Genomic DNA, 72,089 nt, shown 5'->3' with positions numbered 1-72,089 from the left:
GGCAGAAACTGACACTTTGAAATGGAACATTATTACTTGGGGGGGATAGTATCAAAAGGAATTGCAATTGCCAAAAATCCACAGAAGTGTTTAGATGTTCTCAGGAAAGCACTTTCCCTGACTACACAGAGGGGCTCTCCTGGATCAAGCTGTGYTTTACGTACCGACCCGCCAGCAGGACCTGTGCTTCTGAAAGCTTAACGCTCTCCTAGSGATCCAGTACACTGCTGTCTCTTAGCAAATAGTGGTTGTGCTCCCTGCTACTTCTGGCAACCTGACTGGTACTCTCCAAACTCAGCAGCTGTTCTTGTGACCCCCTAAAATCTCAGCTTCCTACTTTGGTCTGGGACTGCTAGGAGCTGAAAACTGAATTAAAATTTGTGAATGAGTTTCTTCACTTTTCTTTCTTGGTCTTTGTATATCTGTGTGCCATACTACAGTTATATGTGACCAGTAAAGCATGTTTATCACAATAAACTACATCATTGCATAGGTCAGCAGCAGTACTATGAAAACCAGACCTTTAATTAGCTGGTAGTCAGAGAGCAAATATGATCAGGTTTGAACAATCTAAAAGGGTCRACTCTTCTTCTTTGAGAAAATAAGTGAGTAGACCCTTTCTGAGTTCACTTTGTTTTTCTGCTGACATATCAATAAAAACAGCTAGAAGGATATGAACTTTATTCTGGAGAAAAATCATCTATTTCCATCTAGGTGCAACTTAGATGCTCCCAATGGGTCACTCATTCAGCATTCATAGTTTGTAACTCAATATCAAGTGAAAACCTGGGACAGCCTGTCGATATTTCATCTTAATGTTAATGTATTATTTTAAGGGGAGTCCAAAGGGCAGCCTTCTGGAACATGAAGAGGTGACTGCCTTTAGCCTTAACTAGTTTTAAGTTGTCTGCTTATTTTCCAGATGGCACCTCTTCTTCCTAAATGACTTTAACTCCTTGTTTGAATTGAAAGATCAAATTGGCCACAGACTTTGCCACTGTCCTACCAATAGTGTCAGGGAGCAGTGTGAAACCTGGAAATGGRTAACTGTGACAATGGAGGTTTTCTCTTCTGGCTAATGAGTTGGTTTATTTTAATCCTGTGCACTGTAAATTATTTCTAAGAGCTTCAAGTGGAAAATCCAAATGTAAACAGAYGTTTAATACTTAAATGAAGCGCAGCTTGCACAACAGCTTCAGGAGAAAGTTTCAGTAGTTAAACTAACAGGAAAATCTTTTCTTTTTAAAGTGGCTTTCTATGCGTGTGGGGAGAAAGTCAGAGGACGCAGCCTTGAAGTYACCTCGGGGGGGTTCATGGTGTGGCGGTGCCAGGGAGTTTCCCAGCACTTYGCTGGCCCCGGGAGCCGCCTCGGAGGCAGAGCTGCCTCGGAGGCAGAGCGGCTCCTCTGGTTGCTCATACCCAYGCTGAGCACGCAGGTGTCGGGGTCTCCTGCTACCTGAAATGCTAATTCATTCCACAGAGGAGGAAATGAGAAGTTGTCAAGCTGCTCAGTCACTACCAATTTGAAACATAATTAAAACAATGGCTGAAAGAGTAAAAAGTTCAAAGGATTGTTATCCATGTAATGGAGTCCTCTCCACTAAGTTCAGGGTGAATTTCATTCAAATTTGAAAACAGTGTTTGTAATACGATTCTAAATTGGCTAAAGGATACCCTTGGACAATTTTTGTGTTAATCTTAAGTTCTCTGCAAAAATGCACAGGAGAACGTCCCTCTTCTAAGGCTACGATGAGGGTCACATACCATGTGCACTTCTAAAATGTGAAAGCTCCCTGTAATTTCTGTCCAGTCATGCTCTCTTGGCCTTGTTTCACATGAGCAAACTTGCTAGCAACCCAATAACTTCATATTTGCACATTATACTGAACATAAAACCCTGAAAGCCACGTGGCTCTGGGATAGTCTGGCATTGCACAACTCTCTCATGCTATCAACCCAAGAAAGCTGATGCTTGCTCACCAGGGTAATAAGTAACAGTTCTGAAGACCTTGGAGCAGGCCTTCATTTTATTAAATTGCATCTCTTTTTAACATGATATAAGGAGCGTTGTCATTTCTCTAGCTGTTTAAACCTATCTTAACTCTTTATCTTAATACTCTAATTTTAACTGCCACAAAATGGCTGCTTTCTGCAACTCGTAGTGGACTCCAGCAACTGAGATTTGGTTTCTGTGGGGCAGTTGCCTGGGATTTAGAAGATGCTCCTTTGGCAGAGTGGGCCTCTGCCTCAGGCTAATCACTGCATTGCTGAACCCCCTTCCTCATCCCTCCCTAAACAGAAATCCTGGCCACCGGGCCAGGGCCTTCGGGGGAGCAGACACCTGCAGACACCCCCCACTCGGGGGGAATTTACCAAAAGCTTCATCTTTCACAGGAAATTGCAGATTCATCGAGGACAACATTTCATAGACACATACCAATTTTGACCAATGTTTCAAACCAGAGGAGGCTCCTGGGAACATGCTAGCTGCTTCGGCTGGCGCTCTGCCCTTCAGTCCCACACGAAGGATGCCGCTGTGCCCTGGGCGCTGCCCAGGAGGAGTCCCAAGTGAYGGCTGATGGCTTCAGTTAGCTTTTCAAAAATCTGGTAACTTTTGCAAAATAAATACTTTCAGAGTCTCCTCTCCTAGGATTTTTAGTTTGCATCCCATTTCAGAACAACTATTTGCAAACTGTGTGACTTGCACAGCCCAGCCACAGAAGCAGTCAAGTGCCCTCCGCTTCTGTTAAGCAGAAAGCTGAAAGGGGGCTGCTTTAGGGAGGGTGAGAAGTCAGATAAGGTTACACATTATATAGTTATGCTGACATTAACCAGAATTGCTGCCAAAAGATGCAGTGTTTCCTCCCTAACCTGCGCATTCCCATCCTCTCCCTTGTGTTTGCACAAGCCTGTGATGCATGAGAGAGGAACCGATCTGGCTGAAATCTGAGCCAGCAAGAACAAAAATGCAACTTAAAATCTGGCTCAGGTTCTTGCTCTGGTTTCACACGTGGCCATGCAGGTGGCCAGGCCCTTGCGAGGCACTGCTGAGGGGCAGGAGCCAACTGCTCCCAGGGGCTGCAGAGRTCAGGGAGAAACACGCAGGACCGCGGCTTTTGTTGGCTGTACCGCCTTATGCTTCCTGAGAGCGTATGCAAAGCCTTACCACGAGGAAGAGGGTAAATGAGACAGCCAAGCTCGCTGGAGGCGGTTGCCCTGGGGATTACGATGTCCATCTCCACCAAAACCTTCTGACACTTGGCGAAGTCTTTCTGATTCTTGTGCCAAGCATGCACAGTGCCCACGTGAGCACCAAGCATGGCACTGCAGCCTGCCAAGGGAGGGGGGCCGTGAGCGCTGGAGCAGCAAGCACGCTGCCCCAGAGCTATAACCCGCGGTGGGGATTTCCTGGGCTGTCCCCAYGATTGCAGAAACAGGCAGGTGGCAACCCAGACCGAGTGTGAAAAGCAATGTGTAGGAGAAGCCAGAAGGTGCCCACAGCCCAGCTGTCCTGGGGTTTCACACATGAGGCAGCTGGTGAGAATTTATTGTGCAACCTTGTGTCTCAGCCCTCCTGTCCACAATGAAGTTGAATGAAGCAGAATTTTTGTGCTGAAAAATAAATTCAGTAAATGCACTGCAGCACTGCGGTGTGCCTGTGCACCTGCAGAGTAACCTTTGCAGGGGGTTTGCTGGCTAAGCCCAGGCTTACAGATACAGGCATGGGGAAAGCAGGCTGAGCTCAGAAAGGGGCATGCAAGAGAGTTTCAAGGTCCTTTAGAAGTTAATGATCATCTTTTCCCCTTTCCAACATGTAACAACTAAACATTCTCTTCTTCAAGCTCATGTCTCATGTGGCTTCTCATTCATCCTCTCACTTTCACCACTTTCTTTCTTTATGACTGGAAGAACATATGTTGGTTCCTGCAAACCCTTGCAAAAGACAAAAACAGTTGAGTGAAATAACAGAGGGAATGGTGGTTCATCTCTGTAGAATAAGTCAACTTTTTGGTGCTTGCAGTTAAAGAACACACGGTGGTTTTAACTGCTGGGAAAATAGTGGTGACATCAGTGCTGGGGTGCCTTGCTCCAGCTCCCGTCCTCATATAGGGGTGTTGAGCCACATGGAAAGGGCTCAGAAAAGAGGCAGAGAATGGCCTGGGGTGTGGGAAAACTGCTGTAGAGACGCTCATTTAAAAAAAAAAAACTATTAAAAGGATAAATGCAGTTTTCTGAATTTTATTTTTTCCAAGAAAAAAAGATGTTCTTAATTTGAGATTTGCTATCTTTTTCATTTCCTTYTCTATGAGCATTTGTGAATTTTATGCAGGAAATACTGGGTGTAGCTTTATGAAATTTATTATTTGGTACCTTAATTATTTAAATCTGATGAACAGGCATAGAATCTAAAACAGATTGAGTGATTCACAGCAAATAATTTATTCATTGAATTTAGCATCTTTCTCTGTGGAAATAGCCACAAATACATTTTTACTATCTTGCACTTCTCCAATACTTTTTGATTTTTCAGATCCTATGGAAGGAAGGCTTAGGCAATCACACTGTCTATTCATCTGTCCTGCTCTAATCATTTTTAAACCAACTGCCAAATTTTAACATCGTGTAATAGTGTGACACACATCTCAAAGGAATTATGGTAGGATTCATTTCACCTAAGTTTAGACTCGTACAGTACCCATGTCTTCATCTGAGATAGTCACCTTGGTTCTCCTCAGAGTTAGTGGAGACCAGCTGGCACTTTTAAATATGATTCAAGTGACCTAATTTAACAGCTATTTTGGGGTGAGATGAATCACAGACCAAGAGTGCCTGTTTCTCTCTATTGCTTAGTTGGGATGATCAGCTGAGATGATGTATAGTGGAATAGTGCAAATTTCTACAAGACTTTTGAGGACAGGATTGRTTAAGAAAAGGAAATTTAAAATACTGTCTCCACTGAGGCAAAAGCTAAAGTAAGTGCTCAACGGTAGCTGCCGTGTTTGGCGGCAGGCCAGTTGCACAGTAGGTCTCAGGCTGCCAGCCAGCCTGTCCCCTGGTAGGGACCTGAGGGAGCACATGCTGCTTTTCACTCCATGAGTACTTAGAGGAGCTGCGAAGAAGACAAGCCTACTGCTGAGGTGAGCAGAAAGTCCTACAGAGCATTAAGGTCAGAGGAGCTGCCAGAGCTACTGCACTGGGTGATTAAGAAAGTAAGAAAGACAGCTAATTCCTAAGAAACAAGGATTCACTGGATTTACTGCTGACAAGAAATAATTGCTTATTCTCCATGAACTGACCACAGCCCTGCCTGCTGTGACTGCTCAGCCAAACAAACTCATAAAATAACCCGTTCAACCTTTAGAGCTACTTCTGGTCAGCTTATGATGCGAGTTTCCTTTTCCAACTTGATAATTTTCAAACAAGCATTTTTGTGTTTTTCCCTACAGGAACTCTCTTGTCYGAAAATGTCACTGTGAACACACTTGCTCCTTTTCCTTGAAATTTCTGAGAAAAATTTCCTCAGCCTGCTGGAGTCCTGATACAGCTGTTTTGCTGCACTGCTGCCCGAGAAGCATGGCTGAGCAGTACCTGCAGGATGGGCAGCCGCTGGCAACATCTCAGGGCAGGGAACAATAACCCGGAAAGGGCCATAAATGTTCTCAGGGGCCTTGCTAATCCCTGCAATGTCAGTGAATGAATAGAGTCATCATCACCTTAACAACCTTAATAACGATTTGTGCCTTGTCATGGTGACTTTCAGTAYTGAATGAGGCAGGGCGTTATTTGAGATCATTGCCTTAGTCAAAATGCAATTGCTCCCACCAGCACGTTCTCTTCTTAGGATCACTCATCAACAAATATTTATTTTGTGGTTTACTTTGTGGAAATAATTCCATTCATGTTCTCTTTTCTCACTATCAGTAAAGCATAACTCATTAACGCTGTTTTCTCTGGACGCACAACTGAGATATGAAGTGCTCTAGTTGCTCGCTCCAAGCTGTGGAATGGGTCGGTGACTCACTGGAAGGGCAGTTCTAATGACAGGCAGTTTTTGCTTAGATTCCATYCCAGGAAAACCAAAATAAGTAGCACAGGCTGGCAGAAAAGCTTCAAATCAAATGAACTGGAACAGCCACCCCTAAATTGATGCTATTCAGAATTAGGTTGAGTCTTCTGTTGAATGGCAAACAGTGAACGCTGGATCCTATTTTTGTGTTCAAAAACAAAGTGATAACCAGTAAATGCAGAAGTCTGAGAATGAAAAGGGCTAAATTTTCAAGTGATCAAAGCCTAATTAGAATAGAAGGAAGTTCAGCCCCCACGTGATCTTCCTTCCCATATAATATTTATTTTGATAAATTGAAACACTGCCTAGTAACCTCTGCTCTGTTTTGTGCTGATGTGATTTGAAAGCGTTGTGATGGGGGTGACAGGGGATTCTAACAACTGGCAGCGAATTGTCTCGGTGCAAGAAGACCATGACAGACGGCAGCAAACCGAAATAGCATAGTGGACACCATGTGTTCCTCTTTTCTAGACCCATACTTTTCATTATGAATTTTAGTTGGATTGAGCCAGTCAGGTTACTATATTTCTGCAAAACGTCTGTATCTCTAAGCAGCTTCCATGCTTGSTTTCACAAGGATCAGGGCACCTTATATTAGAAAAAGAGGAAGCTCTGAGAGGTCTGAACCTGTTCAGGTAGYGTTTTCCCTGATGAGGTACAGCTGTAGGAAACTAGTGGAGCAAAACACACTGCAACTCATATGGAAGGGGCAGGGAATGGGAATTTTATTTTAGAGAGCTCTAAGTGAGCTGACTCAACCCATCACCCTCTCATACGCGCATACTCACAAGCACCAAGATGTGTGCATTCAAGGGATCTGGTCAGGAGCCCTCGTGTGTGATACGAAGGACTAGGGGTGCTGCTCTTGGGTTCTCACCACTTCTCTTGGGTTAATCCTGACTGACAATGTTGAACTGTTGCTTGAAGAGGCCTCTTATACCCTGCAGGAGTAGGATAGTTGCTGTTATGGGGTGATCTTTTTGCCTSATAATCTTGTTTACTTCATTCTCTGAATCTCAGGAAAGGTTACTGCCTGTTGGCCATGGTTGCTCTTTTGGGGCAGTTTGTCCTCCTGGTGAGCAGTGAAAAGCAGTGTGGCACGGGATGTGCCATAACCCTGCTGTCATCTACCTGTCATCGGAGCACCAGCCGTCTGGCCATGAGGTGAGCACAAAACTCATTCCTCCACAGTCTCCAGTTCAGCTGCTGTCAAGCATATCCTTGGTTGTCAATATGAATTAATTTTTTGCCCTTGCTTTATATTTGCATCTGGAGTTTTCACATATTTTCATTCCTACTTCACCCATAGCTATCTATCTTTTTTTTATCCTTGAACAGTGAAGGGAGGCATCCAGCCGCCTTCCAGTGACTTTATTACCAAACTTGTATGATGCCAGTGACTCCAGCGTTCAGCCATCTMCTGTAAGCTGGTGTTAAGAAGGCTTGAAAGGGGCCTTGAAACAGTGAACCACCTGTGTGCCTGTGTATCCGTTTTGCACCAGCATTGTGGCTTAATAACACCTGCAAGCTGTTATACTTCTTGGTCAGACTTTGTGGCTAATTAAGCCTTGTGGCTTAATAATTTGAACTATTGCTGAAAAGTATTTTGGATTGCCTCACAATGGGTAAAAAAGAGCATGCGGGATTCAGCAAGCAATAGGCACAACAACCTCAAAGCAAAACTTCAAGCAAAAAAATCTTATGCAGAGACAGATATGCAATATCTAGAGTGGAATTCAGTTCAAGATGAAGGCCCTTACATTAATGTGTCTACCTGTAGGTATATGCAAATACATTTGGTGTCTAGGTTTTCACTGTTGCCAGCAGAGATCAGTGTCTCAATTCAGTTGCCTAAAGGTTGATGCCAGAAGTTTAAGACACGTGGTTGGTACTTAAAATAAAGGGGAAGTCCATGTCTTTTTAGAGCAGCTGGRTGCCAGCCAGGAAACCCCTGCTGTTAAAACAGGGCTGCACACTTACGTGTGAATCGTGTCTCCAGCCAGTACAGTCAGTAAAGCCCACAGGGCAGCTCAGCTTATCCTACGGCAGAATCTCAGGGGGTGCCTAAAAAAATCAGTTATTGGCTCCTCGGACTGCACTGATTATAACTGGAGGTTAAATATCTAGTGCATATATAGATATCTAAATTTAAGCATCCTGGCCTTAAATTGCCCTCAGTGTGAAAAAGGTAATGCTGATCACATTCAGCATGCTTTTTTTCAAAAGAACAAGCAGTGGCAGATATGAAAATGTTTAAGTTACCTAGCAGATAGTGCTAGCAACTACTCATTTTCATGACTTGTGTGACTGATCTGGCCTTTTATAAGCGCTCTGTCCTTCCAAAGAGATATGATCACATGGGAATTCTTTGAGCACTCATTTCTCAAATGAACGGATCCAACTTCTGGTGGTGTGACCCAAACTTGGATATCTTCCTACTCTGCTTCTGCTGGGTGAAACAGTCTCTTTTCTATGACTCCCAGCAAGAATTTCAGTTTAGGAGATATGTGTATCTTTTGTTTCAAAGAGTGGTTTGATAAAGARGTATTTAAGCTGCTGCTAACACCTTGAGGTGTTATTTATTACTTGCACAGCACCAGAAGAGTGCTCTGCATTGAGTTTTAATACATGGTTTATGATCTGTACTTTGAGTTACTTTCAACTTTTGCGAGGCTTCTCTTGGAATCGAAGTGCTTTGCTGTTCTTCTGGCCTGAAGCTTCTGTCTCTCCTTGAGAAAAGCTGATCTGTTAGTTCTGATACTGTGACCAAGATGTCCTTTTGCCAGAACTTGTTTCACTCCAGCAATGAAGCAAAGAGACCCTGAAATGTCACTGATTGCCGCGCGGGCTGCTTCAGTGCATTTGCTATTGTTCCAGTGAGTGTGAGCTAATGGAAAGCAGAACGTTCTTATTATAGCAAGCCATAATTCACTGGCTGAACTCTCCAGTGTATGCAGTGACCAGTATAACAGCTTCAGAGCAGCAGCTTGGCCAGAAATCTATTGGCTGCACCATTCTCCCAGCAACATGGGAAAGAATTATTTTTCCCATCTGCTGAACTTTTGTAATTTCAAAAATGTATCCATGTTGAACTGTGCTGAAGGAGAAAAAAAAAATCGTGCAAGTGTTGTCCTGGAACAGCCCAGAGACTGGCAATTAGGACACTGTTTGGGAGGCAGGAAATAAGTCTGCCTCTTGTCATGCCTCTCCAAGGAGATGTAAATATTAAATTATTTGTATGAACTGGGACTGACCTGACAGAGGATATTGAAAAAAAGAAACCTTCAAATAGTTTGGGGTCAGATCACATATCTGAAATGTCCAAATAAAGTTGCTGGTCTGAGCTGAAAAGACAAAAGATGTAAATCCTCTCCAGTCGGAGCTGAGTGTCTTTTTACTGACTTCTGTGGGGATGATGCTCTCCTACTRTGACCAGAAATTCATCCTGGAGCCGAAAAGCCTTCTCCTGATGGAAATGTTGCCAAACCTAATGCACTACTATGAACTTTGATTTCAAATGAATCTGAATTTTCTAGCCTATCCTTATTGAATTATGCCTCTTGTTTTTCAGATCATTTCTCCAATCTACTGGGCTTCTCCTGAACTGTAGCCTTCTACCCYCAAATTCTTGTAGATGATATGTGGGTATGAGGTGAGGAAAAGTGGACAGGTCACTGCTAAAATACATATTTTAGCTACTAACTATTTTGATTTTCTTCCTCTCTTGCTCCTCTGTGACCAGCATTACTGGCTGAAAGAAGTGCTTTATCACTTGGGRATTCACCCTTCCTGCCCTCAGGTTTCTGCTAGCACATGGCTCTCCCTGAGGTCACTGCGGTCCCRTGGTGTCCCTGCTACGACTGCTGCTCCTGCCGGTGTCGTCAAAGGTGGAATATGGTTCCCAGACAAGGGGGACAGCCTCCTTCCCTGCCCCTCACCACTCTAGGATAACTGGATATTAATTATTAGCTGCTGGATGGCCCAACCATGTTTCCCATGGAGTCCTGAAGGCAGCTACCATCTCCATTCTTCTGGTGCCCTCCAGYGTTGCATGTCAGTAATAGCTCAGCAGAACAGATCTCTTCAGAAAAGACCCGGCACACACTGTGTAAATAATATTTTATTGGAAATATTTGAGGATAAGACACTGAATGAAGTATTATAATCAAACAAAAAAATACTGACTTCACATAAAATGGTGCTTAGATTAAAATAACTTTATCTTGGATCAACTGTTTTTTAATATTGTAAGCAGAATATTATTCTCTTAATGGCAAGGAATTTAACCACCCAGCTTCCATTTACCCAGACTGAGAAAGCCAGACGTTCATTTTTAATTTAGGAAAGCAACACTGTGTTCATGGTATCTGAGTAGCTATTCTGGAGTGCCTTATCAAAAATGTTCACTGTATACCTGTTTGCTCTTTATTTAGGAGATGGCATTTGCATCCATAGAATAAGAAGCAGTGATTTGTTCTTTAGTTTAAGTGATATGAACATGAGYTACAGACTACCAGACTTTATTCTAAATTTTCTTTTTGTTTAGGTAAGTAACTACTAACAAAATTACTCAATAATACTGTACATAAAAAACACAAAATAAAAGCAGTCTGTTCTATTTGGCTATTTGCAATTACTTTCAGCAATATTCWTATGCTGCTACATGTGGATTATTCCTCTGGCATACCAGATGTCCTTACAATGAAACAAAGCATTTCCATAGCCTTGGGTAGTATTTATCTCGTGAGCATTTGACTAAAGAAGAAATGTACCAATTTATGTATTAGATTTAAGTCAAGTGGCAACAATGTTTGCTCCTGCTGTCTTGGAGCAGATTCAGAAATCACCACTTGAGCAGATTTCTCCTCTGATGGAAATAATACTTATACTTATCATTTGAGTAGTTTTCTACRGGAATTTGGCATGGGTGGGGGAAGAACAACATAAATCTAAGCAAGATCTACAGCTAAATTAYGGATAACTTTCTCTAATTCAGCTAATTTCTAATTTCAGCTTTCTCTAATTAAATATTTCACTTTTAAATTGAACTGTTTTTGAAAGGAAATGATATAACAAGCTCTGAAATGTATCYGAAATACAGAAATGTAAAAATTATATCAGTCTTCTAAGTAACAAGGAAAATGCCATAAGAAATAAAAAAACAGCCAATATTTACTACATACTATTTTTTTTTTGCGCTTTAGTGATACTGGAAAACAATGCATTTGTCAAGAGTGGTTTAGAATCTTTTTCTTTTATGCCATAGTCTAACGGTACATTTTGCAGGTTTTATTACACAGATCCATGACTTGACTCCTTTTGTATTTTGCTTCCTCAAAATTGTCCCTGAATTTTGATCTGATTTCCTTTAGCTCAAAGCAATGATATACATTATTCTTTCCCCCCCAGATACTTGGGCTGTTTTTAAGATTATAAGCAGGAGATGAAGGACCTGCTARTTCAGAGACAGGTTCTAAACCGCCGTGATACTGTGTTAATCACTCTTGTTTCTTTACACATAAGCCCTGGATGACCGTTTTGCCATCTGCTCTGAATACAGGGTCATGGATAGCTTTGCTGTTGAAGATCAAGGTGGATATTTAACATTTCTTGTCTGCTTCCCTTCCCTGCCCCCCCAGCCCCAGCTCCAGGAAGAAGTCCTCTACCAGTGATTTATTGCAGTAGCCCGTTATTCTGCCTTTCATGGCTGAGATGCATGAGATGGTCATGCTGAAGGAGCAGCAAGGCTGCAGGCACCCCCCTGCATTGCTCCCCGGCCGCCGTGGGGAGCGTGCAGCAATGCCCCATTGGCCCTGTGCCCCCAGCAGCCAGCACCCATGCACCGGTAGCCTTGGCAGGAGACTAAGGAGAGTTTTGCTCTTCTTCCCTTTCTGCACAGTGAAACAGGTTGAAATTCCTCTCCTACCGCCGTGAGCTTCGTTACATTTCCTTAGAAGCAAATGGTAAAACGGTTAAGATGGGTGAATAATGCGCCTCATGTGAAGTTTCTTTCTGAAGTCTACATATCCTTTCAAAGAAATCTCTTTACACCAAGGAAAGGAATGTTCTGTCCTGTTTGGAGCAACGGCGTTACTCACAGCAAAGGTAACTGTGAGACAATTCAGGATTCARGTCTTCTGTCTGAAGATGCCTGGGCAATGTTTTACTTCATGCTTGCTGGCAGAAGTTCTGCACATACTTTCCCTAAATCTTTTGCTTTCTGGTTCACACCACTAACAGTTTGAAATACAAGCTGCAGGAAACCTTTTTTTCCCTTAAGAACTGTTTTCTCCACCTTATTTACAGCTGATAAATTCTCAAGCAGTCTTCAGGTGGTAACAACATTTGCTCCTGCTATCTTGGAGCAGATTCAGACATCACCACTTAAACAGATTTCTCCTTCAATGGAAATAATACTTAGCATTTGAATAGTTTTCTACAAGAACTTGGAATGGGTGGGGAGAAGAACAGTAGTGTTAATTTTGATAAAAGAATTGTTAATATAAGTAATTAATGGTAAGTTGTATTAATTATAATCCATTTCATGCTTTTTCATTTACCAGACCTTCTTGGATAATGGCTTGAGTGCTATCAATAGGTTTTCACTTCCTTGTAGAAACCATGCTAACAATGCAAGGGGTTTCTTTTCTTTTCCTCACCCAACTTTAAATGTAAATTAACAAGAATACATCAGTATTCTTGTTAATTATATATATCAGTCAGAATGTGTACATCAACAGATGATACTATAAAAAAGGAAACAAAATTTCAAATAAAAAAATTCTTCTATTTAAATCAAACAATTTTTCATGCTGTATGTTTTTAGATACAAACTTATTATCATTACAGAATTTAAACTAGGTGATAAATAGACTATTCTTAGTCTAATTAGGACACTGGGATCATAAAAAGTCAAAAGGAAAATATTTCCCTTCCAGCATTTTTTACAAAACAGTTACAACATTTTTTACAAATAAGTGTCTAATCAATTGACACTCTCCAAAAAAAGGGTATATTTATACAATTAGGTTTTGTATGCAATGAATATGTATGCAAAGGGATAATGTTTAGGAACTTCTTAAGTCACTACGATTCACAGTTTAGCCTTTTCTGTGGTTTCCTTTAAAAGAATAGCAAGCATAAATCTGGGGATTTAGTAAACATTACTTACATATTTTCATCAGTGCTTAGTATGACATCCTTACAAAACAGCAGATTATGWCTTTCTTTTGCTATGAAAGAAAATACTGTTTGAAACGACCAGTTGATGCAGTTTTCTTTTCTTGCTTGTTGTATCTATTTTCTGAGACTTGTAAGTCACACAGGATGTGAGTCATCTCCCCTGCCTTTAGCCACTGATGTATTAGGTGTCTAGTCTAGTCGTCTAGGTCCCTTCTACAGTCCATGGTGAGGTGCAGCAGCTCCTGAAGGTGATGTGAGTTTAGGTGAAGTGAACTCACCTCAGGGCATGCAGCTGTATACGCCTACAACCACGTTTGTCTAAACCATTGCCAGCAAGAGTTTGTRTTTTTAAATATACATGTATCTGAAACTAAGCTAAGTGCCTTTCTTAGACTCTCTAATAGTTGTGTCTAGTTTTTAAGAAGTTTACCATCAGCCAAAGCACAAAGACAATAGATCAACTCTTTTCTAAGAAAATCAATGCTTATTTGCACTCTTAGTTACAGGGGTATCCAGTTTGCCACTAAATCTATATTATCTTCTCTCTGTTTGTAAAGCTCAGCTACAAATAAGCCCATGGTGTTCCATTTCTCTTCTAATGAATTACATTTAAATACACATTCCTTGCATCCTCAGTCTTCTAGACCTGTTTCTTTACAACAGAAAGTGATTGATTCACTCAGGCAATCCTTTTTCCAGCTCTTGATGCTGCAGTAGGAACTCCAGCTTTGCACTGTTGTTGCACAAGCAAATGGCGTTGATATTTGAGGAGCAAATAGGCTATTTGCCTACTATTTCACAGTCCTAAGTGAAATACWGCCTTCATACTGCTAGCTGGGCTGACCAATAGGAATTGCTAATAGCTGATTAGCTCAAGGAAAGCTCCTCCTTGTAGAAAGAAGTATGGAGAGATCCAGTCATGTTCTCACAGAAATTAGTGGCAAAACTTTCAATGACTTAAGTGGAACAGAATTGAACAAAAGTGAAGCTTTAAAGCAGTTTTTAACTTTTCTTGAAAAGGATGAGATGAACTTCATCATCCCAGTCTTCTAAAGGCACTAATTCAAGTTTAATATTATGCAYATGTGAAATACCTTGCCAAATTGAGATTGCAGTGCTTTTATCAACATCTTCCATTGCTTAAATATTTCATTCAAGCAGGAAGAAAACTGAGCTAGATATGTGACAGATGGCAGTAACAAATGGGCTGGTTACTGTAGAGGATGAAGAAACTCTAYGTTCCAGAAATCTTTTCTGAGTAGGATTCAGTGTGAGATTAAGAGAACTACACTAGGTGTCTACATATATTTCCAGGCATTGATACTTACAGAAAATGCATTGCAGTGCCATCTGAGACACTTCAGGTACCCAGGGTCCCCAGGACTCGTGGACATATTAGCATATCGACAGGACTCTGGACTGGTGAGTAGGGACTAGCCTGGATACCCTGTAGTGCAGGAAATAATACAAGATGCCTATGCCTAGGCAAATTAATCCTCCTTAAGGGCTTGACTTTGTTGTCCACAGATAGACAACTAGTGCCATTTGTGATGCCTTGCAGCACCAGGGACATTTGCACAAGATTGGCAGATATGACACAGGATCTATAGAGAATCCACATCCTTTTAGGAYGGCAGCTGGAGACCAGGTGACACAGACTTTTCAGGTGCCCTCAGGAGGCCAGTCACTGCCCTAGATGTGCCTGGGTCCTGGTTCGTGGTCATCAGTTTCCCGTGGCTGTCTGGCAGACAGAACATGCAGTCACCTCTGCTTAAGCATCTGGATCAAGCCCTTGGTGTCAAACACAGGCAACAATTTTTGGCACTTAAAATTTCCCAGCAGTGGAGCAACTTAATCTGATTTCAGAATTCTAATGACATTTTTTTCCTTGAAATTGAGATGTTTTTAATTCCACTAATGTTTCCCATACAATCAAAATGAAAACAAAATTGCTTGTCAGATATTTAATCTATCATCCTTCCCTATTAAGCATGTTGATTATTAAAAATAATGGTGACATTCATTGTTAAAAACAAAGCCATTGTCCTTTTGAAAAAGTCAGAAGGATAGGATAGAAGTGGCTCCAGTGTTATACTGCATACCTTCCTGTGAAGGTGGCTTGACAGCTAGAGCGTAACAGACATTCCCAATTAGTTGATATGAAAGTAAAAATCAGCATGAGTCTCAGAAAACAAAGGATATTTGAACTGCAATCAGAAGTTCATATGGGAACACAGTCTCCCAGTTTCAAACTGACTTTACAATAAGAATAATTTGTTTGTGCTATATGTTAACAGTTTTATTTAAAGCATACAACAAAAGAAATACTAACATGCGTACTAACTGTCACACTACAAATCTTAATGTTTTAAGATAACATTCTCACATTGCATTTGTAGATTTTTTAGTTGTAATATGTTCCCTTGTGCGTTCCATTCTAAAAGTGTGTAATCAGAAAACCTATTTATATAAGCAAAATGTCTAACATGTACCAACTGGGAAAATGCTCTACATAAATAAGTTATATTTTCAACTTTTCATGTTGACAAAAGCAGCCAGGGCATCAACTAATGTAACATCCAGTGTATGTATGCTTGTGTTCCCATTCTTAACAACRGAATTCAACTAAGAACTCCTCACATATTTACTAATTGCTCACTTATGAAAGAACTACATTTTTATTGAAATTTTAATTTTCATTGAGACAACAATGAATTCACACTAGTCTTTTGCATGGCAAAACTCATTGTCTGATATTATCTGTATCACTCAAACAAGCTACGTAGAATTCCATGTGTTCTCCTTTATTCTTTAGGGAACTTCTGGGAACAGAGCTCTGAGAAGTGCCACACTTTCAAAGGAGCACTAATGACTAATTTTTCACTCCTTTCTCCCAACAGGCATTCCAGATGTTGTCCTTTTCTTTACTGTGACCAGCAGCTATGAGATCCTTTGAAACAGAGTCACAGATGAGCTTTATGTGCTATATTAATCTGTGCACCAATATCTTCTTTGGTGCCTTGTGGGATAGTCACTCAGAGAGGGAGAAGGAAAAAGTTTTTAAAAAAGGTCAATATATCATTTATATAAATAGCCCAGTGTGATTCCACCAGGATGGAGTCAGAGTGCAAATAGCTGAATTAAATTTTTGATTATTTATAGAGTAGACCTTTGACAAAAGAACAGAAAGATTCACTGCAAAAAAGGCAGGAGACAGTAGTAGGGCTATCGGCTTCAAGGTCATTCTCCAAATAGGTAGATTCAGAATTTGAAACAAATGTCTTTGCGTGAGTAATTGACTGTAACTTGATTTCTGTAGTTGTATTGAATCCTCAGTCCRTTGTAACCTGAGTCTTGCTTTTCATCAGAAAGTCTGGGCTGCCTCAGATACATAACATAAAGCAAAGGCTGCTTATTGAAAGTTGTATGTAGAAGAACGTGCTTCTCTCCAACACACATTTCTCAAAAGTCTTTGAGAAATGGGAACTAAGTCTTAGTCTGATGACTGTGCTAAGCAGCTGTCTTCCATCTTCCGAACTGGAGGCCCTTGCAATASCTATCCTGAGCATTGCACAAGAACCCTAGGTGCCTACAGAGGATTTYACTGAGAAGCTGTCCCCTAAGACCTAACCCCAAAGGGAAATCTAGTCTCCAGAAATTTCATGTGCCTGCATGGTAAGCGAGCAGCTGAATATTGAGGATCAGTGTCATGCCTTCATGTTGGCCTTCACTAGACTTTGATACTTATCTTCTTACACATTTAGTTGTTGTATTTTGATTCTCCAAATATAAACACATGTGAATAACTRTATATAAAAGAAGTCTCACTGAATTCAAGAAGGTATTCATGCTCATACAATTATTTATGTGATGGTAATGCCTGTGCCTAGAATCCCCAAATCCAGCTGTTACTAGGGCAAAGCTCCCTCTAAACCCAGCATGGATTTTGAAGACGATAGAACTGCAGGATCAATGAAGCMAGGTTTGAAGATTATATAAAGGGCAGTCTTATTCAGTCATTCATCATGTACTTTTCCCTGCATAAACTGCCATTTACAAATTTCAGTATAGCACACTTTTTAACATTTCATAGTTTTAGTTGATGCTAAAATAGTTTACTCCCCTCTTTGACTAGTTATAACTTGGCACTTAAGTCTACTGTACTCTGATTAAATGACAGATGATCTTATGAGTTCACTCCAAGAAGAAATTAAACAACCAGAGCTCATCTAGATAAGAACTAAGCACAGTCTTCCTTACATTGTAACTTTCCAACAGTAAGTTCCTCTCTCATATCCCTGTAACACACTCATGCACCSATATCAACATGATGAAACAAGAAAACAAAGTATTATCAAACTGTTTTCCTCCTAGACTGAAGAAAGATTATTTTTCAGATTTGAATTCCTTTGAAGCACAGATGTTATGGACTATAAAATGCATGGACATAAGGAACTTTGAAGATAACTGCATACATTTTTTTTTTACTGCTAGCATAGCTTTAAAGATCTGTGTTGCATCTTGTGTCGTTGGAAGCTCTCTGCTCTACTTGATAATATTATCATAGACAGTACTTCCCAAACTGCATTTTAAAATTTATTTTGGGGATATACAATGTTTTCCAGCTCAAYTGAATTGTTCCTATTAAATATTTGGGGATTGAAAAAATTGTGCTGGACAAAGATAGAAAACTGTTCCATATCATGTAACATACAAACCATTTTTCACAGTTCTAATGAAACAATATTGTACACAAAAAATGTCACAACTAGGGCAGTACATTAGTATGATCAAAATAATATTAATTTCAGCAGATATTTTCACATATTAAGGGGCAGATCCTGGCTCAATATGCAGTTTAACCCTAAACAGATGTTTAAAGAAAATAATGAAAACAATATAAAGCCACATGGGAGTGCTATAATGATAACAATACTATTTGTTCATCTACCTAAGATTTTGGCCTRAGGTACATACCTAATTTGTGCGATGGCAGGAATATGTGGCCAGTGTTGCTTGACTCCTGTTCTAGGACTTTTTTATTGATTTCTCATGGTGAAGGGCAGTGGAAGCTGAGACAGTGGTCTTGCTTCTGTGTATGGGCAGTTTTGGCAGGCATCTATATGTACTGTTCTGCCAGAATTTGACCAAGAGTGTGAAATCCTACTCATCATATTCAACTGTCCCAGTGAAGTTAACAGGACTTCTTTGTAAGATGGATAGGATTTGGCCCCCAAAGTTTTTAACCCTTTAAGTAGTAGACAGTATTTCATTGCACTTAGCCCATAATTCAAAAATAGCTATTGGGAGACAGAAGATCATTGTTCGCCTAAAGGAAGTGTTGGCTCACAAAAGAGAAAAGCTTGCAACAACATCTGACTACATATCATTTTAGCACTGAATATCTGGAGAAAAAGAGGCACTTGAGTATAACACAATWTCACCCCACATTTATCTGAGGCCAAAATGATTGTTTATTCACTTCCTAGACACTCATTTAATGGGTGCTTTAAAAACACTAAATAACTATCTGCTGTTCATATTCAAATATAATTGGATATGTGTATATGTRACTTCACTGGCCTGAGTGGATAAGCAACTACATCTATTGGTATTACAATTTTACAAAAATTATTGGAACAGATGTATTTTTCAAAGATCTTCTTAAATCCTTTCATAGGGAATATTTGGTCATGACTTTGGGGAAAGAGAAATTGTGCTCTCAGCAAAGAGAATGCTTTTCCTCACTGAAACAGGCAAGAACAGCATTTTTATATATAAAACAGATCAATCTTACTCTGTTATACAATTTTATACTTTGTTCTGTGACTACAAATTTGAATTATTATTCATTTGAATTAAACAGAAGAAAGGGTAACTATATACACATCACATTGTCAAACCTATATGACAGCACTACTTTGACTGAAAGTCATTGCAGTGTGTTATATTTTAATAACATGCAGCACTCAAAAGTAGAACTCAGGATTTAAAATTGTGTAGTCAGGAGGCAGACATGAACTCTGACTAAATTTGAACTGGAAAACAGGACTGAGTACCATACTGTTTAATCCCAGATGATAGAATGAATTACTTTGGCTCTAATACTGTGTGACACTCCTYGCTGATGCTCAGTATGTGACTGTAACAAAGAGCAATCAGATTATGGGAGTTCTGTAAATGTTTGCCTCAACAATGTCTGCATTTAGGGACAATTTTATAACTTTCCCCTTTTGCAAATGAGATAAAAATTTGTCTGTCTTGTTATCACTGCTATGCGTATACTTTCTAGCTGGTACTGTAGCTTGAAGGTGTCAATTATAATGTGAGGAAACTGCATGTGAAGGCCCTATGAACTGGTTAAGAAGACTGAATTTCTACAATTTGGGTTATATTAAGTAATTTTAGTTCCTTTTATTGTTTCTTTCCTTCTCAGACAGAAGGGTGTAGAAATTCTTTACTAATGGCAATTGTTTGGTTCTCAGGGGACATGATGGGATGCACATGCCTTTGGCTAAGGGAACAGGATTAGTTTTCATGATTAATTCCCCCACCAGAAGCTGAAATTAAAAAAAAAAAAAATCTTAGAATATAAACTGAGATGAGCAAGGCTCAAGTCTAATCAGTGGTAAAACTTCACAGACCACAACAGGCACAGTATTAGTCTAGTCTTTGGAAAAAAGTGAATAAGCACTTCTCAGATAATAAGGCTGCAATGAAGGCTTCAAAAGTAGGTACACAGCAGTTTGTCCAGGAAAAGGTTACTTTGGGTCATGTTGTGTACAAAAGGTGTTAAAATATCTCTTTGTTACTTCTAAGGAAAGTGACTTCAATTTCACCCAGTTTTCCCATGATTTACTGTTTTCTACCCATATACTCTATTCTTAAAGCCAAATCCCACAGTCTTTATTCAGCTTTTGTTCCTGACTCCACCAGAAATTTGCCAGAATAAACAGAGTAGGAAAGTTGTCCTACGCATCTTCTCTGCCCTTAGCCCTCGCTGCCTTGTGGCATGCACTCAGCTTCCAGATGAGATGCCACTGCTGTGACAACTCCTGGCTCCTTGTGTTGGTGAGGGCCTTCTCAGAAGAGTGAATGTAACCTGGAGGTACATCTCTACATAGATRGGAAGTGTAGAAACAGGAGGAGGTAACCTGAATGGCCTTCTTGCCTCCCCTCTGGAGTGACAGGAGAGTCTCCACRGATTGTGGAGGAGGATGGTCTGCTCCTTTGTGCATACATGAGGTTTGGAAAGCAACTTGGCATTGAAGGCAGGTCCTTGGGGCTGGTACATAATGATTAGCGGAGCTAACGTATTTTGTGGATTTAGCTCCTGAAAGCCATGTCATAGCATTAGGTATGAGAATTAAAGGGTTTCATTGCAGACAACAGGTGCCTATTTCTAACTTTTTAAGGAGAACAAGTTTTGAAAATTTTTCTGTGAATATCACTACCCCAGAGGGAACATATGTACATGCTATATGCAAAAGCTTTTCCTTAAATGCCTTTCTCAAAATATAAAATGCCTAAAAAAGAACAAAACTGACCAATTTTATGATGACATGGCACATTTTCTAAAGTATGTTGAGTTTTATTACTAGTAATACTTGATTTTCGTTTTGAGTTCTGAAAGCATTTAAAACTCCATATTAAAAAAGCCTCACAACAATCCTCTGAAGCAAGTTTAATCTCTGTTTTACAGGTAAGGAAACAAAGGCACAAAGAAATTAAATGATTTGCCACAAATAGTGAGTAGATGGTAAAAGCAAGAACAGAATGAAACACCTATTACAGTTAAGGCATAACTCTCTGTTCCTGCTAATAAAATTAATCGTATTTCTAATGTGCTGTTTCACACTACCTGTATTAAAGATCATGAAAACTGGCCAATTTACATTGTTAAAATTGTTGCAATGCCAATTTTTTTCCATATAAGCACAAAAATGCTACTTAAAGGGTTAAATATCCTGCTGTGCAGGTAAACATCTTTATTTATTTCTGGTTAGACCAGTACTTAAATACTGACTGGCACAGAAGAGACYGAGCTAGCCCTGGACTCCCTTGTTTTGTTGTTGGGCATGGATATTGTACAACAAGATACTCCCACGGTGGCTTCAGGCAACTCATCTTCCTCTGCCCATTCATTGAGATCTGGGTTATAGCACTGAATGCACTTCTTATATTTTTTCTCTATTTCATTCCAGCCCCCCACTAAGTAAATTTTCCCATTAAGTGTTGAGGCCCCTGCCGTACTAACTCCAGTTTGGAGGGGAGCAACATAACTCCATTGCCCTGTGTAAGGACTGTAGCACTCCACGGGGAGAACATCCACCCTTTCCCCTCGCCCTCCCAGCTGTGAGCCACCCATGACATAGACCCTCTCCAAAAGGGATACAGCACAGTGCCATCCCCTTGGAGTGCTAAGGCTGGATTTATCCTGCCAGTTATCATTAGAGGGGTCATACATACACACTGAACGAGAATAAGCATTATTTATGTAACCTCCAGTGACCAGGATCCTACCATCTACCACTGCACTAGCATGGCAGCACCTGGGCACTTCCAGAGGTGCCTTCATTTGCCACTGATTAGTTGCAGGCACATAGCATTCAACYGAGGAGAGACAGCCCTCGGAGTTGCGACCACCCACTGCAAAAAGAAGGCCATTGAATACATTCAGGCTAAAGTGGGTACGCTTCTGATTCATATTTGCCAGGTGAATCCATGTGTTGAAACGAGGATCATATCTGAAAGCATCAAAACAAAGAGGGTAACTGTCTCAAATATTGCTACAGCAAATTCTACAGTCCTGTATCTGTCCCTCTGTTGCCGCAGGTGTGGAGTTTCTAAATCACTATTTTGTTTTAGTTATTTATTTAGCCCTTTAGAAGTGAGTGGAATGAAACTGGTATTCCTGTTTAAATTAAAAATAAATATAAAATAAATTTAGGTTTTTATTTTTAAAAAATGTTTTTATATCATTCCAAACCAATATTATTTCAAAAAAGCAAATTYGACTTATTCCTGTAATTTGTTTTTGTGTAGGAACCTGATTATAATATTGGGAAGTGATTCTTTTAACATTCAGTGGAAAATTTTAAACTTTTTTACAATTTATGCCTACGAAAGCAAAGATGTCAAAATTTACTCAAAGAATTTTAAAAAGTGTGAGGTGGTGATTTATACTTGCATACTTTGTAAATGTTAGGTGTTTTTCCTTCCACATCATTCATATCAAATTAGTGTGGAAACAACATCTTTATTTCCTAATATCATACCTGTCTGAAATAACATACTCAAACAAGCAATTTTAAGGTAGCAAATAGAGAATTATGATTCCTTAGGATAARATTGTGAGTGAGGTACATAATTAGGCCCATAAACTTATTCTATTGCATGGTGAGGGGATTAGAGAATCATATGATAAAAAGACCATGTTATCTTACATGTACTACATCTGTCAGCTCTGAAAGTTGACTTGCCAACATTAATGGCAGAACAGAGTAGAACCTATACAGTCAAAAACTCGCCCGACCATAAATATCCCCTCATCGGCCACACAACCAAGGTGTGGACTGAACACYTTATGAGTTTTACGAGAAGCTTTATGAGAAGGTGAGGCATAGTCTTAAGGCAGAAGGTTTGGAGAGCAACAATCTCATTTACATGACGTGTTCTTCTGACAAATTAGATTACACAATAAAAACTATCTAGAGAACATTCCTTGTTTCTTAACTTAATAAGCTCATTGATCTCTTCAGGAGAGATTATCTGAATGTTTTTTGGGGGATCAGAAGAGGAAACACTGGTAGCTGTACATTGGCATTGCCTTTCCATTTTCTGTTAATAGATAAAAAGCTGAATTTTCTCACCTCTAGCCTTTTCTTCAAGCTATTGTGTGCCACCAGCTTTTAGGCAAAACTATTTAAAAACTAATAGGAGTTCCTCATAGCCTAACATACAGTAGTACCTTGACTGACCCTTTTCTAACCTTGTTATCACCAATGCACTTCTTGGATGGGAACTGCAATATTAGAGAAAGTAGAGATTATTTGGAGTCATTGCAGAAATAAAAAATACAGTCTTCAAGAAACTATGACATTGTTTCCTACTCTTGAGAAATAAAAAACTACGGGAAATGAAATGYAGAATGAAAACTGGTGAAAGTATGGTGGATGGTGCAGAAGAAAGGCAAGACTGTAACACCTGAAGGCTATTTTTCAGAATTTTCTGTGATGCATCAGCAGCTCTTGAAATTAAGGAAGTCTAATCTTGCTTGATTTTGCGCATTTTAATGCTACTTTAGATCCACTCAGAATTTAAATATTTGAATAGGTATTATTTATTTCTTCTATTTTGAGTAGGTTTTCTCAATCATCCTCACTTCTCATTGTGCACTTGTAACCACAGGGGAGTTTTTGCATGACTTTAGTTGTGTATTGCTGTTCACTCAAACTTTAATACAGGTCTYCAGARAGACCCGGACAGGCTGGAGAGTTGGGCAGAGAGGAACCTCCTGAGGTTCAACAAGGGCAAGTGCAGAGTCCTGCACCTAGGGAAAAATCACCCTAGGCACCAGAACAAGCTGGGGGCTGACCTGCTGGAGAGCAGCTCTGCAGAGAAGGACCTGGGAGTGTTGCTGGATGACAAGTTGACCATGAGCCAGCAATATGCCCTTGTGGACAAGAAAGTCAATGGTCTCCTGGGGTGCATTAGGAAGAGTGTTGCCARCAGGTGGAGGGAGGTGATCCTGCCCCTCTCCTCAGCCCTGGGGAGGCCTCATCTCGAGTCCTGTGTCCAGTTCTGGGCTCCCCACTACAACAGAGACATGGAGCTACTGGAGAGAGTCCAGCACAGGGCTACGAGGATGATCAGAGGGCTGGAGCACCTGCCCTATGAGGAACGGCTGCAAGAGCTGGGCCTCTTCAGCCTGGGGAAGAGAAGCCTGAGGGAGGGATCTTTTCAATGTGTATACGTACCTGAAGGGAGGGCGTCAAGGGGACGGGGACAAACTCTTTTCAGTTGTCCCATGTGGCAGGACAAGAGGCAATGGGCAAAAGTTGAAGCACAGGAAGTTCCTCCTGAATGTGAGGGGGAATTCACTGTGAGAGTGACGGAGCMCTGGCACAGGTTGCCCAGAGAGGTTGTGGAGTCTCCTTCTCTGGAGATCTTCAAGGCCTGCCTGGATGTAACCCTGTCTAACATGCTGTAGGTGACCCTGGTTGAGCAGGGAGKTTGGACTAGATGATGTCCAGAGGTCCCTTCCAACCTTACTGATTCTATGATTCTATGAATAGCATCCATACCTCCCCCTACCCTGTCCTCTTTCTATACGTCTGGACTGTTCATGCTGCACTTCACAGTCCAGCTTGGTCTTTCTCCCTGCACTGTGGGGAATCAATCTCTCCATCCCTTAAAAATAATCAGTTACCTGCAGAAATTGCTGACTGCATGCTTGGCTTGATTCCTGGCATCATTCTGGTCTTCCCCACCGGCCACATACAGAAATCCATCCATCACTGTCACACATTGATTAAAACTTTTAGCAGGCATTTCACTAAGCTTCTTCCATCCATTTTCAGGATCTCTGTATAAGATGTCTCTGCTAAGAGACTTTTCTGTTAGCGCAGGGCGTCCCCCAACAGTAACTAACACTCTGAAACCTCCCCGAATCCTTGTTCTTCTGGACTGCAGTGTATTCTGATGATAGGGAAGCAAATGATAATTCATGGCATCCACTAGAAGCTTATGGCAGTCTGCATCTTGCATCATTCTTGGTACAGTTTGAACATAATTGACGAGGTCTTGAGCTGAGATGGTACCAAAACGGATGTTACCTAAAAGATCTGCAGCAAACTTTACTCTCTTTTGGTCAAATTCTAGCCATTTTATTGCAATCTGGAATGCAACAATTTCAGAAGGCAACTGCAAGTCATCATCTGCAAGAAGTTCATTAATTTGATCAAAAGTAAGTTTTAAGAACTGATCTGTTTCTGAAAATTCAATGAARTTGTCTCTAATAAATTTGTGTGCTGCTTCTTTGGTTGTCTTTAGTCCATATGTTTCTGCAATATTGGCAATGTACATACAATTCTCAACACTGATTTCTTGTATTAGAAAATCACAGCACATCTTTACAAGAGTGTGAATCTGAAGATAGATCGCTGTGGAAATAATACTACCTATTGTATAAAGTGAGAGAGTAAGCTTTCCAGTATAAGCATAGGTGATAACAGTAGCTAGACCCAATGGGGATACATCATTGAGGTCTACTCTTTGTGTGGTTGGATCTTTTTTTAAGATATTGTGAAAGTAGTTACTGCTTGAAGCCATCACTACCTTGTGAACATTGAAGGATTTGGTTTTGGTACTGATAGTCAAGTCACAAAGAAAATTTTCTTGTCTCATTCTGCTTAGACCTTCCAAGAGATTTGGGCTATATGATGAGTCGGAAACTTCAGATGAGATGCAGCTGAAACCATTTCCTCCCTCTAAGAGTCCATTCAAGCCATTTAATTTACTTAGGGGGCCATCTTCCACAATGATTGTCATCTCATTGATATCTGCTTTGTTCTTTTTCACATTCTTCTTCTTAGGTGCCATGACTGCAATGAGCTATTACAGCCAAGAGCTTGCTAAAAATACAATAAAAGGTTTAGAACTATATTGCAGTAACAAAATGTAATATCTGACTGATTATGTAACAAATCTAAACACATATATACATATATACATATTTATCTATCTATCTGTATCTATTCACTACATCTTCCTAAGAACAGGTATATTGGCTTAGATTGGAGTATTGCTGTTTATTAATTACAATAGATATCCAAGTTACAAAGAATACACCTAAAGCAATTCTTTTTTTCTTTTTTTTTTTTTTTTTTTTTTTTTTTAAAAAATTTTTTTTTTTTTTTTTTTTTTTTTTTTTTTTTTTAAAAAGGTTATTAGTCATGCTCCTCTATTCTCATGACATTTGGAAAGTTAACTTCCCTTTCTACACATTAAATGAGTTTGCCAGAGTGCAAAATTTTGTAAAAATATTTTAAAGCCATTCATGATCTAGATCTGAATTCATTAGTCTGAAGTATCAAAAAGATAGAGGCCCCTAACCTGTTCATCCTTACTCCAGGGCTAGTACGGATTTACAGGTAAGTTAATTCAAAATTTGACCAAGAAGTATTAATAGTGGGAGAAAGTAATTTCAAAATTAGCAGTATAAAAGGAGAAAGTGAATTTCTGTATGATGYTATGTCGATTTTAGGGTTAGGATCTGATCCCAATTGCTTCCAGGTTTGTAACTTTAGATTTGTTAGACTTATAATATTCTATATCTCATATCAGATTCACAAATAGTTTTTATTCATAGCAAACTTTGCTTGCTTTTCCATATCAATAATTTGAAACTATTATAATCTTATTTTCAGGATTTTGAGGAGATTTAGGAGGAAGAGGGGATGTCTAACTTTTCCTTGAAAAAGATTTTGTGTAAACTCTAGCAGAATGTGTTTACACATTCTTTCTGTGTGAAGAAAATAATTATTTCCATGCAATTTTATTAGAATAGATGTTTGAATTATACACATCAGCTCTAGGCAAATTCCAGCCCTTGCTGAAATGAAGAGCCAAGCTTTTGGCAAATGCACTGTGAGTTGGCCCTTAAGTAATCCTCAAAGGAGCTATTTAAATATATATATATATATATGTGTGTGTGTGTGTGTGTGTGTGTATGTGTATATACACATATACATCTATACCAGAAGGAAAGCATTGATCCTGCAAACTACAGTTAAAAGCAGAATTGCTGATAACAGAATATTCTTCAATATATCCTTCATCTTAAAACAATTATAGCAGCTAATTTTTTGGTGATCTTTGTGTTCCTAAAAGACAAAACATGTGAAAATACTCTTTAATGACAAAACAGAAACTGGATTATTTAGTAGTTCAAAATGAGAAATAAATTTCCATTAATATTTCAATCTACAACTTTACCACATCATTATTTCTTTAAATGTATAGCATGTAACAAAACAATGTTATAATTATAGAAAGGAATGGTTGTTGCCTGTGAGTACCAGGATTTTTTTTTTCCCTGAGGGGTGATGACTACAAGCAGAGCTGTAGGGGGGAAGGCCATGTGTGCTGCAAGTGTCAGTGTCACTGCATGCTGGCGCAAGCCGCGATCCCGAACGTGGCTGGGCCGGCGCGGCGGTCAGCTGCTGCCTGCCTCCCCCCGCGGCGGCCGCATTCCAGAAGCTGCATCTGTTGAGACCTATCAGAGTCACCTCCAGGAATAGCAACRGCCCAGCAGCTTGCCATTTTAAGATAGGTTCAGTCGAAGGTGTATCTGCTCTTCTGCGTATACTTTATTGGTCTGCACATTTTTTTGCAATAAAACCATGCTGTTGCAAGTGTAACGTGCATTTTTTTACTGAGAATAAAAACAAAACAAAACTTTTGGATGTGTTTTTCTGTTAGCCACGTATTTATAGCTTTTTATATTTATAGCCACAGATTTACAGCTAGCTAGGAAATACTCTTTTGGCAATCATATTTTTGAGCCTAAGGATTTTAGAAACCTATAATTTTACAAATTTTCATACATGTGCCACTTAATACACCTGTATGAAACTGACTGCACTAAGTCAATCTAAAGCTCATTTAAAYACAAAATTTTAAGCTGTTTGTTAAGAAATGTCCACCCTAAAATYTTTCCTGAAAGATACTTTTCATCAACAGAAATTTCCCTAGCTAGTTTACTGTATAAGCACATAAGTGAAAGGAAATGCAAAACCAGTGAAACAAATCAGACGACTCTGTAATAAATCAAAGTTACTGAACTTTGAAAACCCTGAATGATTTGGTTTTCTATAGCCTTTTGCCTTTACCTAAGTTATTTCAGCTTAAGAACAACTCATGCCAAAGGATACTCCAGGGTCCAAAACAATGCATTCACACAGACAGCCTTCCCCCCTTTACAATTTTGTCTCCTAAGTACTATCAAAATCAGGATTTAAAATTCCTTACCCTCCTCAGAAAAATGTTGTCCCAGACCTGTCCAAGAAGTTGTCAATGCAAATGTCTCTTCCTAGGAAAAATGAGAAGACAAAAGGAGAGGAAAAGTAGTAAAACTAAGGGAGAAAGATGAGAGGCCACTTGGTAAATCCCAGCTTGCGGTTTCCAGCGTGATCCTTTGCTGTCAGAGTGAGCAAAAGAGACCGGAGTCTGCGCTTGGGCGCTCTTTAAAATGACCCCTCCTCTCCGTGCCTCTCTCCCAGCCACTACCCTGCCAAAGGAATTAAGTTTCCCTGGCTTGTCTGGCCTTTAGAAACCAGGGGAACAAACCTGGCTCCTTAAAATATATAGGTACAAGGAAGAAAAGGAGGGGAAGGTGAAGATAGCAGATCCACACGGACTGAATTCGTCCCACGTAACTGGAGGGTTGACCACTGGATTCCCCACCTCAGAGTCAGATGTCTTGGCTGGGCTAAGTGATGCCAGGAGGTGGTGAGGTTGGGCCAAAGCCCATACGCTCTGTGGGGAGACTTTGGAAATGCCAAGGGAAAGCTGGAGCTTTACTTCCACTTTTCTCAGGCTTTCGGTGCCTGGCTGTGGCGGAGTGGAGGAGGTTGCCTGCCTCCCTGCCTGCCCGGGCTTCCCGGTCATGTTCTATTTCTTCCYGTTAGGTCATTGCTGCGTTAGAGACTTCGCCTTTGAAAGCTACTGGCTCACATCTTTTCTCCTCTGAAAGTATCCTAACTTTTGGGTTATAAAATACACTGAAATATTTCACTTTCACCTCTGCCCAGTCAACTCAGGAAGAATTTGAACCCAAATGCCCACACTCCAGACCCATTTCATACCACTGGAGAGRTAGAAGCAGTGTGAGCATATGTGTGGGGGAAGGAAAGAATACTGAAGAAAGTGGAAGCCAGAGAAAGGGAAAATTTTATCTTGGTTGTACCTAGCGCAAAGCTTAAATTGGTAGATTTATTGTATTACCTCCAGGCTCAGAGAGGTTATTGCAACAACTACTGCAAAATAATACTTGTCATATTGAACAAAAGGGCTCTGCTGTGCTCCTGTAGTTACACAAAAATGAAAAAACAGAATGGGTACCAGGATGCTGTCAAACACAAAGTAAGAGTAAAAGAGAGGGATATGCTGCCAAGCACTCCTAATAATAATAAGATGACCAGCTTTCTTGAAGAAAATGAAGGTTCAAGCTGCAAAATATAAAGGGTAAAGCCTTATCTCAAGAGATGCTTTAGGGACTTCTCCTTTGTATGCTATATGTCTTCTCTTGCATGTAGATTTCTACTGCCTAAAATATACTATTCAGTTATCCTAAACATGAATGTAAGAGATGGAATGATATTTATCATCATCTCAATACATCTCAATATATCTTTATCTTCCAGTTCAACCTATAAATAGAACTCCTTATATGGACAATTATTATTTACTTTTTTTGAAGCTCTGCCTTAACAGGATCAGTTGTAACGATTTCTGCAATCTGACCAAGTTTTTACACAAAGAATATATTCCCCACTATGCTTCATGAGTTTTAAGAAATTGAAAAAAATTAGTTTTTATAGATAGACCATTTTCTTACACAAGACTCCCAAAGTACATACATACCAGTGACTCTTAGCACACGATGTTCCCTTTTCTAAGAACTCATATTCAAACGTTTATCAATCTTTATGATTGTTATGATGTCTGGAAAATTCAACATTTTTTCAGAGAAAGAATGAAGTATCTTTTTTGTCTTGTTTTTCCAGTTAGTTTTTTTTTATAAAAGGGATATTCATGACATAGAATTAAGACACTATCATAATCTGTAGACCATAAAGATTACTCTAATTTTAATACCATAACTTAAAAATATTTTAGCATATTGTAAATAAATTTAAATTTTATTCAATATCTAAAAATGTCTTTCCAGTATCCCTGTATCGTTCACCATTGAAAAAACACAAAAAATACAACGACGAAATACCACCACTGAAGATATAAAACTCATATCTGATTACCAGAAAACAYTGAACATACTTTCAGCTGTGCAGCATACAGACACCCAACTTTTGGGTCCTGCCTCTACAAAACTGTATGTTAATGCTGACACAATCATCAGGCCCCTTATATAAAATCACAAAATCATAGAATCAGTAAGGTTGGAAGGGACCTCTGGACATCATCTAGTCCAAACTCCCTGCTCAGCAGGGTCACCTACAGCACGTTAGACAGGGTTGCATCCAGGCGGGCCTTGAAGATCTCCAGAGAAGGAGACTGCACAACCTCTCTGGGCAACCTGTGCCAGTGCTCTGTCACTCTCACAGGGAAGAAATTCCCCCTCACGGTCAGGAGGAACTTCCTGTGCTTCAAYTTYTGCCCAYTGCCTCTTGTCCTGYCACATGGGACAACTGAAAAGAGTTTGTCCCCRTCCCCTTGACACCCTCCCTTCAGGTACTTRTACACATTGAKAAGATCCCCCCTCAGKCTTCTCTTCCCCAGGCTGAAGAGGCCCAGCTCTTGCAGCCGTTCCTCATAGGGCAGGTGCTCCAGCCCTCTGATCATCTTTGTAGCCCTGTGCTGGACTCTCTCCAGTAGCTCCATGTCTCTCTTGTCCGGGGGAGCCCAGAACTGGACACAGCACTCSAGATGAGGCCTCCCCAGGGCTGAGGAGAGGGGCAGGATCACCTCCCTCCACCTGTTGGCAACACTCTTCCTAATGCACCCCTGGAGACCATTGGCCTTCTTGGCCACAGGGGCACATTGCTGGCTCATGGTCAACCTGTCATCCAGCAACACTCCCAGGTCCTTCTCTGCAGAGCTGCTCTCCASMAGGTCAGMCCCCAGCTTGTTCTGGTGCCTAGGGTTATTTCTCCCTAGGTGCAGGACTCTGCACTTGCCCTTGTTGAACCTCAGGAGGTTCCTCTCTGCCCAACTCTCCAGCTTGTCCAGGTCTCTCTGAATGGCAGCACAGCCCTCTGGTGGATCAGCCACTCCTCCCAGCTTGGTGTCCTCAGCAAACTTGCTGAGGAGGCACTCTGTCCCCTCATCCAGGTCATTGATGAAGAAGTTGAACAGGATKGGASCCAGTMMTGAGCSCTGGGGGACACCACTAGCCACAGGCCTCCAGCTGGACTCCACACCACTGATGATGACCCTCTGAGCTCTGCCTTTCAGCCACTTCTCAATCCACTTCACTGTCCACTCCTCTAACCCACACTTCCTAAGCTTCTCTAGGAGGATGTTATAGGAGACAACGTCAAAAGCCTTGCTGAAGTCAAGGTACACAACGTCCACTGCTCTGCTCTCATCTACCCAGCCAGTCATTCCATCATAGAAGGCTATCAGATTGGTCAAGCGGGATTTCCCCTTGGTGAATCCATGCTGACTGCTCCTGATCATCTCTTTTTCCTTCATATGCCTGGAGATGACATCCAGAATGAGCTGTTCCATCACCTTTCCAGGGCTGGAGGTGAGGCTGACCGGCCTATAGTTGCCTGGGTCCTTCTTCTTGCCCTTCTTGAAGACTGGAGTGACATCGGCTTTCTTCCAGTCCTCAGGCACCTCTCCAGTTCTCCAGGACCTTTCAAAGATGATGGAGAGCAGCCTGGCAACAACATCTGCCAGCTCCCTCAGTACCCGTGCGTGCATCCCATCCGGGCCCATGGATTTGTGGATGTCTAGCCTGCCCAGAAGATCACTAATCCTTTCCTCCTCAACCAAAGGAAAGTCTTCCCTTCTGCAGGCTTCCTCCCTTACATCCAGGTTGCAGGATTCCTGAGGGCTGCCCTTAGCAGTGAAGACTGAAGCAAAGAAGGCATTCAGTAATTCTGCCTTCTCTTTATCCCTTGTCACCAGGGCCCCTGCCCCATTCAGGAGTGGGCCCACATTTTCCTGAGTCCTCCTCTTGCTGCTGATGTATTTGAAGAAGCCCTTCCTGTTGTCCTTGACATCCCTTGCCAGACTCAATTCCAACTGGGCCTTAGCCTTCCTCGCAGCATCTCTACATACTCTGACTGTATTCCTGTAATTCTCCCAAGCAGCATGTCCCCTCTTCCACATTCTGTGTATTTTCTTCTTCTGTCTGAATTTGGCCAGGAGCTCCTTGCTCACCCATGCAGGTCTCCTGCCCCTTTTGCTGCACTTATTACTCTTAGAGATGCACCGCTCTTGAGCTTGGAGGAAGTGATGTTTGAACACTAGCCAGCTCTCACGGACCCCCCTTCCTTCTGCCTTAACCTATGAGACTCCTCCAATTAGGTCTCTGAAGAGCCCGAAGTCCGCTCTCCTGAAGTCCAGGGTTGCAATCCTGCTGGTTGCCTTAGTTCTTTCCTGCCAGCTCCTGAACTCCACCATCTTGTGGTCACTGCAGCCAAGGCTGCCCCCAACCTTCACATCTCTAACCAGTCGCTCTCTGTTGGTAAGGACGAGGTCCAGCAGGACACCCTTCCTCGTAGGCTCCTCCAACATTTGTTCTGCAACTTTGGTTGTACCTTAGAACAAAACCAAAAAAACTTTAATTACTTGGTTTGGGTATTACACAGTATGCAAGCTGATCCTGGAACTAAACAGTCATTCTCATTTTCTATTATTTTGCACACTACAGGGTCTCCAGATAACCAGGATTACCTGCAAATCATGATACATTTTTTAAATTCTAACTTTGACTTTTAATATGGTTATTTTCAGATATTCTTAGTAGTGTTTATTTTTTATATTGAAAATGACAGGTTGTCTTTCTGATTATTTCCCTTCTAACTGGAAAGTAATTAAGAACTTAAAAATATTTTGATAATTGGCTACATAAGGTGTACATACTTTCAATCAAGTTATAAATTATTTTTTCAATTGGAAGGGGCAATAATATATTTTTTGGCAATATCTAAGACTTTTTTCCTGTCATGATGTATCCTTTCACGTATGAGTGAATCTTAGGGGGAAAAATGTAATTCGATGCCACAATCTAGTGCTCTAGATCTGTATGAGTGACTAAGGAAAATACTATCAATTTGTGCAGCAGGTCGTATAGTTGTATTTTAACACTTAGAGGAAAAGAAAGCAAAGGGGTTTCAAAACCTTTCAGGAGGTCTGTTCTTTACTGAAAAAAAACAAGAATAACTTTTATGATCTGCTCCATATAACCAAGCCAGAATTAGTAATTGGGAAAGTTCTTCCATCAACAAAGATAGGCCTTAAGGTAGCTAGTACTATCTTTTTTAATCCACACAGAATCATTACTGCACTCTTTCTGGAAAACGCTAAAGCTTTTTCTTTAAAGGCAGCACGTTCTGATTTGTTGGTGGAATGTGAGCATCACACCTATGCCTCTGCAGAGATCCACCTTGCTCAACTAAAGATATCTTAACAAAACTTACACCCAGCTTCACATTATGGCTACTTTGTTTGCTCTGAGTCTGGTGTATGCTTGGACAAATACTATGCACCTTAAAACACATACTTAGTTCACTGTGATAAACAGTATGACCCCCCCCCCTTCTTTAAATATGCTGGTCTGAATATGTCGGGTAATCCAACCTATAATGCCTTTAGGAAGGCTGAAGTTCATTATGCAGACTGGAAATATTTTGAAAGCAGACTGTATTTCAGTGGGAACTGAAGTCTTTTCAACAGAAAGACTGAAAAGAAATGCAGGATTCTTGCTTTTTAAGCAGCTGAATAAATGTAAGTTTGAGATCAAATATACTGACCTTGATTTAAAAGAAAATGCCTTAGAGGAATGAAACTGCATTTGGCCAAACAAACAAACCTGACTTAGTCACACAGAACTCCCTCAGGAGAGACACCACCCACAACACTTGATCACTCATTCCCAGTTCAGTGCTTAATTTTGGTCAGCCAAACCTTCCACATCAGTTCACCCCCTGAAATTCTCACCTAGCTCTTGTTCTTATCTCACACAGCGTATTTCTCCTTCTGGTTTCACAGTTTCCTCAGAAAGTCAAAAACCAAAGGCAGTACAGCGCAGTGAAGACCCTAGGGATGAGAGTTTACAAGCTGCTCAGCACAGCTGACAGCAGAATTATCAGAGCTAACCTGCGTGCGACAAGTTCTGCTCTTCCTAGCAGGAGCCCCACATCACAGCCAAACACACACATCTTCGTAACAACTGGTACCAGCTGGCAGTTTTGAAGGGCCAAGTAACTGGGAATCCTTTTCTCTGTGAAGATCATGACAGGCAATATAAGAAATTTTGCAATTAGACCTGGCCTAGAAACATTTTCTTTGTTCTATGAAAGTTTTTGAGATTTAAAGTATTTTCTTCATTGGAATGAAATCAGGATCTTTCAAAATCCTGAAAAAAATTTGAAAAATTTCAAAAAATTGTGCAGAAATGCAGTGAAGAGATTTTCCCTATTCCGCAAAACCCAACAGYTTGACAGTTAAAGCTTTCAAGTAACATGTGAGAAGCCCAGTTTCAATTGCATAATTCATATCAGGATCTCAACCTCACCTTCCCCAAACAAAGATGACTTTAATCATAGTGTGATTGTGGGCTGAATCTCTTCCAAGATTTTTTTCTGTATAAATTTTACTTTCCATAAGTAATTGCAAACTATTAGGGCCAGAAAACCAGAGACTAACACCTGTTGTAGGTGGCTGATTCTAAGGCAGAGTTAATGAAGTTTCCAGCACATGCTGTAAAGATGAGTTATGACTTCGATAAAGTAGAAGACTTACACGAGCCTGGGAACTAGGGAGACAGACTGCAGCAGGAAACCCAATTTGGATCTTCTATAGCCAACCTGAGTGTTCTAACTACACTATTGCACTACTAGCTATTCTGGTTTCTGCGCTGATAAATTTGTTATATGCAATGCCAAGCTATAATAAGATCTATTTTGCAAGGGTAGCAATCCTAAAGTGCAAATACCAAATAAAAAGGTAATCTTTTGCTCACTTAAAATTCCCCTGCAGTTAGACTGGATACACTCTTTATAATACTTCCTCCACACACTGCTTTAAAGAGTGGTAGGTGATCAATTGATTGATTCATTGATTGATCTATTTTATCTACCTTAACTTCCAAAACAATATGGCAAATCTGTATCTTTTTAGAGAGACTCATTCAGCTTCAAGACTTTCAAGTAAGCGCTTGGCTCCAGTAAGCTCCATGATGAGATCCTATTTCAGCTACACAGTTAACACAGCACTCTGGAGACAGAGAGTGACTCCCTGCCCTGTTCCTGCTGGAACTGTGAATGCACTTGGAGAAGTATCTTTACAACAAATGCTGCTGCGATTGCCCTGGCAATACCTATCTCAACTGAGACATAGCCAGCATGGATTTATACCCATATCAACTGGCACATAGCCAGCATTGATTTTAACAATTAGTAAGACATGGACTAACAACTCAGATATAGACCCAGATTTTCCAGAAAGCTTACATGGCACATATGTGATTTCTTTATTCTGTTACTTGCACCTGATGYCTTTACCTGTAAACTAAAATTGCAGTAGTATGCATACATATACTAGTCAGATCCTCGTTTGCTTGGCCTGCCTACACTTGTCATCACAACCTCTAAGCAGCCTTACAGCCACACAGAGACAATAAAAATACCACAGACCTTACTAATTATCAGCAGATGACAGAACTTTGTATGAACAAGTGCAAGTGACTTATGCTAACAACGGTCTCATTCCTCATCTGGTGTATGTCTGAGTGGCAGAGACTGCTTACACCTTTCCATGATGTGGGTGCAGACATAGTGGTGGACTAATCTTGTTGCTCATTGCAGGATAAAAATAAATGTCATAGTGTTTCTTGGGACAGGCTGTTTTTCTCCCTCTAACTCTGTTCCACAGATACATTTAAATGATTACTGTGCTTGTTAAATACTACACTGTATATTTAAATAAAAGTAAGATTGTAAGAGGTAGAACAAAGAAAAGCATGTACTGCTATTACTTGCTGATGGTTGATAGCAAACAACCAAGTTAACTGCAGTCATGAACATAACACTCCTACAAGAAAGAGGTACTTTGGGTAAGACCATATAGGCTGTGTCTTTACTAGTTAGACAACAGGAGTAGTGCTCAGGCCAGGACACTGAGATGTAGCTGTCCATATTGCTCGTTAGCGGGATCTTTGGCATGGTTTTTGCCTCAGCTATCAAACACAGTCCCAAATAGTCCCTGGGCAAAGTTTGGAAGTTAGCTTGTGCCAAAGGCCTGGAGAGCCCTGGAGGGTCTTTTTACTTGGCTTGGACAACAGGCGTAACCAAGAGACACCAGAGGCCGTAGCCAGGAGAGGAGATGGCTTGTTGCACCAAAATGATGGTGGGGGCAAAGTAACATGTCTGAAAGMAAGCAAGGACTTCTCCCCACCCTGCTCTTCCTCCAGGAGAAAAACACTCCGCGCATGGACCTCCCCAGCAGAGATCTTGGACAGGGGAAAGGAAGGACGGATATTCAGGGGACCCCGCTGGGCGACGGAACATGCACGAACAGGACTGCGAAAGTGGCAACACAGACACCAAAGTACTTGTACTTGGGAACACACTGTGGGCATGTGTGAGCCACTTCTTCCAAAATTATGGGGGGGAGGGAGGGGGAGCAGGGGAGCGGGGCAGAAAGCAGAGAGGGGAAAAGAGACGGCCAAGGCGCCCCGGGCCGAGGCTCTGGGCCGAGGCCGGCGGGCCGCGGCCCAGCCGTGCCCTGAGGCGGGGGGCGCCGCCTATGGCGCGGCGGGCGCTGCTACAAGAGGGGCGGCGGGGGCGGGGGGCCCGGCCGAGGCGAGGCGAGGCCGCCATGGCGGAGGGGCGGAGCGCGGCGCGCAGGGTGCAGCAGCTGCAGGCGCGCCTCGGCGGCGCGCAGGAGCCCCGAGAGGTAGCGGGCGGCGGCGGCGGCCGCCGAGGGCAGGGCGGCGGCGAGGGCGCGCGAGGCGTCGCGCCGCCTCAGAGGCGCCGCGGGCGCGCGCCGGGCGGCCGTTAACGGCTGTGGCGCGCCCCGCGCGGCGGGTGCCGAGCTGGCCTGGGGCGCGCCCACGTTGGGAGCGCGCTTCGGGGGCGGTGTGTGTGTGGGGGGGTCCACGCACACGCCCCACAGCGGGCGTGGAGTGCGGTGTGGGGAGAGTTCGGCGGCAAGTGCGCCCAGGGGGTGCGGTCCTGTCATGCCAACGGGAGTGTGTGGGGTGCTCGCCTAGCTGAGGCCCTGCCACTTACTTCTTCATTAACTTCTGCTGCTTGGCCGTATTGTGTGCGGAGGGGGGTCTTGTTGAATTTAAGTAACTGAGAGTGCTGCGTCAGTAAGTTGCTGYTAGGATGTGCTTTAATGAAATGCTGGTTCCTCTTGCTGGCTGTGACAGGTCTTTGTGGAGGTGCTCTGTGTCCACTGTGTGGACAGGTCTCTGCCTTATACCTGGAAGGAGTCCAGGAATGTTAGATAGTGTTCCGATTGTCTCTGTTTATTTTCCATGTTGGTAAATGCTAAGAACTTTTACCTAAACAAAAAATCATGCGTAGAATCAGATGACAATGAAAAGGGCTACTAAATGTATATGTAATGTCATTACATTTAAAACATCCTCTGCATAACAGGCACTACTAGTTATGTGTGAAGTCTTGTCAGCCTGACTAAAAACACAAATCATAGCTGCTGAAGTGCTAATTTCTATGTTCATAAAAGCTTTTCTTCATTAAATAGGTGTTTTTGTTTGCTTTTAATGGTATGCATCAAAATGTGGGAAGTGTCAAATCTTGCATTATTAGTCTCTATACAGGAAGAACAAAAGCATCTCTTATCTCTGGAAGATAATAAGCAACGTGTAGGGTAGCAGGACTGCTCAGGAGCTGCAAGAACTAGATAAGACACGCTTGAAACAAGCAAGCATTTGGTGAAGGATGGATCAGAGTAGCCTAAGGAAGCAGTGCTTGACACCGTTAAAGATACAAGGGAGAGAGGACGATAGGCGCAGGCTCCAGGGCGAGAAGGCTGCCTGGACGCTGTGTCCTTCACCAGCCACGGTGTCCAAACAGGCGCCCTATCTCTCACTTGAAGGGCAGTAAAGCAGTAATTCCCGAATTTGACTTGCTGCTTATTAAATTATGTTTAACTGAGGAGAAATGGATTCAAAAGGTACTGAGGTTTGAATTCAGTTGGCAGGGTAACAGAATATGTTTCCTGTGACAGATTTCTAAAGTGTTAGAACTTGATACAACTTTGTGAAGGCATTTGGCGGCAGAGAGCAGCTGTACGGTTTAATCTTCGTGATACTTGGTAGTTAATAAATTTCAAAAGCTTGGTTATTACATTTATATACTCTGTTTGTCTTCAAAGTGTGTGTGCATATGCATATATATGAAATACTGATTTTCTTTTTTTCTTCATCAATGATGCTTTATCTCCCTGAATGCCAGTGTTGTAGACTATAGTTGTCCTAAATGTAAACATCTGTGTGCAGTTAATATTTCAGATATTTATAATTTACAATTCAGCAGAACTATTTTTTTTCACTACAAAAATGATCACACTGTCCACAGTCTTTAGATTCTTTAATACTTGGAGTTGGTATTGAAATGCTATTCTGAACAAAAGCATTTGAAAGCAAACAGAGAGAAATAGTTCTAGTGGTAATTAAGTTTCTTAGGTGTCTCAAAACAACAAATTCCAAAACATATCCAGTTGAGAAGTGAAAATATACATACTGTGTTGCAGATCTGGCTCTAGTAAGAGAAGAGATGGACTGCTTTTCTGTGGTATGGCCAAGAGCAGGTGCTGCATAAATTGGGRCTAATGGTGGTGCTGCAGCGCTTCTACTCTCCCTGGTAAAGCTGTGTCTAGCAAAATAGAAATAGTTATGGAAAACAAGGCTAGGCAATGGAGGGAAGTAGGCAAACTAATAAATGTAAATTGGTAGACATGAAAGGTAAATCTAGTAATAATAATAAAAAGAAAAAAAACTGTGGTTATTGCATTTAAAGACCATGAGAAATGTTATAAACACCTGTGCAATGATAATGAATGATGAGTGATGTCATGTCTCTGTTCCATACTTGAGAATAATCTTCGTCTAATCTTGTTACTTTTATTAATAATTACTAAATTTCTAGTCTAACAGTAACTAGGGAGATATTAAGGAGATTCTGCAGGACTGGAAAAATGCTGTAGTGACACTGTTTATTCAAGCGAATGAAATGATCGATGTCAGTGACATTGAAGTAATACATAGAGCAGCCGCACAATTATGYGTATAACTAGTGTAGAACTAAAGAATGGTATGGTGGTCCCTGCTACTCAGTGAGACTTCATGTAGCTATTCTTGCCAAATTCATCTTAAATTGTATTCAGCTGATAGCAACTGTCATAAATATACTTAAGACTTAAAAGGCACTTGACTTCTGTACGGTGCTAATTACTGTAGCAGTGTATGGGCCTGATGCAATATATAGGATAGATTTAAATTACACTCACCAAAAATAAGTGAGAATCCTCAAAGAATGTTTCTGGGGGAAGATCATACATCTGTGCTTGACATGATGTTACTCAAACCTTTCTTCATTTACAAGAAAGCAAGCRTTGTAGAAAATGTTGCAAATACTGCAGTTATTTGTCCCAGATGAAGAGGGCTCTTCTAGAAAACAACCTTGATCATGTGGTATGCTACATTCATTTCAGCAACATGCATTTTAACACGGCTCAGTGGAAAGTCACAGCTAGGAGCCATGAATATAGGTCACTCAGGATAGGAGACTATTTTGGAAAGCATTGACTCAGAAAATGATTTGAAGCTCTGATGTATTACCAGTTGAGCATGAAATTGCAGTACAGTGTACTGGCTTATGGAATAAATGCTATCTTTGGGTAGCTTAGCAGGGATATGTTGTTACTACTCTGTAATATTAAAGGGACAATTGCAGGAATATTATGTCCTGTTCTGGGGGTTGTCTTTTCAAAAATGATGCTGACAAGCTGGAAAGATTTCAGAAAGCTGCAGAATGACTATAGCTTTGACTAGCATAATTTACTGAAACTAAAGAACTTGATCAGTCTGTTTAACCTTAGTGACCAAAAGGTGTAGCATATGTATAATCAATCTCTAAATCCCTGTGTTGTATAAGGTGTTTGAAAGAAGACTCCTTTGTTTGTTTGGAATTTTTTCAGCTACTGAATCTCCTTATTTCTTTCCGCCAAATTTTTTAGGGAAACCAGAAGAGATGACTGACTTTTTGCTGCTCAGTGGACTTTCATTTTATTTTTTTTAATTTTAACGGAGCACAGGATGGACTTGAATGTGTTAGGTTTTTCTAACCTGCTCTCTTTTAAGACTTGAACAAAGAAGATGTCCATCTCAGCCAGATGTTACAGACTTGATGTGGAAATCGCCTGGTGAAATTTTCTCATGTGTTACAGAAGAGAGCAGGCTAAATCCTAAGGATCCCTTCTGAACTTGGTCTCTGAAAGTTGTTCACTCTAAGTGGGTTGGATATATGCTACCTTAAAGAGCCTTAAGATTCTCAGACTCATTAAGCAGCTATTTCATTTTGCAGTTGTCAGGTATCTGTCTTAGAACTGAGGGAAACGTCATCTTAATATTAAGCTAAGCGAATACCTTCTGTATGTTGGAAAACGGAGGTTTTGTGTGTGTGTATATATATATACACACACACGTACTTATATTGTGTGTGTGTTTTCCACTATATACCGAGATAATATTCAAAGAATATTGAATAGTATAAAACATTGATTCTAGGGGTCAGTCATGCCTAGTCCAGACTGAAGATGCTTCCTTATGTGATGCGGAGAAAGTAAAAGTAACTTTAAGATATAAAACCAGCTAGTGAGTGAGGAAGAGGAAGGAAGGGTGGGTAGGTGATATTACTGAGGTGGAACAGTCAGTCAGTCCTTGGAGCAGTGTTGCCTGAGGACGTATCTCTGGTGAATGAGTCCCATCCTTCCTGAGGGGCCTGGGCTCAGCTAGAAAAAGCCGAGAGACTGTACAAGACTCTGGTAAGAGAGGCAGCAGCAATACTGGAGCAGTGAGAAGAGACCAAATCTGAGGCACTTGACATCTACTGATGTTATGACTCTGCCTTCAGTTTGGACTCTGGAAAACTATTTGTTTCTTATCCACTGTTCATTACTTCTACATTTGGCTCTTCAAATGCCTGCCTGCTTTTCCTCCTTGCCTTTGTCTTATCTCAGTCCTGAGCCTGTTGCTATCTTTGTTTTCTGTCAGACCAGTATGTATTTGCTTGCTTTCAATTTGACAATAACACTCTTTTATCTCTTTACGTTACATGAGGGCCTGTGTCTCAGGCTTAACTGGGATGCTATTTATGGAAAAAATAACAATTCTGAAGACTTTGAATCATCCTTTAGAAATCAGGAATTTATTTAGAAATTGCAAAGAACAGTTCAGGAATCATAGAGGTAACTTCAGTTCTGCAGGGTTTTGTAATCCTTTCCATTTCCTTTAAGTTTTTCCATAAGGATATAGTTGATAGCAGTATGTAAGGTAAAATAGTCTTAAAACCAGCAAGGCAATGAAGGATTTAATGTATTGCATGTGTATGGAAAGACTTGAGGAAAAATTAGTGGTTGCAGAAGAGCCAAGTGGACTACAACTTCCACGCTAAAAGGAATGGTTAGAGGAAGGCATGTTAGCAAATGAGTCTTCATGCTCTTTTGGAAAACCTGCTAATAATAGACTCTGGATAAATCACTTTCTCCTTTTACCCTAATTCATTCAAATGTAAAGATGTACCATGTGAATATCATGAAAAAAATCCTTAGAAATTCAGCTTTTACAAGGAGCTTTAAGTTTAAGTGAAAAGCTTTACTGTGTCCTGTATTTTATGGTATACCTTTTTTTGTGGCCTTCACCAAAGTCTGGTAGATATTTAAGCGTGGCATTTGTGCTTAAAAAACACCTCACCAGTCTTTTATAGAGAAATCAAAACTCTAGCAAATTATATAAATACAATGTTTCTGAACAATTACTGAAGTTTGCCACAAATTAAATTCAATTGTTTCCTGACTGTATCTGTAAGTTTGGTTTCTAAATGCCAAGTACTCTGACCTCAGTAATTACTGACAGGCTAAATAATGGCATTTCCTTTTCCCATTTATAGTACAAAGCAAATGGAGCTATCTATCCTTTGGTGCTCCCATACATACATAGCTACTGATCTCATTGCAGACTAAGTTATTCTCTGCTTTCTAGAGGTCAGGATTGCTTCTCTTCAAAGGATTGTCATAGTGTCTGATCAATTATTCTTATATTCTTATTCTTATTTCTAATGAAAACCACTAGCTTGTCTTAATTTGCTAAATGTAATGTATTTCTAAAGAACAAAGTGACTATTGTGTTCTTTAGCTTAACAAATTTTGAAAGCTTTGTCTTTCATTAAAATGTGTTGACTTGTCATCTAGGTACTTTTGTAATTTAACCTTTTTTGAAGTTGTATGAACAATTTGGGCTTGTTACCTGATCACATTTTAGATTCTTTAGAAATGAACTCAGCTTTATAAATTAACTTAGTCAAAAATCCATCAAGAGGAAGTACTCAGATCTCCCATTTTCTTTGTGGCTTGATCAAAACATATCTTTATTGTTGTTCCATGTCTCGGATTGTCCTTGAAGGCTCTGGAGTTTATCCCCTGTGGTTTGCATTGCTTGAGTATCCAGTCATCCTCTATAGCAAATTATTTCCTTCTGCCTACAAAATAAATGAATGTGGGTGTAACTTTTTCAATTGAATAAAAAATAAACTAATACTGGTAACTTAGCTTCTAGCACTTGTAACTAGCCTTCTGAGTAAATGTTTTTTGCCTACTTTTCTAAACATGGTCTTTACATCACTTTTTTTTTAATGGGAGATATCTGGGAAAGTCTTCAGCTTACAACATACATAGTCTGTATCTGTGAAGTGGCTGGTAGAAGTTAAATGTTAAGCTTGTATTATCCTCAGGAGGAAGAGTAGATCTCCTGAGATGCAAAGTAGATTTTAACTTCATTATATATATTCGTAGTACTACTGTCTGGTTCAGGGAATACCTTATTTTTAAACAAGAGATGAGCAGAACTTCACACTGTTTTTGTGCTGGGTCCAGAACTTCCTTCAGGAAGGTGTTTTCTTTTTAATAAGAATCCTGCCATTTTGTAGTTAGATGCACTTTTTGAAGAAAACTGATTTTTCAGATAAAACATCTGGTCCCGAGTGAATGCCTTACTGTTACAGCTTTTCTCATGTTTTCTCAGGCTACAAAGTACTTCTCCTGTATTTCTTTAAACCACAGAAATGCTATTGTGGGGTGACTGATTTACAGGAAGAACGACACACCAGAAGTGTAGGTGGAATCCCACATTTTGCACTGAATTTCACTAGGTACCATTTTAATGTCTTATAGGAACTTCAATAAAATTTAGAACAGTAATCGAGAAACGTATCCCCATAATACTATCTGTAAATTGTTTCTTCAGGTTTGCTGCTTAGTTATTTTTGTACCTCTTCTATCTCCTGCAGTACTATTTCAGAAGCGAAATCTAATGATAAAAGACAGTTAATCTGTTAGCTTTAATAACAGCTATGATAACTTAACTAAAAACCTTCTGGGTAGTCTTTTGTATCCTGGCAGGTCCTAGTGATTGCATTTAGAAATGGTAATGATCTGAACAACTAGAGTAATATCCCAGACTTTGTTAAAGCCCTATGAGATGTTTTTACTTGAGTTACATATTAATTCTATCACGTATATAGCAACTAAGAAAAGAACTTTGTGAAAGATACAGAGAATTGCTTGTGTGCAGTTGACCAAAATATTCCTGTGCTTGTGTACTGTCAGATTGCCAAAGAAACTTATATTCTATTTTTAAATAAGACTTTTGTATTAACAAAACACTCTTCACTGGAAGTTGAGCTATTCTGTATTAGAAAAATACTTTTCTGATTTGCTCAAAATGTTGATTTATTTATTGTATCAGATGTGTACTTTATCAAGGTGAAACAAAGTAGCTGCTCTACCTTGGTTTGTTTTTGTTAATGTGAAAATAAAGTTTCAGAACTTTAATTTCTAGTTTGGGTTATTGTAAAGTGATATCCCCAAGGCTGCTTCATCCTTTCTTGGCCATAAAGGAAGAAGGGATGGTTTGGGAGGCTTACTGCTTTTGAATGGTGCTGCTCCTGCAGAATGCCATTTTTGAATCAGTTCTATGCCAAACGATGGTCACTGGTAAATCAGGTGTGGAGGTGTGTACACAGTCTGTATTATGGGTTTAAACATAATCTCTGTAGTGAGATGTTTGTAGTTTCTAGTAGTATTGAAATTTGGGTAAAGCAGAGCTGTACTGAATCCCAGCACAGATTTCCAGCACTGCCATTAGATGCAGTGAAGGAATGCTTACATTTTCTCCAAATTACTGGATGTTACTCAACGCTTGAGTATTTTGGATTAAACAGATGTGAATGAGGATGAGAAAGGATAGAATTTATGAATACTTGTTCAAAAAAAATCTAATGTTTCCTTCCAGATTATAAAAGCACTTAAGGGACTACAGGATTTGGATATAACATTGGATATTCTGGTGGTAAGTGACCAGTGATATTTTTAACTCTTTCTTAGAGTAAAGTTCAGAGGTCTATAATCCTAGAAGCAGTGATAACTGTTGCATTTTTTTTTTTAATTTTGACTCTTAATCATGGTTTGTGATACATAAGCTATGTATAAGGAACCATGGAGCCTTTGCCCAGCTTCCAACTGGCTTTTGGAACACAACTTGACAGATGCAACATTATGATACCAGTGGTAGTACTGAACAGGGATCTGAACATGTAGAGAACATACTGCTTCTTAAAGTTGGCTTCTTTTCACTGTAAAACTGCTTTTGAGTCAATGTTAAAAGCAAAACAAATACATGATGTAGGTCAGTGGCTAATTCTTCTGTCTGTATCAGCAGCTCAAAATTAGTCTCTTATCTAAAGAGCAGGCATCCTAAATTATACATCAAGAATATTTGTGACTTGCTGGCATCATCAACCAAGCTGTATGCTATCAAAATCTTATATTGAGAATCCTCACACTTGTCTGGGAAGCTTTTTGGTTATTTTGGGAAATAAGTCTGTACTTTGGGACAAAGCAAAATGGCATTTCAAGTGGTTAGTTCTTCTGGATTGAGAATTCCACGTTATTTTAGGGGGCAGGTTTAGCCCAGTTGGTTAGAGCGTGGTGCTGCTAATGCTGACGTTGTGGGTTCAATCCCTGTACAGGCTATGCTGAGGGTTGGACTAGATGACCTCCAGAGGTCCCTTCGAACCTTACCATTCTATGATTCTGTGAGATTTTAATGTATTCTTAAGAACATAAATATCCCACGTGAATAGTTTTACGAAAACCTCCAACAAGTGCTCTTGCATTTATTTCAAATACAGTGAACTTCCAAACAAGTATTCCTGAAGTTACGTGGAAAGTAAGTCTCCTTAAAGTAAAATTATTTGTCTAAGGCCCTAAGGAATTCACGGGAATATCTTTCACTAGTTGGCAAGAGCATTAATAGATTGCTACTGACATGGTGAATTCCAGGGGTTGCATGTGTCTTAAAAGTGAGAGTTTGTGAACTGGCGATACTCAATAATACAGGCTTTAAAAGTTCACTTAYGGTATTTATGTACCCACAAAGCTCACAGGACAACTCTGCTTGGACACACGCAACTCAGCAGGACAAGGCTTGAAGACGTGAGGCTAATGTGCAAATAATAGTGCTGGGAAAAGCAGAAAATGAACACGACAAGCTTTAAATACCAAGGTTTTGTGTATGACTGAAACTGTTTAGTCGTATGAACTCCATTTCTCTGACCTCTCACCATACTAATCCTGAATGCATTTTGTATGACAGCACAGCGAGCATCGATGCTCCCTAACATGCTAAACTAATCCATTCAAATTCCTTTTAGGCTTACTCACTTCAGCAGCATGCATTTTAAGCTCTACCTCTGTGAACCTAAACATTCAAAACAAGTGAAATTCCTGAAATATAAATATATATTCATTTAATGGAGGGAAATAATAACTTTAGTCTTATAATTTACAACTGCATTTTGTCTTCCATAGTTTGGTTTTATATATATACATGCACGTGTATATAAATGTATATGTATCTTTCAATTCTGTTTGTTTGCAGTATAAGTGTTTGTAATCTCATTAGCTGCATTAGGATTTCCCTGACTACTAGACTAATACTATTTGTAGCTGTTCAAGAGTTCGTTTTTTTTTTTTTTTTTTTTTTTTGGGGGGGGGGATGTTAGTCATGAACTATTCTCCCATCTTTCTCCCACTGTCTTCAATAGGAAACTGGCATAGGCAAAACAGTTAACAGTTTCAGGAAACATGCCACTGCAGGGAATGTAGCTAAATCCCTGGTAAAGCAATGGAAAAAACTTATTCCTCCAGAAAGTGAAAGGTAGGTGTGAGCTTACTTTTCTTTTTCTCTTAAGTTAATTGTATTGTGTTACAGTTTTCCTAAATTTTCTGAGTTGTATTTTGTGAAGTGTTTTGAATGACAACTATGCATTATGACAAATGCATAAAATGAATGGATAAAGTGAATCTTTATAATAAATATTGGGAAACAGATCAAAGCATTCAGTATGGATCAGTTAGCCAGCCAGCATTCAGACTTAACTCCTTGACCGGCATGAATTCTTAGGCCACGACTGATGAAAGCAAAGCCAGTGATGGGCACTGCTCTTTAGTTCTTAGGGATATAGGAAACTTGCATATATGTGTGTGTGTGTGTGTGTATATATATATATATATATATATATATATTTTTTTTTTTTTTTCCTGGCAGTGATGTGGTGCTTAAATGACACAGCTCTCTAGTGATTTGTTTGTGTGGGGCTTTTGTTGATTGTGGGAGGCTTTGCATGTTGGAGCAGTTGCACTGAAGAGATGAGATTTCATCTCATAATGAAACAGCCACCACTGCCATCGGGCTGGCTGTGCTCTAGATGTTTTGCAGTCCTCCTCATAATATGAGGCAGCTGAAGTAAGGAAAGTGTGGTTTACGTTAACTTCAACAGTACCTTTTAAATCCAAAGCTGTTCAGATGATAGGAAAGTGATATCTCAGAACCTGATAAGCAAAGTGTACTGGCTGACAGGAAACCTGTATCAGCTACACAGCGCTGCACACACTATGCCTCCTAGCCATTTCACGTGCCCCTTTTTTAATAAAACATGCAGGGAAACTTTTGTAAAAACAATGGACTAAGGCAAAGTTCAAGACTTTGAACAAATGTCAGGTATTTCTCCTGCTGATACTGATGTTTCTCCTCCTCTTTCCTTGTAAGGAGCACCCCAGTAGTTGTGCTGTGTTTGTCTTACTCTCACTTTTTTTGTTGAAGTAGTTTTTGGTGCTGGGCCCAAGAGCTGCTTCTCTGGGTATGTGCTGATGTGGAAAAAAAGTAAGAGCATAAGAGCAAAATTCTCTGCCACACTGGTTTCATGCTTTTAGTTTGACTAATATAGGTAAAGAGATTGACTCTTGTTGAAGTTACATTCAGATTTAGTAAAGGGAATTTTTTTCCTTTTTGTATTGCAGTAGTCACAGAGGCAAAAACCAAAATACTGAAAAAGAGAAACATGAGACAAAATCTTCCATTTCCAAGGAGAATAAGCTGTCAGAGAAGTCCAAAGCATCTGTACTGGCCTCCAAAAGCTCTCCCACTTCTAAAAAGTTGAAAAAGGAACATATTCATATGGAAAAAAAACACAGAAGTAGAGATTCTGAGTCTGAAAAAGAATGTGATAGTAAAGAGTGTAGCAGCAGTGGTTCTAAACATGATTCCCAGGGAACCAATCCTAAAGTTAAAAAAAGTAGCTTTAAAGAGACAGCCTCTGCAAACAGCAAAAAACGTTCAGAGAAGCAGCATACTGTTGTAGCCAATAAAGACTTATCTCACCTAAAGGAAAAGACTAGTAAAGCAGCTTCCAAACAGAGAAATCCTAAGCATGTCAGGAAACCAAAACAAAAGCTTGCCATGAGAAAAAATACTGAATTACCTAGTGATGAGGAATTTGAGCCCCCTGCTATGTCTTTTGAATCTTATCTTAATTATGATCAGGTTACAAATAAAAGAAAGAGGAAGGCTTGTTCTACAAGTAAACAGCCAAAGAAGCTCAGTGAACAGAAGAACAGCTCATTAACACAGAAGACTTCAAAATTTCCTGGTGCAAAAGAAGAAGAAAATGTACAAAAATGTGAGGATGAGCAGTCAGAAACTCCTAGTAAAAAGGTAAACCACTGCATGGCTGAGCTAATAGCAAATAAACTGCAGACAGATGAGCTCTCTATTCTCTTATTTTCAGTGAAATCCAACTGTATTTTAAGCAACAAATTGCATAGTTACAACATCAGCTGCATGGTGATTGCTAATAATTATGGATAATTGGGGACAGTGATGATTACTGCAAACCAGCAGTATACAATACTTGTTATGTATTTTAGGATGATTTTTGTATGTGACAAAGTCTTTTTCTCTGATCAATATCAACTAAACTACTTTTTACCTATAAAGTGAAGATGCTTAAATATGGAAACCTCTACCTTTCATCCGTTCTTGACTAGTTTGGTTTGTGAATATAGCAGCTATTTGACTGTATAGTACAAAATCATTTTGTCAGATGTGGTGTTTTGGTAGTCGATAATAATGTCTGTCATGGAGCAAAACAGATTGTGCTTTATTTGAATGCATTAAACAAAAATGGTGTTTATAGAAATAAATTACACATTCTTAAAGTGAAGTATCCTCACCCTATGAAGCAGAAGAAGCTTAAGTGGCTCATTTGAACTGTGATAGATCTAAGTATATTTATTAGACTTTAATTAGAGGTCTCTTCAATATATTTTATCCTTGATATGTGATAGCTCCATGCTTTATTTATTGTGGAACATCTTTCAGTTTTGTCTTGCTCACTGCACGCCTTTAACCTCAGTAATGGTTTAGCTGAAAGCCTGTTAGCTGAAACATGTGTTCTGTTCTTTAATCTCCTCGTTTGCACAGATAGATATCCCACAAAGTTCCTTTTGTGATGTGATTTTGGTAAGTAGAGAATGAAAGGATGTACTCAAAAGTAATCCAGTGAGTAAATATTAGTGCAGAAAAGCAATAATTCTGGTTACCTAGGTAACTTTCTTGGATTTGCTTACATACTGTTGTAGTGTATTTTAAGCCTTAGTAAACTCAAATTTGGAATACTCCATGTTTCCTTGACTGTGTACAGGCCAAGATGGCATCTCTCCAAGATCTCCTTAATACTCCACTGCCTAAATTTCTGCCAGGCATCTCAGTCTCTTCTCCCCCATATGCTGCTGAATTTAAAGGTAAGTAGTGTGCAAGACTGATCAAATACTAAACATACAGTGCAGTTTTTACAGCCCTGTTTAGGGGCAATGTTATCCTCTTTCCTAATAAAACATATTAGCTCATCATTCCATGGCAAATGAATACCTGTCCTTCGCTTGCTCCCATGTAGACATTATTCTGAATCTGAAGGGAACTATAAAGGCTTCCTGTTACAGTCTATTAAATATGGAAATGTTGTGAAAGCTTACCATAGATGTGGAGAAGGCATAGGTAAAGTAGCCATTCTACAAGCTCTCTTTAGCTTTACTTCTCTATATATCTTGTAGCAGAAGTAGCATTAGTAAAAATTTGCTTAGGTAAAAGAAATACAGGAAGCTTCAGTTGTAGCTTCAGCATGTGGACATTATAGCATCCTTATACATAGGTGTCAAAGTACTGGTGACTCCACTTGCAGCTTCTTTGAGGTTGCCGTGGTTTGATATCACTCTAATCTTGAAATATCACTGCTATTGCAACTTTAAGCTGGTCTGGAGTAACTCAGTAACATCAGTAATATGCTGCAGATTGGTAACTAAGGGTCAAATCTAGACCATGTAGATCTGCATTAACTAGTGTAAGGCTAGTTTGGGTAGGTGTAGTTTATCTGTGCTGTAGGTACTGTCTTTCTGTTAGAAAACGTTGAATGGGCTTCTGTAGCATACAGTATATGTAAAAGCCCAGAACTGATGCAGTAACTTCATTTTCTAAGGAAAACTAATATACATGTGTCATAACAGCTATGTTTCTCTCAAAGCTGAAAATGTAAAGCATTTTAAAGTTTGCAGAGGTAAAAGCCCTGTCTAATATCTTGCTTGTAACTTCTCTAGCACCTGTTGTAGAAGCACCCCAGCAAGTGAGTGAGACAGTTCAATTCACAGGACGGAGATTGAACAATAAAATGCAAGTTTACTCTGGCTCTAAAACAGTCTGTCTTTCAAAGATGCTTACACTGTATGAACAGTGCATCCGTGTGCTTCAAAATAATATTGATTGTGAGTACTTTAATAAGGGCTTTAACAGGTTATGCCTGGGTGATCAAGAAATTGTTTATCTTTTTGCATCGACAAAGAGGGGAGGAGGAGGAGTACATACCAGTAAAGATGGGGGGAATAGCAGTTCAGGGATGCTTTCTCCATCCTCAAATATCACTGCCAATCAGTATATAATTGCTGACTTACAATTTTTTTCATCCCTTGACTTCAGAGTGTGTGTTCTGTTGGGTATTTGCTAAGACAAAACTGTATTTTTTAATTATCCTTAAACTGTTAGGTAAGTGGTGTTACCTGCTGAGTAAAATAAACAGGATACTGAAATTTCCTGTCCTTCTTTGTAGCACTCCATGAAGTAGGAGGCGTACCCTTTGAAATTCTTGAGCCTGTGCTAACGCGTTGCACACCAGAGCAATTGTTTCGAATAGAGGAAAGTAATCCGGTAACTCTTCCTTGTTAACTTAGGGCACCACAAAGGACACAGAACACCTTTTTCTGCCTTCTTTGCACCCCTTCTGATAAAGATTCTACACAGGTTATGTTTTCTGCCCTGTATATTTATTTCTTTGAATTCAGCTGTCACTGTCAAGTCCTTTCTCCAGTTTCAGGATTTAAAGCATTTGGGAAAATTGTTAGTGGTGACTAAGTGAAAGCCAGTGTGGGTAGAAAAGTATTTCTATTTCTAAAAATTAAAAATGTATTTGCCACTGAAATAGTTAGGGAACAAATTTGTTTTCAAATTAAAAACTATTAAGACTGCAAAGCATACAAATTGGGAAATATTCTTGGTGAGGTTTCTTGCACGTAGTGGGTCTCTTACCTACAATGTTAGAACTTCAGCTCCACGATGTCTTTCAACACTGAGGTTCTGAGAATGTGATGCCTCTTAGCCCACGGCACCTACTTCTCTACATGCTAAAATTGAGAGCTGCTGTGGCCTGAGCCTGTCCTAGAACCCAAAATCTAGCCTGTAAGCGTGGCTCGTTAACTCAGACATAGAGCTCTACTCTGTGAAACTATAGTTTCTAGGCTGCAATCAGCATCTCTGCGTGGCATTGCTGTGCTACTTGTGAGGGGACCAGTGAGAATCAACACATGCTGTTGGTTTTGTTCTGCATCTCTTGCCACTGAGCAGTTGGGCTTTGTCTATATGGCAGTTGCTCCTGAGAATATTACTTTTAAATCTTGAATTTTTAAAATAATTTGTGTTCAACTAAGACATTCACAGAAGAGTCGGACCATTTGTGGAAGAAACACTGTCAGAGGGATTTTAAAAATGAGGGCCTCCTGGAATACGAATCTTGGCGTGAAATGTACTTGAGGCTTTTCAATCAGAGAGAAGAAAAACTGAAGATGCTTACAAAAAACATTCTCTCAGCTCAGTCTGAGAAACCAAAAGGTAGAATTTGAGTATCTCTTCAATTCTCAAAACCTAGTCTTTTATGCTGTTCTTGACATTTGCTATGTAGAATTTAATGGTTTGTTTGCACTGAGAAATAATCCTGTAATTGTAGGAGAGGCCATTATGCAAGCATGCTATTTYTTTAAGCTAAAAGTTGCACACAAAAACACATGCACTAACACATATCAGTTAATGTTGCATTAATACAGGCAGTGTACTGTAGACAAATCTGACTTTGTTGGTTTAGACTGAGGTTTCTATATTGCATTCTTCTTATATCTTTGCTTTAATTATAAATAACCAAACTAATTAATGTAAAGACTGTATGCAGCCTGTATACAAGTTGCCATTGTTCAAGAACTCCTTTAGTACTAGATTCTGCTTTCCTGAATGAAAGACATCTAACTTCTTGCTTCTGTATTAGGTCGTCAAGTAAAAATGGCTTACATTAATAGTGCGGCAAAGCCACCCAGGAACATTCGTCGGCAACAAGAAATCCATGGGACAGCAGGGTCTGTCGCTCAACTTCATCCCATAGAGAAGTACAAGTAAGTGTTCTGTCTAGTGCTTTTAATTTGAGATTACGTGTCTTCGTCATCATGGAAGCTTGCTAGAAAATTATTTTTGAGGTGTTAAACAGCCTTTTTTTTTTTTTTTTTTTTTTTTTTTTTAAGGTTTATGGGTTTTAATTTTTTTTTTTTTTTTTTTTTTTTTTTTTTTTTTTTTTTTTTTTTTTTTTTTTTTTTTTTTTTTTTTTTTTTTTTTTTTTTTTTAAAGAGTTAGTGGCTAGAAACTAGTCTGTCTTTTGTCTTGTATGCTTTTCTGTACATACTTCTCAAGTGCCAGTGCTGAATTCATCCTTCTGGAATGACTTCCAGATTACAGTAATGTCACTTGATATCCTGGGGAAATTCCAGTTTTCATGTTTTATATTTATAATTCTGTGTAGTGGTCTTGCATGTTCTCCTACTTTCATGAAATACTCATCAGCTATCCAGAGTGAATCTCAACAACTGTTAATATATTTGATCATGGGTTTGTGCTTTGGCAGCTTAAAGGGAAGTCCAGAGCAGTCAGTAGCAATAGCCAACACTTTTCACTGAAGGAAGGAAAAATGGATTTCTAAAATATTTCCTTTGTGCAGCAAAAATACAAATTTTCCTTGTGACAGACTGCTTCAGGATAATTCAACGGGGATGGGAACCATAGCTGAGATCTGAGATTTATCCTACTATCCCTACAGGCCTAACAAACTCTGGGTCTAAGAGGATGGCCTGAATAGGAAGGCACTAGCTTCTGTTCCTTCTTCCCTTCCCACCTATGCAGAGAAGAACTATTTTTATTACTATTTGTGTATCTATTCTTGTCAGAGAAAAAATCAGCAGTTTCGATTTGGAAGATGCTGCAGGTTAATGGGTCTGTGTGCTGGAAGCTGACCAGAAGAACTGTGGGGAATATTCCTACTGTCTCAATATGAGTATCTTAAGCTGTGGTCACTCATTCTGCTTATGTCTGCTGCTGAGCATGGTGCCCTACCTTTTCCCTGTAGCTGTGGTTGTTTCTGTACTGACATAACTGCTTCACAGCTTACCTCAGTTAGAATGATGCCTTCTGGGAAAAACAGAATTAATCTGGTTTACTTTGAATTGAGTTAGGGAACAGCTATGCAGGTTGACAAACGTGGGCAGACAACTGAGAATGGGGAGGATAAAATTTAGCTGTCACAAAAATGATGCATGACTGACTAGTACAGCAGAAAATGTCAGCAGAGTCATTTTAAGTAGCTTTGTCCTTATACTTCAGGGTCTGCAGTTGTGCTGTTATTGCTCATGTACCCCATACTGTAAACTGGATAACTGAACTGAMCTGAGTTTGGGGGGAATTACAAAACCTTGGGAAAATGTATTTAAGAAAAATCTGCCTACCTCAGTAACTTGATTTACAGTCTAACAGCTTGCTTTATTGTCTCACGCAAGATGAGGAGGTTGTAAGTGATGGTACTAGGGCAGGAATGAAAGCTTGAATGCAGGAACTTCTTGAAATAAACTTTTACACTATAGTTTTTGTGGCACCTAAAGGTGCTTAAATTAGGAAGCTTCTTTCCAGGCTGTTGCTATTATCAGTGAAAAGATAGTTTCCCAAAAGCGATAGCTTAAGATTCTTCAAGTTAGTTTTCTACTTAGAGCCCTCCTTTGGGAGGGCATATCCTTGTACAGAAAGACTAGCCTTCCCATTTAGGTGCTTAAAGTACTGCATAAGAATCCAATTTGATTCACTGCTGGATCAGTCTGAATGATCTACTCAAAGCCCTGCACAGTTTTCTCAAATGTGATAAATTAGATTAGATAATTAGAAAGAACTGCTGTTACATGAAAAAAGCCATAAGGTGGGTCATTGTTCTGCCTTCCTGAGAAACAATAGTTTCTTAGGCACAATGAGTTCACTGCTTTAACCATACCCTCTGTAAATCTTCTGTTATTTTGGCAGGTTGTATAGTAAATTTAGAGTAAATTAAGTCTTCATTTATCATGCTGGTCTCACAGGAGCAAAAATGGTCCTGTGATGCATGTGCAGATCCTTAGCTGTAGTATGTAGTTGTATTTGCAGTTCAGAATGCAGCAGTATGTATTAACTCGGCATGTGTTAATTGGCAGCAAGTGCTAGTGACTGAGTCAGAGGTGTATAAGACCGTCCAGATCAGTGATGTGATGCTGAGACAGTTAAGTGCTATGTTTGTTAAACTGTCTTTAGCAGTAATCATCAGCTCTATATCTGAGTCTTTCCCCATCTTTTGTTCTGTTGATTGAGAACCCTAACCTAATACTTAAGGTTAGTTATTGTATTTTTCCTAGACATTTCTAATTTTTAAAAAGCACAGAAAATTCATTGCGTAAACTTGTCCTTGAGGGATAAATGACTTCAAATAGTTGTTAATTAATTGCTATATTTTCATGTGGGGAGACAAGTGAGGGATGAATTAGATTCTTTATATGGCTTTGTATTTCTAAGGTGATAAGTAGCTAATGCAGATAAATTTCAATCTAAAAGCATCTGTTCTGGAGGATGTAGAAGTGGATTTCATTCAGTGCTGGCAATATTGCAATAAAAAGGAAAGTTTCCACTTTGCATTGGGGACTGACCTTTTTGGCAGATAGCTTGCTTAGTCACTGATTCGGCTGTGTTCAAAAAGAAAAATAAACATGCAAAGAGCAAACACAGGTCATAAGAGAATCCATTATGAATCAGTGGTATTGCTGGCTTGTCACAAATTCTGATTATTTATTTTTTTAAGACAAACTCCTCAAACTTACTAAAGGGAATATTTGTGCAAGAAAGGACTAAATGACCTCCTGAGGTCCATTCTTACCTGAATTATTCTGTGATTCCAAATGTACCACTGGTCACGGGACAGACTTGATAAGAGAAGAATATTGTCCTCAGCCTGTTAGTATGAGCTAAGAAGTCTCAAATTTTTGTGATAATTTCTGTTTTCTCAAAAAAATGAGCTGAACAAATAGCTTTTTTTATTAAACTGCCAACTTTTTTCCTGTTTTCCTATTTTAAAAGAACAAGAATTCCAGAAATCAGAGACAGAAATAACACTTCATCAAATCTAAACTCTATTAGCAACAGTGGAAGCTCCAGCTCAAGTGGAGTGACTCAAGATGGGAAGAAGCCTGTAAAAAGTAAATGAATTTCCTAAGATTATCAAAATAATTGTTTTAACTATTAATGTGTGCTTACCTTAAATCACTTGTAGCTATAATCCTAACTGTTTTTTTGTTATTTTCGAAGGACTTGCACCAATTATGAGGAAAACTTTGAAAGCATTCAAGAATAGAGTTGGACGACGATAAATGAGGCTATGTATTTGAAGCTATTGAAGGCTATATATTTGTATCATGTAACAGCTAATGAAATTTAACTAGCTAATGTAAGTTTCATTCAATTTGACTTCTTTAAAAGTTATGAAATATTTCAGGAGCAAGTGATTTGCAATAAAATGCAATAAATTATCCTCTCCCCCAACTCCTTCATGTTGCTGATTCATGACTGAGGAAAACTGAATTGAAATGAGGTCAGTACACACTAGAGACAAATCATTTGGTATAGAATTTTATAGATGCTGACATCTTCAGTTTATGTATGTATTGGATAAGTTTCTGGTGGAAGCACTTAAGTTGGTGGTATAGAATTTTATAGATGCTGACATCTTCAGTTTATGTATGTATTGGATAAGTTTCTGGTGGAAGCACTTAAGTTGGTGGTATATTTTGCCAAGGAGTGGTTGCAAGATGTACATAAATAAAATTACAAAGGAGTCCAGGCTGTCTTCAGCAAAAAGTCTTTTGAAAACTTAGTGTATTAGTTTCACTAGAGGTTTCCACTGAAACTTCTATATTTTCTTTGTATTAAAACCTGTGTTGGTTGGGTTTTGGTTTCTTTTCTCTTCCATTCAGAGTAAAGACCGTCTTACAAAACGGTCTTGGATATGTAGCTTTACTTCTGACTTGCTACAAGTGGGTTGTAAAATCCTGTGTCAGGGTACTAAATGCTTTTAGCCTACTTGATTTAGGCCTACTGATCTATGATATAGACAATGAATCTTTAAAGGAGGAGATGGAGAATATGTAAAAAGGGGAATCCTTTGGAAAGCTAAACAAAGGTGTTCTGTGTGTGTGTGTAGGTATGTGTGTGTCTTGACTAGAACTTAAGATAATTTTAAAGAATAAAAGCTTTTTTTATTATAGATTGCTCAGAGCAGTTGTAACATCCTCCTTCCTCATAAGGCCTTTATTTTCTCATTACATTCTTGCTCTGTTCTGGGTTCTGCCCTACTGGCTCTTAGCTCCCAGGTGGAGTGCAGAGCTTGACTCAGGGTAGCTTGGAGTAGGAGACCTGTGATCCTTCCCCTCAGATAAGTGGTTATTTGGATGGAAAGAGTAAGCATCATGAGTGCATGGCCACCTCTTGCTTAAAGAAGGTCATCATTGCGACTCAAAATTCTCTTAGGATCTCTCAGTAGCCTTTCATCAAATATGTATATCCCAGCACCACACTTGCTCTTCCCCACTGATGCTTCTCCTGTGACTGTCATGAGCAAATTCCGTGTTAATTTCTTGCAAATTAAATAGGTAATGGGAGAAAAATACCGCTGCAAAGGAAAATCTGGTGTTGTGGGGAAAACCACAGATGAAGAAGGCTAAGTTTTCCTGTTTGATTTCTTTCCCCCCCCCCCCCAAAAAAAAAAAAAGTACATTTCAGGCCCAGAAGCCATTTTCCACTTCCTGCCAATGTTTTGTTTCACTGCATTTGGGAACATTTTCCAAACTGTTAGTGGTTGAGCCCAAAAAGAAAACTCAGCTTGGCTGCTTTTCCATGTAAAGAGTATATGATCTTTAAATAGTCCTTATGGTATGAGAGGAAACAATTTTGAGGTGAAGTGTTCTTTCTAATGAGACCCTGGATGTGAAATTGTAAGAGCCGAGCTGTTCTCGGAGACCATGTTGATGTTTAAATTCTAGCTTTAGCTCAGGCTTTAACCTAGCAGTAGGTTTAGATGCTTTTGGAAGAAATTTGGAGATCTTAGAATTGCCCTGTGCTTAGTTTCCTCAGCTCTTGTTGTTCCAAGGATCGGTATTTGAGTGGCTGCTGAAGTGCAACAGGGATCCCTGTCAGTAAAGATGATACATCTCTGAGCATGATGCCGTTCACTGCTGTGCCTGTGGGTTTTTGAAGACTTCTGGAAATCACAGGATGACTTTAGCAGAGGGAAGATAAATCCCTTCACACAGTGCAAATGTCAGACTTGCTAGCTGAAAGTTCAGGAAAATGTCCAAAATATTCTTAGATATACTCTTCTTTGAAAGACAAGGTGAGTATTGTCTTTTCCCCCCCGCCACCTCATAGGGAAGAAAAAGAGCAATAAACTATTGGCTCTACCTCAGCTACCTGCCTTTCCCCTAAAAATCCTAGGGGTTGTTGGCAGGTTCATTCAAGGCTTTCGTTAAATATCTTTCCATCTCCCCTTGCAGCCAGCCCTTGCCATTGAGCAGAGGCTTCCCTCCTCCCAAAGAGCTGCTAAGGATATTACTGCCAACAGAATTTATCGAGGTGTTTTTCTCTGTTTGTAACTAGTTATTGCCACAGAGGCACTGAGTCTGGTTTTCCAGATCTTTGATGTCTGCTTGTGACAAGCTTAATACTAGCAGGCAAAGGAAGGAAAAAGCCCACAGCTGAAGGAGCAGCTTGTTTTCCTGGTGTCCCACCTATGGAAGGAATGGTCTTTTTCCTGTTTAATTTTTTTTTGTTTTTTTTTAACAGGCTGAATATGTTTGTTTGACAAAGCAAAAAAAACCAAACAATAACTTTAATGTGGACTACTTCCCCCTCCCCACCAATATTTCTTTCCTTGTAAACCAGTCAGAGGACCAGTGGTGATCCTTACAGTCAGTGAATTGGATTTGATCCATCACAGGGGCTGTGTTCAGTTTTTCTTGCTATGATCATTTCACTTCAGTTTCCAATTAGTCTGTTTTGGGTAATATTGTGTAGAAGTGAAAATCTTAAGAGAGATGGTGGGATTACTCTGTGTAATTATGCTGTTTGACATGAGGATGAGAATAAATCATTCCTCCTGCTTTTAATGAAAGTGATGTACAAAAGTTTATTACCTTCTCTGTTTCAGTTTCTAGGAGAAGTTTAACATGCTCTGTATTTGTGAATTGCATCTTTGCACAACTACTAGATCTTTCTCCTCTCCCTCATTCTCTACAGTCTCTACAGTCATTTCCTCTGGTTACATGTCTTGTGGTGTTTCTAAAACTTTGACCTTTATTCTTCTTTATCTCTAGTAATCTTTAAAAGGGTGATTTCTGTGCACATCTTTAGGCATGGAATTGTGGCTTTTCAAAAAAAAAAAAAAAAAAAAAAAACATACACACAACTTGTTGTCATGCAAATTAACAAAAATAACAAAACACGAAGAACGCGTATTTCCAAATGACCAAAGGAATGTATCACTCCCAGAACACTTCTGAAAGGACCTGTCCTGCAGATACAAAGACCTAGTCTCCAGTAACGTAGGAACAAGGTCAACAGAAACTGCCTTCTCTGAAATAGAGCATCCTAGAATCCAGAAACTAAAACATTCACCCCTCTTCTGTGGTCTTAGACAAAAATAATGTTAAAATAGACATGCTTACTGGGATTGTAGAATAAAATACATTGAGGCTGCCAGTTTTTCAAAATTGAGCATCAACTATTCAGGAAATTACCAAATATTTCTAAGGCACAGAAATCTAGTGTCTTTCAGATTCAAAAGAAGAAACTATTCAGAGCGAGATTGTGAGGAAGATTTTTTTTTTTTTTTCCCCAAATGAAATGATCTAAATCTCAGCTTAAATGCAAAACTATAAAGATACCAATGTCATCTTCACAGATAAAGCCCTAAATAACACTATAGGAAGTGCCAGCAGAAGTGTTTAGTAGAGTGTTTTGTGAATTATGTTTACAGACAAATTCTCTCCTCATATCCCTGAGGAAAGACTTAAAAATGGCACTTCTTCAGGGAGAGCGCTGAACAGCTTTGGAAACTTTTATGTGGTTGTCGTCCCTACAGGACTGCAAGTGTGTATCCAAGTGGCAGACAAAGCTCTCTTATCATTTCTCCAGTTCTTATCTATTGCTATTTCTACAGAATCGTTGAGCCTACAGAAGAAGAGATGCTATTTGCCAAAGCAAGTAAAAGCAAGAAAATGAGCTTTCTGGGCAGAGGCAAAAAGTGAGCTTTCTTTTGCTTCTGTAAGAAGAAAGGAGCCTGCCAGGTAGAAGGGGAAAAGCTCTTGAACTACTGAGGTTCTCAGGTTGCTGAGACCTGCCTGGAAATGCTGATCTCCCAGAAGGGGAAAAGGTTTAAGCCCTTGTCTTCCTGCCACCTTGTTTCTTAAATTTCATGTCTCTTTCACCAGCCAAGGCGCTTTCTCTACTTACACCTCTTCATTACACCCAGTGAGTGCTTAGCTATTCTCTCCCATGAATATGCTATAACCAGCTCTCTACAAAATACATTTCTCAGTTACCTGTGTTGGTGTGCTTTTAATGCTCTCAGACCTTCCTGTCTGAAAGTTAAATAGTTAGTCTGTCTGACATTTAGATAAACACTAAAGTGGCACATTAAAGTATGACTTTCTAGAGCATTAGTATCATACCAGAGTGGTGCTGACAGCTGAGTTATGGACTTAGACATTTAGAAAATCAAGGCGGGAATTAAATGTCATGTAGAAGTCCCAAATGGCTTGTGCACAAAGAAGCTTCTGCAGGTTTCCAGGAAGTTTGAGATTGCTTGAGAGGAGAGCTAGCTTAAGTAAATAACTTATTTCTCTGACTGAGGAAACTGGACAAAGACTGTGACCATAAGTGCAGAAACTCTGCCTTCATGAGGAAAAAGAACGATACTTAGTATGGCTCCAAAACTGCAAAGTGAATTTATCAGTGACCTTTATTATAATAAGGAACTAACAGCTGTGTGCTTGCCCCCAAGATTCTGTTAGCTGGATGTTGATCGCTGGCCAGTCACTGAGTTGGCATTGTTTCAAATTCTTTTCTTTAGTAAGGCAGCACTATATGTCATTAGGAGGCTGACAACTGCAGAAATGGTTAAGTACTTAAAGGAAGGAATACATGAGGAAAGAAGGCTTACATTGCCTCTCAGACTTCTCTATCTACTCTTCTCTTTGGGCCTAATTAACTAGACTAATGCATATGTTTTCTGGAATCTGTTTTTTCCAGTGAATAGTCATTGGAAATCAAATACTTTTAGAACTGGTAGAAATTGAAATGTCAAGACATTTGAGGAATCTTGAGGAGAACAAGAGTTTCCTCAAGAAAACCCTAGCCTGGGTCTACAATGAAGTTATTTAGTCATTCAATGTTATCAAAACTTTCAACCCCAAGATGATGGCATATCTTGATTCTTTGTTATTTGTATCAAGAGTTTTGAGTAGAACTCATGCATAATGTATTAAGCATGTCTCAGTTGTTTGAGCAAGACTGAGCTATATTTTGCATTTAAATCAGTATTAAATGTTGAAAAACATGGTATAATTTTCTCAAAATTATGGCACTTACAGCACAGAAAGGATTTTCTGAGGATTTAGGAGGAAATCAGCTGTGTGTCAGACCACATTTTTTGTGTTGCTCTGACTAATGTGGCATTCTAAATACTTCTTAGTTCTTGGTGTTAAAACTCACTGAGATGCTGAGTTTTCAGGGGATGATACAACCACTCATCCTGCTAATCTCTTTCTCCTTGCTCCAGGAAAGGAAATTTCATCCTTCATCCAAATTATCTGCTGAGTAATAACAAGAAGTGCCTTTCTTATGGAAATAAATTACTGTAATTCTCAAAGGGCAGCAATTCCCTACTGAGCAACTGTTTCCATAGGAGAGAAGACTCCTGTCCTTTTGCTTGGGTACTGGGTGCTTGGGTACTTTGTCCTGGTTGCCTCTCTATTCTGTTTTCTCACTCATAGTGCCTGGCTGCCACTACATTTAAGCTTCTTGTGCACAACTGTAGGGATACAGATGAAGCTCTTAACTAGTGGGAAACAACAGCAGGCTACCTTTTCCTTCCCTACAGCTGAGGTCCTCAGTCTCAGATAAATCCTGTTTACTTAAGGTTAAAAGCTACTTGGGTTTAATAAGGTTATTATACTGCAGTCACCAAGCAACAGAATTTGGCAAGAATGATGACAGCAAAAAGATGGCAGAGTCAACCATATGAGCGCAGTCCTGAGGATGGTGAGGAGTCGCGCTAGTTCCGTGCCTCATACCTCCAATGCTTCTTTAAACACAGCTTCCAACTACCCTTCCTGTCTCCAGTCACCCTTCCTTCCTGACGGCTGCCTTATGGCCCCACGCGTAGTTGTTATATACACACTATGTGGACTTCACGTGCTCCAGATGGATGTTTTAGTGCATCAGCAAGGCCTGAGTGTTTGTATCCTGCCGGAGCGTTTCAAGAGAGTTTACAGTTTTAGGCACCTATTTCCGCCTGAAGTTCTGTASAGTTTGATTCTCTAACTCCCTTGGAAAAATATGAAAATCATGGCCCAGATCATKTCCTCTTAAACATCTTTTAGCACATGCTGACCTGCAGTTTAGAAGCATTTTCTCAAGATAGCTGCCAAACTACAAGCATGAGCAACCTTAAAGGCTAGTCCCCAATTGTGAGATTAAAAATAATGCTCTATTTCTTTGATTTGTCATCCAGAATGTTAATATAACCATTAGTGTTGCCAGCTGTCCCCATAATCTTAAGTAAGGTGATCTTGGTCCTGCCTGCCTCTTGTTCCTTTCAAAGCTTATTGGTGTTTCCTGCCCCTCCTCAGAACCGAAATACCCTGCTGTGTCCTTAACCCTATGCTGAAACTTCATCATTCAGCCTAGTTCTAGCAGTCCATGTACTTGCCTTTCCCTTCTGTCATAATCCTTCCTCCTTATCAAGTAAAATATTTGCAAGATGCACTAGTATATATTCCACCATCTTTCCTGTTGCTTTTCATTTTTCTCTCATTTTCAGGTTTGTCACCTTAGTTCCTGTGTTGAAACTGAAACTGAAAGTTAAAGTTTGCTAGTTTCAGAGACTGAGCTTCTTGCTGCATAATGTATTGCAAAATAATCAGGATACTGTTGACTTGCTCAAAAATCAGGATATATTTGCTCTCTTCAAGTATTTGTTCATACTTTTCAGTATGCTAAATTAGTTTCCTTTCATGCTTTGGCTTGCAGATTTGTCGTTAAGTGCAAAATAGGTGCTTATGTTCCTGAAAGCAGATGCAGAGCTCTAATTCAGGTTCAGAAAATCCAATTTGGGTGCCTATGCTTGAAAATGGGACTTTTCCTCTGCAGCCTGCCTGAGTAGGTTGAGGAGTAGATAGAATCGTGCATAAGGTGGAGCAACAAAACTGAGCGATGCCAGAATCGGGACAAAATGACTAAATGGGGTTGGCCTCTAAGAGCTGTAGCAAAGCAGAGCTGCCATGACTGTGAGAGGAGTGCTGGGGTCTGCCTTGCTGCCCTTGCCCCAGGGAGGGGGCAGGAGCGGGGCAGGCCCAGGGCAGGAGCAGACAGACGTGCCGCAGCAACGAGGGAGCCGAGGCCGCTCAGCCTCTGCAGGATGCTCCCAGGGAAGCTGTTGTGCCCCACAGCTTGTTGCTGCCTGGAACATCTCAGGTTTTGTTCATCCTCTGCTCTGTTTGCAGCCTCACACAGCTGGTGGGTTGTACCTGTTTTGGAGCGAGCAGATAAACATGCTGTCACGTGCTTACATGACCCGGACTGTGATGTCTCTCTGCAGCTTCTGAAAAGACCGATTTCCACCCCGCACCCCCATGCCATTTTATCTAGGGGAGAGAGGATACTTTGGAGCAGCAGTAGTTAATGCTGATCTCCATATAGAACACTTTGAGATCAGTTGTCTGGAGGTCTGCTGGCCTTAGTGTGCTCCTTTCCGTGCCTGCGGCAGTCTACGGGACCAGCCATCTGAACTCGCGCTGTTGATCAGCTGTCACGCTGGCATCTTTCTGCCTCACTTGCTTATGCCTTCTAATTAAGAGGACGATTTACTAAAGGGAAGACTTCCTCGAATGCCGACCACCATCATTTCCTATCTGGGGTATATCTGTAAAATACGTCCCCTTGTCACACCAGATCCTTTTGCACAGCCCTGTGATTTGCGGTGAGGCCGTGGCAGGCGGGAAACCCTGCCGATTTCGTTCGGGGGAGCCAGCGATTCGCTGGGGCGTGCTGACAGCGGCCTGCCRCTTCCCCTTCGTGGGAAAGCAAGCGCGAAAAGCCGAGAGAGAGTGACACGGCTTTCAAAGTACGCCACGGCGCATTTGTGTGCAGAACGTAAGGCTTGCTGCTCCTCTACATCAGCTCTTTGTATGCTTCATCTTTTTACCTGCTTTAAGTAGAAAGTATCATTTAAGAATCTCTTGTTTGCCTAAGACAATGCTTATGGCAAAATATGTGTCTAGGAAAGTTAGAAACCTGATGCTCCCAGGACACAGTAACTGTTGCTGTATAGGAATGTTAATAGGAGTTTTCCACTTAAATCCCCCAGACTTCGACTGGAGAAAGAATCTGAGGGAAGATGTTGGCTTTTGAACATTGCAGTGGATTGGTGAGGGAGGGCATGCAAGATTGAACTCAGAAAAAATAATTTTCCAATGGTAGGATAATCACTTGAAAATCTGTTTTCTGAATATTGTGCCAAGGTGCTATGTCTTTACTAATGCCTATGTAGTTTGTGTATTTAAGCAGGATGAATATTACTGGACAAGTAGCCCTGACAGACCTAAAGGATTGTTATGGGCACTGCTGCCATACGCAATCAGTGGTTAATATGCAGTGGGTGCAGTGGAACCATTTAGATTTGTGCTCATATGCAGTATTTGGGGTTTATTCTTATAAATTGTACACTGGAACTTTAGAAATATAGGAATGGCAGTATCCATTCAGACCATCAGATGATTTGTTCAGTTGCAATATTCACAATAAAAGGCCACTTTTGGCCTTCAGAAAAAGGCCTCTCCTCATAGGAGAGATGTGCCAGTCTCCTAATAATCTTTATGGCCTTTTGCTGGACTCACTGCAGTTGCTTCATGTCCCTCTTGCACTGGAGAGCCCAGAACTGGACACACTAGACTCCAGATGTGGCCTCACCAGGGCTGAGTAGAGGGCAAGGATTACCTGTCATGGTCACCTTGTTGTCTACCAGGACTCCCAGGTCCTTCTCTGCAGAGCTGCTTTCCAGCAGGTCAGCCCCAGCTTGTACTGGTTTGTGGGGTTATTCCTTTGTAGGGACCGGACTCTGCACTTCCTTTTGTTGAAATTTATGAGATTCCTCTCTGCTCATCTCTTCAGCCTGTCCAAGTCCCTCTGAATAGCAGCACAACCTTTTGGTGTATCAGCCACTCCTCCCAGGTCGGTATCATCAGCAAACTTGCTGAGCGTGCTCTCTGTCCATATGTCCAGGTCAGTAATGAATAAGTTGAACAATATGGGACCCAGCATTGACTGTTCGGAGACTCTGCTAGCTATGTGCTCCAATATACAAAATAGCAGTCAAAACTTTCTGTAGCCTATAGTAAAATCCACTGTGGTTACCAAGTTCCTCAAAGAAATCCTGAGTGCTACAACAAGCATTGATTTTCAAGAGTGATGTATGGAGGAAAAGTTTGTAACATCACAAGTACTGACACAAATTCTTCTTAGTTCTAGGGGGAGTATGGAGAGATTGTGCTTAGTAACAAAAGCAAGCCAGATGGCAATCCAATGTTGTTAGAGGCTTTGCCTCATGTTTACATTGCAGTAGGAGTGGACCTGAACCTGAACTTTTGGGGTCTCACTTTGTCCTATATTTTTAGTTGTGCTCCCTTGCTTGAGGCATTTGCCTTGTGGCAAGGGAACTGAACGGGTTCAGAAAGGTGATCCCACTCACATGTAAAAATAATTGCTGGATGGATTTTCAGTTGAATTGTTTTGCCTGAGCGCTGGCACGAGAAAAGGAACAGGGACTCAGTTTGGAGAGAAGAGGACAAGGCTGCAGCAACCTAGATTTAGGCTTATACTACAAGGAAATTCCATATCCAGAGTGAGCCAAGATGTTTGGGTGGAGTGCCTAGTCAGTGTAACCAGTCAGCCTTCTTTGGAAGAAGAAATGAGAAAGAGCAGTGGGAGGAGGTGGAGATGATACAAACCACAGAGCTGTGCCACCTGAGCTCTACCATGCAGTCCACTCTAAAAATTACTAATGGGAATCATGAGAAGGGCTGTAGTTCTCTTATTCCCTCTGTTTTCAGCACCTGAGGCCAGTTCAGAGCTATGAATTGTACGAGTATACATTCCATAGATCTCCAGGGGATTACCCTGGGGCTCAGACATATTTCTAAGTCATACAAATTCAAATCAACTTTCAAGGAAGGTAAGGGTTTTCTACTCACTAGCCTTTCCAACTCATTTTGGAATGTGGTTCTTAACTGCTGAGTTAGGCGTCTAACATTAGGTGAGATGATATTTATTACATATAGTGATATTGTATGGCCATTCCCCAAGGGAAATCATGGCCTGCAAATGCCCTAACAGCTCCACTGGCCAAGTTCCTCTAGATGTGACTCTGTTTATTATATATTTTGACACTGTTTCTACTATGGTTTGTACAAGGCACAATACTCTGATCCTATAATGTTTTAGTTTTGAGTTACCTGCTTCTGCAATTTCATGACAAGAAAGCAAGGATTTGATCTATTCATATTTTAATTTCCTATGCTATGTATTTGGAAATATGATTAATTGCTACAGTTAGATTATAAATATTACAGTAATAGGAATTAAATATAAATATTCAAGCCTGTACATCTAAAGCAAGGATGCTAAATTTGTTTTGAAAGGTGTGAAATACATGCTGCACTGCATGGTTCTGGTGGGATTGGTTAGGATTGCTTAAGTACTAATGATTTTTAAAACTCACACACATGTTTAGTATCTGTAACTAAATAAGAGAGGCCAAACTAGAGATATGATGGGAAATCTTTTTTATTATTATTTTTGAAAAATATAAAGAAGACCATGAGAATATGATCATGGAAGCAGAGAAGGAAATGTGAAGTAATATTCTTAACAAGCTACAGGGCAGTACTTAACTGAGACTGCCTCAGGCAGTATGTTACAATTGCGAGCCCTTTATCAGGTGTAATTTACCCCAGAGCAAAGGGCTATGTAAAAGCATTTATTCCACACGCAGCCTGCCCTGTGGATTGCAAAAGTTTAGCATAAATGGTGAAGTTCTGTTTCTGCCACAAATGTCAATCTTTTATGAAAATCACTGTTATAACATTCAGCCACTGGATGTCCTCGTTTTCAAAGGTCTATAGAGGTTGATCAGCTGGTAACACAGATTCCTTTGCCGGTTTGCAGAGCATTATGTAAAAATACTATGCATATTACATATTGCCAAACTCTAAGCTTACCACACATAAGGCAATAAACTCAGTTCCACTCTCAAGGTTATTAAACTCCTACTGTATGCATAACATATATTTAATCTGCTCCTTCTCCCCCTCTCTGCTCTTTTGATGGCTGAGCTGCTCTTTACATGCAAGCTTGCTCCTCAGGACTCTGGCATTCCTAAACACACAGAAGCTCATTCCATTTCTTTCTTCCCACAGTGTTCACTAGAGTTTATTACAGTTTTTCCTGTGTATTCTGGCTGCAGCCTGATTTTCTAAGTTATTATGTTGTTAATTTACAAAGGTACATCCCTCTGCTTGCAAGAGTTGCCACTGCTGACAACAGGCATGAGCCACAGCCACAGGAACTGCAGTGCTGAGGGGAGCGGGCTTTGGCAGCGGCTGCAGACAACTTTAGTCTCATCCCACGGCGGCATCCGTCAGCGATGGGTAATCACATTTTGCTCCTATTGGGGACCACTTCTGCTTCACTTACCTGGAGAGCCGGGCCTCTCTTTTTCCCAGAAGAAAGCCTAGTTTCTCCTGCAGTTTATGAGACATCACCACCCACCTTTTCTTTCTTGCAGGCTCCCATGTCTACAACATCACAGAGGGCGTTTCTCAGCCTGAGCTTCCCCTGCAGCTAAAGCACTCATCCAAACTCCTGTTTCTCTTTCTTACCTACTGCCTTCACAGCTCTAATAGAGCCATCCTCTTTGCCAAACGTTCCTGTCTTCCGATTATTAAGGAGACATCACTTGTCAGACACTCAACAATGATCCAGCCTGGGAGAAAAATTGGCAAAGGCCTATCAGTTGCTGCACTTGGGTTTCATGTTCGTTCATGAAACACAGCAAACACACTCATGAAAAACATTTGTTGGTTAAGTCTTAGGTTTCAAGAAAAGAAATCCTGCTCTTAGTTTTCTGCCTTTTAATTTCTCTAATTTAAGCCACTGTTAAACCACTTGTCTTTCCAACAATGGGGAATCTTGTGCTATGTGAACACTGAAGATGCTTGTTTGAAATGGGTGAAAGTAAGTTTTGCTAGAGGACAAACTGAGTAGAAAATTAAGGCTAGATTTTTCTCCCTTGTAAAGGAAACTCTCCTAGTATAAACAAACATAGCTTCACTAGGGATGTATGCTTCATACACCAGCATGGTAGGAATGAAAATGTACAATCTCAGGTAATCTCCAGTAAGAATCAGCCTCTCTAACTGCTGAAGTTTCCTAATGTGCCTGGGTCCAGGTGTCCATTTATTTTTCTGCTTGGTAATGTCTCTTTTTAATGGTTGGATGAATGCTTCAGAAAAAGAGATACAAAATAAAAGCACATTATATTTCCATAGCCAGCTCTGCAGGACTGGTAGATCCTCATGGAAACTCGTGTACCCCTTACACATGCTGTGTGCTATGGGAGCATCCAACATGGGTTGCATTTCACAGGTCTCCAAATCCGAGGATTTATTCCCAGTTCAATAATTATGCCAGTTTCCAGACTCTGAAACAAATTTAACATTCAGTGAATGCAAAATATCACTTGGATAGTGATTGCAGACATAAATTACCTAAATGCTCTGGGACTCAGACAGTAAATAGAAGTCATGCAAGTTACTATTTTCCCCTTCCACATGTTTTTTTTTACTATGTGCCAGACCTTGGTTATAGATCTGCAAAGTAGCACCTCATGACTGTAGTCCAGTGCTTGTGATGAAGGACATGTAACCAGGGAGAAGGGTTTGCAAGACTAGAAAATATGGAGGATGAAGAGAAAACAGGCACAACAGATCTGGGTGACGTGATGCCTGTCATACTTGTTGCCTTAACCCCAAGGACACATTGATGTTTCCATTACAGTGAAACTAGCTGAGTGGTAGAAGCGCACTGTTTTGCAGATAGCGACTAACTAACAGCAACTTTAGAAGAACTTCCATGAGGAATGAGGCCGCTACGGAGCTTACTGGTTGCTGAGGACCCAGTGCAGAATCTGAGTGCTCTCATTAGCTGGAAATGAGCTATCCTGCCACCTCCAGCCTGCTCCTGGTGTGTACCTAACTAGCCTGGGGGTAGCAAATTAAATATCATGTCCCTAGTCTAGAAACTGTGAAATTTGCTTGCCTTAGAKTAACAGCAGTAAAAATTTGTCTAAAATACTGGCTTTCAGAAACTTCTCTTTCTAAATTGTGTCAGAAACRGTGACAGCATTCAGTGTGCTCATACATCTCCCTCTAAAAGGAGCAAATTTAGTGAACTTTTCCTGTTGTTCTGCAGGACATTTTGGGCCATGCTGACAGTGGTGATGAATACAAGTAAAGGAGAAACTAGGCAGGAGATTAACACCTATGGTCTGAGATCAGACCTTGGACAAACTAGAACTTTTTCCTCTCAAAGTCACGGTCATTCTTAGAGAATTAAACTTGATTATGATTTTGGGGGATCTATCTACTCTTTCTTCCTTTGGCTTTTGAAAATTTCTCTGGAAAATGTGGGACACTGCTTTCAGCAGTAGCAAAATTGGAGATTTGATTTGGCCTGCTGAAAAGAGATTAAAGGTTTTACAAGCAGCTAACCCTAGATTTACAGTGAACACAGAGCACTTTTTTCCTCAGTATAAGAACTCAGATGCAGCTCAAATGAAAATCAATAATTGATCTACATCCATTTACAGATACATTTACATTTACGTAGGCTGGGAAGCCTTATCCCTGTGTACGCATTTTCCTTTTAAGCAGCTTTCACTCAGGCTGAGCCAGGGCCAAATTTTCCACTGGACAGACAAGATATGAAAAGATGGATGGAAGCTGCTAAACTGCTGCACAGCTCATTAGGTAAGTACCTTGTCCTTTAAAGCTCATGGTGTAACTAGAATTTTCCTCCTGAGAAATGGCAGCAGTCCCCAAAGTTCCCCAAAGTTAGTACATGCATGGACAGCAAATCTGTCTCAAAACATGCAGTCTGTAAGACTCTTATCAAAACAAACTTTTTTTTTTTTTTTTTTTTTTTTTTTTTTTTTTTTTTTTTTTTTTTTTTTTTTTGGCTAAGATCCTCTTGCATGGAATGAGGCTGAGTGAGCAGTCTCTGAGTCTCCCCTGTTCTGTGCTCTGTATCACAGATCACTGACTGTGCAGCCATACCAGGCTACAGGTCACATGCCTTTATTCCCTGTACAGATAAAATATCCTGCTATGTTACAACAGATTTGGGAGAAATTTCATTCTACTTTAGCTGACTGACAAAAAAGTATCTTCCTTTAATCAGAGTCCTTGTGCAGAGCACATCCCAAGGTCACGTTTACTCTGAGCACTGAGCTGGTGAAAAAATGCAATGTCTTAGCACTAAGAAGTATTTAGTGAGCTGGGGCAAGTCAGAGCCGTAGAAATGGGCTGAAACTCACTGCTTTGGGGAGCGCATGGCTCTGCAAGGGAGTGCCCTGCACTTAGACCCCTGCTCGAGGGGTGGCAGCCCCGCGCTAGTGCAAACCGATCCAAGCTGTCCCCCTCGCCAAGGGGAGTTGGTGTCCACCATGGCATTCAATGCTGAAAGCCCCCTTTGCAGGCCTGAGCCTACCGTGTCCTGCTGCCCTYCCTTTTGCTCCTCTCCTGCTCACTCTCCCACTGCCCCAGTCCTTGTCTCACCCTGGTTTCGGTGGAGCCGGCTGCTGTCCTCTGCCCCCAGCCCAGCGAGGCTGCTCYAGCATCCCGCTCAGCTCCCCCAGCTCTCTCTGGGGGCATGCGGGCAGCCTCAGCAGCATGGAGGAGAGGTGTCTGAGTTCATGGGAGATTTTCAGCTGCTACATATTAGGTTTCTTAGGTGCACATGCTATTGAACATATGCAAACTGTTTTTTTTCTTTTTTTTTTTTCTAGAGAAAGCTTGGACAAATTTCATCACCGTGGCAGCAAAAGACATGTTTGTAACAGAAGGCTAATCTTCCTGCTAAGTGACTCGTTCTGCCAAAAAAAAATCTTTTTCCAAAGAAATAGCTCATGGCAGCAAAATTACTGTGCACCTTTCTAATGTATAGYCCAATGTATTTTCCTGTAACCTTGTTCTCAGAAACAACTGAACATGAAATTTTAGCTGAAGCTTTCTTTAAAATACTTGAATCTGAGTCAGACACATAAGGTAAAAAAACCCAGTATCCCAACAGTTAAGAGTCTGGCAAAGCAGTAAGCAAGTAGAAACTAGATCTTACAAAAGGAAGTACCGGGTAAGCTATCTATAGCAATTATCAGCTCTTCCCATCACTTGTGATGATAGAAGGAGAAAGGTGCCCTTCTGCTTCCTAGAGAGGTTTCAAAATGTGAAGGGATTTTGTTTTCCGTCTGCGGGAATCTCAGTGGTGGCAGATTAGAAGAGAAACACGYAAAGAAACAAATTTACAGCTTTTAAAATGTTGGGCATACAGSTCTATGCTTCTCCAGAAGCTAGAAAGTGCAAAATACTTTTATTTCCAGCTTTATTTTTAGCTGTTTTGTCCTCTTCCCTTTCCCTCTTTCCTGCTTTCAGCCCGAGAGTAGTTCAGACTATAGTGTAGAGCTTCCCATCTTCCAGAAATGTTTTTATCTCACAGAAGTCCTGCAGGAGAAGACCACAGAGCAAAGGTGAAAGAATGAAGCAAAACTATGTTATCAGACAAAATCTGTGTCAGGCTCAACATCCATATCTTGGATTCAGATTTCACCTCGGATTTCACTCAGGGATAGCTTGTACTTCCTGCTGGGACCATTTGGCCACAGGGTGAGCCTGGTTGCTTTGCAAAGGTAGTGGGAAAGCACTATACAGGGAAGAAGTCACAGGATGAGCTCAGTATCTGTGAGGGCTACCACATCCCAGCCACATTTCTACCCACACAGCATTTCTACGCAGGGAGAACACGAAACAGAGCCCCACATTTGCTCCAGGCCTAAACCTAAACATTTACTCACATGAAGGCCTGAAACAGGGAAGGCCACTAAAATGGATGTGATTTTAAGTTGAAGAGAATTCAAATCTTTTTGTTCAAAGGTAGCAGCATTTCTTAACTTGCTGGTGCATTTGAACAAAT

The 72,089-nt window shown here is 40.3% G+C and overlaps 2 protein-coding genes and 1 long non-coding RNA gene across 3 annotated transcripts in view; 2 read left to right on the top strand and 1 right to left on the bottom strand.

Moving 5' to 3' along the window:
- The window catches only part of LOC146584384 (uncharacterized), an 11,157-nt gene extending 10,803 nt beyond the window's left edge, over window positions 1–354 (top strand). Inside the window, exon 6 of the long non-coding RNA XR_014898221.1 lies at window positions 130–354. This is a non-coding gene — a long non-coding RNA (uncharacterized LOC146584384). The remainder of the gene's footprint in view (window positions 1–129) is intronic.
- A 14,844-nt stretch (window positions 355–15,198) lies between these two features.
- On the bottom strand, window positions 15,199–28,528 carry KLHL31 (kelch like family member 31). The gene is made up of 3 exons (XM_085324846.1): window positions 28,283–28,528; window positions 24,681–25,884; window positions 15,199–21,996 (listed from the first exon to the last, which is right to left on the bottom strand). The coding sequence occupies exons 2-3, from the start codon at window positions 25,850–25,852 to the stop codon at window positions 21,264–21,266; spliced, it is 1,905 nt and encodes a 634-aa protein (XP_085180972.1). The 5' UTR covers window positions 25,853–25,884; window positions 28,283–28,528; the 3' UTR covers window positions 15,199–21,263.
- An 8,487-nt stretch (window positions 28,529–37,015) lies between these two features.
- LOC146584382 (elongin-A-like) lies at window positions 37,016–56,139 on the top strand. The gene is made up of 11 exons (XM_085324874.1): window positions 37,016–37,123; window positions 44,766–44,822; window positions 46,579–46,691; window positions 47,834–48,527; window positions 49,516–49,615; window positions 50,465–50,629; window positions 50,971–51,068; window positions 51,845–52,025; window positions 52,453–52,576; window positions 55,596–55,714; window positions 55,824–56,139. Exons 1-11 carry the CDS (start codon window positions 37,046–37,048, stop codon window positions 55,883–55,885), a joined length of 1,791 nt encoding a protein of 596 aa, XP_085181000.1. The 5' UTR covers window positions 37,016–37,045; the 3' UTR covers window positions 55,886–56,139.
- The last annotated feature ends 15,950 nt before the right edge of the window (window positions 56,140–72,089 follow it).

Source organism: Rhea americana, unplaced genomic scaffold (genome assembly GCF_003343005.1).
Source record: "Rhea americana isolate MKP2758 unplaced genomic scaffold, rheAme1 scaffold_94, whole genome shotgun sequence".
In the NCBI taxonomy this organism is placed as follows: Eukaryota; Metazoa; Chordata; class Aves; order Rheiformes; family Rheidae; genus Rhea; species Rhea americana.
The sequence above is the reverse complement of the archived record's forward strand: the minus strand, read 5'-3'. Positions and strand labels throughout refer to the sequence as shown.

What these genes read in the sequence shown, in the direction of transcription:
- LOC146584382 (XM_085324874.1), top strand. Translation starts at nt 37,046, where the DNA reads ATGGCGGAGGGGCGGAGCGCGGCGCGCAGGGTGCAGCAGCTGCAGGCG. An exon ending in ATATGCTGCTGAATTTAAAG is followed by an intron (nt 49,616 to 50,464) that starts GTAAGTAGTGTG and finishes TAACTTCTCTAG; the next exon opens with CACCTGTTGTAGAAGCACCC. An exon ending in CATCCCATAGAGAAGTACAA is followed by an intron (nt 52,577 to 55,595) that starts GTAAGTGTTCTG and finishes CTATTTTAAAAG; the next exon opens with AACAAGAATTCCAGAAATCA.